Source organism: Lactuca virosa, chromosome 7 (genome assembly GCF_052849685.1).
Source record: "Lactuca virosa cultivar CGN04683 chromosome 7, Lactuca_virosa_CGN04683_v6, whole genome shotgun sequence".
NCBI lineage: Eukaryota > Viridiplantae > Streptophyta > Magnoliopsida > Asterales > Asteraceae > Lactuca > Lactuca virosa.
Window position 1 is genome coordinate 4,674,329 of NC_136432.1, and position 71,599 is coordinate 4,745,927.

At 36.5% G+C, this 71,599-nt stretch overlaps 8 protein-coding genes across 8 annotated transcripts; 3 read left to right on the forward strand and 5 right to left on the reverse strand.

Moving 5' to 3' along the window:
* Positions 1 to 23,053: 23,053 nt before the first annotated feature.
* Positions 23,054 to 25,454, reverse strand: LOC145126342 (uncharacterized). Its single transcript, XM_079061726.1, has 2 exons — positions 25,130 to 25,454; positions 23,054 to 25,014 (listed from the first exon to the last, which is right to left on the reverse strand). Exons 1-2 carry the CDS (start codon positions 25,452 to 25,454, stop codon positions 23,054 to 23,056), a joined length of 2,286 nt encoding a protein of 761 aa, XP_078917852.1.
* A 4,694-nt stretch (positions 25,455 to 30,148) lies between these two features.
* Positions 30,149 to 33,897, forward strand: LOC145123722 (delta(8)-fatty-acid desaturase). Its single transcript, XM_079058933.1, has 2 exons — positions 30,149 to 30,332; positions 32,386 to 33,897. The coding sequence occupies exons 1-2, from the start codon at positions 30,284 to 30,286 to the stop codon at positions 33,738 to 33,740; spliced, it is 1,404 nt and encodes a 467-aa protein (XP_078915059.1). The 5' UTR covers positions 30,149 to 30,283; the 3' UTR covers positions 33,741 to 33,897.
* A 2,434-nt stretch (positions 33,898 to 36,331) lies between these two features.
* Positions 36,332 to 40,382, forward strand: LOC145125965 (protein ABIL1-like). The gene is made up of 9 exons (XM_079061378.1): positions 36,332 to 36,555; positions 37,644 to 37,726; positions 37,819 to 37,969; positions 38,042 to 38,141; positions 38,906 to 38,998; positions 39,111 to 39,192; positions 39,293 to 39,351; positions 39,423 to 39,520; positions 39,980 to 40,382. The coding sequence occupies exons 1-9, from the start codon at positions 36,472 to 36,474 to the stop codon at positions 40,148 to 40,150; spliced, it is 921 nt and encodes a 306-aa protein (XP_078917504.1). The 5' UTR covers positions 36,332 to 36,471; the 3' UTR covers positions 40,151 to 40,382.
* A 647-nt stretch (positions 40,383 to 41,029) lies between these two features.
* Positions 41,030 to 43,129, forward strand: LOC145123957 (UDP-D-xylose:L-fucose alpha-1,3-D-xylosyltransferase MGP4-like). The gene is made up of 4 exons (XM_079059147.1): positions 41,030 to 41,821; positions 42,141 to 42,302; positions 42,413 to 42,628; positions 42,831 to 43,129. The coding sequence occupies exons 1-4, from the start codon at positions 41,318 to 41,320 to the stop codon at positions 43,041 to 43,043; spliced, it is 1,095 nt and encodes a 364-aa protein (XP_078915273.1). The 5' UTR covers positions 41,030 to 41,317; the 3' UTR covers positions 43,044 to 43,129.
* Positions 43,130 to 44,222: 1,093 nt separating this feature from the next.
* LOC145126343 (S-adenosyl-L-methionine-dependent methyltransferases superfamily protein) lies at positions 44,223 to 45,806 on the reverse strand (the record flags this gene model as incomplete). Its single annotated transcript, XM_079061727.1, has 2 exons — positions 44,223 to 45,616; positions 45,759 to 45,806. Coding segments are annotated over 2 exons (1,251 nt in total), but the record flags the coding sequence as incomplete, so codon positions are not given.
* Positions 45,807 to 46,422: 616 nt separating this feature from the next.
* LOC145123959 (RING-H2 finger protein ATL67-like) lies at positions 46,423 to 47,502 on the reverse strand. Its single transcript, XM_079059149.1, has one exon. The coding sequence runs from the start codon at positions 47,246 to 47,248 to the stop codon at positions 46,682 to 46,684; it is 567 nt and encodes a 188-aa protein (XP_078915275.1). The 5' UTR covers positions 47,249 to 47,502; the 3' UTR covers positions 46,423 to 46,681.
* Positions 47,503 to 53,403: 5,901 nt separating this feature from the next.
* LOC145123958 (desiccation protectant protein Lea14 homolog) lies at positions 53,404 to 55,021 on the reverse strand. The gene is made up of 2 exons (XM_079059148.1): positions 54,723 to 55,021; positions 53,404 to 53,855 (listed from the first exon to the last, which is right to left on the reverse strand). The coding sequence occupies exons 1-2, from the start codon at positions 54,926 to 54,928 to the stop codon at positions 53,603 to 53,605; spliced, it is 459 nt and encodes a 152-aa protein (XP_078915274.1). The 5' UTR covers positions 54,929 to 55,021; the 3' UTR covers positions 53,404 to 53,602.
* Positions 55,022 to 56,482: 1,461 nt separating this feature from the next.
* On the reverse strand, positions 56,483 to 57,480 carry LOC145123960 (desiccation-related protein PCC27-45-like). Its single transcript, XM_079059150.1, has 2 exons — positions 57,209 to 57,480; positions 56,483 to 56,849 (listed from the first exon to the last, which is right to left on the reverse strand). The coding sequence occupies exons 1-2, from the start codon at positions 57,412 to 57,414 to the stop codon at positions 56,594 to 56,596; spliced, it is 462 nt and encodes a 153-aa protein (XP_078915276.1). The 5' UTR covers positions 57,415 to 57,480; the 3' UTR covers positions 56,483 to 56,593.
* Positions 57,481 to 71,599: the final 14,119 nt, after the last annotated feature.

Here is a 71,599-nt window from a genome sequence, read left to right on the forward strand (position 1 = left end):
CACAGGTTTAAGCTGTATATAAATGTATATATTTTTATCTACTAATATGTTGGGTAGAACATGGGTAGACAGTTGTTGTGTGATGAAAGAAAATGATGAGAGGCCTCGTTGTTGTTGCTAATTCAGTCATCTAGCGGAGTTTAGATGACGACCACAGACTTTTCTAGACAGTCCAGTGGAATACTAGCGGGCTCATAACCTGTAGGTGTTAATGAACTTGGGTGTTCATTTGCTGTACTCCATCCCCCCCCCCCCCATGGTTGCCTTATTTGACATAAATTACTAGGAAACCCCCAAAGCAGTGTTGTCGCCCCGATGAAAATCCTTAGGCCAGGTCCCTTGGGATAATTGTTTTAGGGACGTAAAGTGAGGATAACGGGAATGGGTAATTGGGTTATTATTTGTTGATGAAATTAATATAATCATTTATTGTGGGTTGAAAACCCTATATGCTCACCAGGCTCCCAATCCTGACCCACTCAGTTTTTCTTTGTATTACAGGTAGTGGCACGAGAGCATAAGTTGGATGACATTGTCAAGATATTTTTGGATTATAGACTAGTAGTTATATGTAACTGTTGTAAGGTCTATGTTGTATTGTTTATGCTTTTGGTCTGTATCGGAACATGACATCCCGAGTTTTGATATATAATGAAGATACATTTCTTTAAGAAATGCTTTGATAAACCTGATTTTATCATGTATTGTTTTGGGGACAAATTCCGCAACTCTTTTAAATCAATGGACTTACTCTGAAATTATTTTAAAAGCATAAATGAAACCGGTCTTTTCTGGCCGTGATTTTGGGGATGTCACAGTTGGTATCAGAGCATTAGTACAAGCGAACTAAGAATTTTTAGGATTTCTAGACTTAAACTTAGAATGCTAAGTGATGATCGTGAGATGAGTGTCTACCATATTTTAGACACAAGCACTAGTTTATTTTAGCGAAGATGCCTAAAATGATTTTATGTGCTAAATGTTGTATGTTTGTCATATATGATATTATTTGTTTGGATCCATGATCTGTTGCCGACCGGATCTGGAAACCTTATGTGTTTACGATTCTAAGCGTGTGACTACGGTATTAGAACTGGCATGTAAACGTTTCGGAATGATTTGGATAATTTAATTATCTATCGTGAATAAGGATCTAAATTCACCTTATTCAGTGTATAGATCAACAATTGCAAGAACAAGAAGCGGAGTTGGAAACGTGAACGAAAACAGGAATCAACCACCTGTAATCGAGCAAATACCTGTCGTAGCAGCAGCACCCGAGCCAATGACAATGGCTGGTGTACAATTGATGATTCAGACGATGTTGGATCGTCAGATGGAAGAAACTAGACGTCTGCTTCAACAAGATCGTGAAGAACTTTCAATACAAGTTGAAGAGCCCGAAATGAATGGAGGGTCGTCAGATGGAGGAAACTTCAGTGGGGTGATTGGTCAAGCCAACCCACCGATTGTTAGGCAAGTCAACCAGGATGGAGGAAATGATGGACTTGGATGCAAGTACAAACATTTTCTGACTTGCAAACCATCGACCTTCACTGGAAAGGAAGATCCGATCGGAGTTATGGATTGGATCTCAGAAATGGAATTGGCCTTTATGACATGCGGTTGCAAGGGAAAACTACAAACCATAAATTCAATACGTCAGTTCAGGGGTGGCGCTGTTCGTTGGTGGAACACTCTGGGAAAGACCCTAAGCCCTAATGAGCCACTGCAACTGACTTGGGCAGAGTTCTTGGTGCAATTCAAGCGCAAGTTCTGCTCGGCCCAAAATCTGCTAGAGTTGGAGAACAAGTTTCTGACCTTGAAAAAAGGTAGCATGTCAGTCGATGATTACACCAATGCCTTCACTGACAAAATGGAGTTTTTATTACGCATCGTCCCAGATGAGCTGACAAAAGTGGACTGGTACGCGAAGGGACTTCCATGGGAGTACGCGGTGCCAGTGCGTCAGGAACCTACTCTAGAGGCAGCTATTTGGGCTGCCAAGTCTATTAAGGACATGATCAAGGGAAGAACCGACAACAAAGTTGAAGTTGGTGAAAAGAGAAAGTTTGAAGGAACTTCAGGTTCCAGCAAGAAAAGTAAATATTCGAAGTCTGATTTGAAAAAATTTGGAGGAGGAAAAGGGGGCGAATCAAAATGGTGTGAGAAGTGCAAGAAAAAGCACTCTGGGAAATGTAGTGATGAAGTGACCTGCTACAAGTGTAGAAAGACGAGGCATTACGCCAACGAGTGTCCGTCCAACAAAAGAGTGTGTTTTGGATGTAACGAAGAGGGGCACATTTTGAAAGACTGTCCGAAGAAGAAGGAGGCAACAAGACCCAACATTCCACCAAAGCCGAAGGCGAGAGCCTTCCAGATGACACTGGAATCTGCCAAAGAAGAAGTTGATGTCGCTTCAGGTACCTTTCTCGTAAACGAATTGCCTACCCAAATTTTATTTGATTCTGGAGCCAACTACTCCTTTATTTCGCATGAATTTGGTAGAAAACTAGCTTTGCCTGTCGATAGACTAGATAATGCTTTATTAGTCGAAGTTGCTAGTGGCAAGTTTATACTTGTTAGCCATCGTATGAAAAACGTCTTAATTGATTTGAATGGAAATAAGTTCCACGAAGAATTATTGTCTATTGAGTTAAATGGTTTCGACATCGTGTTGGGAATGGATTGGCTTAGCGCCAATGATGTCGAGATATTATGAAAGAAGAAGATAGTAAAAGTAAACCCGTCTGGGAAATAGTCATTTATGGTGTATGGGGACAAACGCAGAGTAAATTCTGGAATCATTTCTCTAATGAAAGCCAGAAAGTGTTTGGCCAAAGGATGTACATCATATTTGGCATTCGTGATTGATGAAAAGAAGGAGAAAAAGGAGATGTAGAGCATTCATGTGGTGTGTGATTATCCGAAAGTATTTCCCGAAGATCTTCCCGGATTACCGCCTGATAGACAAGTGGAGTTCAGAATACACTTGTTACCAGGGACGACGCTAATAGCAAAAGCACCTTACCGATTAGCACCAACGGAGATGAAGGAGCTGATGATGAAACTTCAGGAGTTATTGGACAAATGTTTCATAATACCTATTTCATCACCCTGGGGAGCTCCGATGTTATTCGTGAAAAAGAAAGACGGAAGTATGAGAATGTGCATTGATTACAGAGAGCTGAATAAGGCAACGATAAATAATAGATATCTATTGCCGAGGATTGATGACCTGTTCGATAAACTACAAGGCTCAAGTTATTTTTCAAAGATTGACCTAAGGTCAGGATATCATCAGCTGAAGGTGAGAGAGCAGGATATCGAGAAGACTGCATTCAGAACACGATATGGACACTACGAGTTTTTGGTTATGTCGTTTGGACTAACCAATGCTCCAGCAGCATTCATGGATTTAATGAACAGAGTTTGCAATCTGTTCCTTGATAAATCTGTGATAGTGTTCATAGATGACATTCTGATTTATTCGAAAAGCCAAGAGGAGCATGGCAGACACTTGCGAGAAGTGTTGGAAGTCTTAAAGAAGGAGAAGTTGTATGAAAAGTTCTCCAAATGTGATTTTTGGATTCGAGAAGTCCAATTCTTGGGTCACGTGGTCAACCAGGAAGGGATAATGGTTGATCCAGCAAAGATTGAAGCTGTGATGAAGTGGGAACAACCAAAAAGACCCACGGAGATCTGAAGCTTTTTGGGATTAGCTGGATATTACCGAAGGTTTATCCAAGGCTTTTCTTTGATCGCTACTCCACTAACAGCTTTGACTCAAAAAGGAGCTACTTATGATTGGAGTGATAAGCACAAAGAAGCATTCGAGTTGCTAAAGAAGAAGCTATGTGAAGCACCGATTCTTTATTTACCCAATGGAGTTGAAGACTTCGCTGTCTATAGCGTTACGTCTGGTGTTGGGTTGGGTTGTGTTTTGACCCAAAGAGAAAAGGTGATAGCATATGCGTCTCGACAGCTGAAAGAGCATGAAAAGAACTACCCCACCCACGATCTGGAGTTGGCAGCGGTAGTTTTTGCTCTGAAGATATGGAGGCATTACCTCTATGGCTCGAAGTGAAAAATTTTCACTGATCATAAGAGTCTCCAATATCTCTTTAGTCAAAAGGAATTGAATATGAGGCAGCGACGCTGGCTAGAATTACTTAAGGACTACGACTGTGAGATACTTTACCACCCTGGTAAAGCAAATGTTGTCGCTGATGCTCTCAGTCGGAAAGTCAATCTTGAAAGAAAAAGGCCAAGAGCATTGAGAATAGAAGTTGTCTCAACCATTGTGGAAAGTATAAAGAAAGCTCAAGAAGAAGCTTCTGAAAAAAATGACCGGAAGGAGGAACGTTTGGGCAAAAAGTTAGTGTTTGGTACAAACGGTCATGGACTGAAGGTATTCCAAGGTCGTATTTGGGTACCTAAGTCAGGAGGAATAAGAGATCTTCTGATGGAAGAAGCTCACAAAACCATGTACTCGATACATCCCGGTAGCACTAAAATGTATAGGGACCTAAAATCCTATTTATTGGTGGCCGACGATGAAGCTCGATATTGCAAAGTATGTGGCCGAGTGTGTGACATGTGCGAGAGTTAAGGCACAACATCAGAAACCATACGGGGTTTAGAACCTTTACCTGTGCCGATGGGTAAGTGGGAAGACAATGCCATGGATTTTTTCACTAAACTGCCCAGAACAAAGAATGGTCACGACATGATTTGGGTGGTCGTTGATCGCTTCACTAAGAGTGCGCAGTTCATATCAGCCAATGAGAAATGGTCCATGGATAAGCTTACGAATTCTTACGTGAAGGAAATTGTGAGGCTTCACGGTGTTCCATTAACGATTGTGTCAGATCGTGACAGTCGTTTCACCTCGCGATTTTGGAGAAGTCTACAAAAGGGATTGGGTACCAAGTTGTGTTTAAGTACAGCTTACCATCCACAGACTGATGGTTAGAGCGAACGAACAATACAAACGCTTGAAGATATGTTGAGAGCATGTACCCTGGAATTCCAAGGCAACTGGGATGAACATTTGCCTTTGGTAGAATTTTCCTACAATAATAGTTTCCACTCGAGCATTAAGATGGCACCTTATCAAGCTTTGTACGGACAAAAGTGTCGTACGCCGTCTTGTTGGCTTGAGGCTGGGGAAAAGCAGTTTATGGGACCGGAGATAGTCCATCAAACTGCTGAAAAGTTGAAAATAATTAGGGAGAGAATGTTAGCAGCTCAGGATCGTCAAAAGAGCTATGCTGACAAAAAGCGAAGACCGATGACTTTTGAAGTTGGAGATTCGGTTTTACTTAAAGTCTCGCCGTGGAAGGGACTTATAAGATTTGGTAAAAGGGGAAAGTTGAGTCCAAGGTTTATTGGACCGTTTAAAGTTCTTCAGAGGGTTGGGAACCAAGCTTAAAAGCTCAAACTACCCGAAGAACTGAATGGAATTCATAACACTTTTCATGTGTGTTACTTGAGGAAATTCACGGGAGAAGTTCCCGACATGATCCCCCTTTCGGAATTGAGAATTGATGAGAACAAGAGGTTAATTGAAGAACCAGAGGCAATCGTTGACCGAAAGACTAAGAAGTTGCGACGCAAGATGGTCGAATTAGTGCTTGTCCGTTGGAAACATATGAATGGGCCAAATCTCACCTGGGAAACGGAGAGTGACATGATGAGTCGCTATCCGCAATTGTTTGTTGATGTGTGATTCTGGGGACGGAATCATTCTAAGGTGGAGAGAATTGTAACTCCCGCATTTCTGGGCTAGGCATTAATATTGATGTAATAATCTAGGTTAACCTTTGTAACTCATTTTGAAATAATAAGAATGTATTATTTGAGTATTATGTGTTTTATGCTTAATTGTGTGGCTTAATTGAATTAAGAATAAAAATAAGCGTAAAAATAAAATGTTAGATAGAACCGATATCGATACATGAAGACGAAGTGGTCGTGACAGGGTTTCCGAATATATAAAGAATGCCGAAATCCGAGTTATAACGAAGAAGTTATGACCTGTCGAAGTTTCGTGACAGAACCGGCACGACGCTGTATGACGTAAAATACGAATTTAAGATAGAGCGATATCTAGCCATGGTGATCTAAACGAAAGTAAATTTGGCATTACGAATAGTTCAAAATTGAAAGTACCAATGGCAGTCGGCACGTGCTTAGGACCTTCGTTGGATAAGCATGTTGTCTATGTCACATTGTACAGGAGCATGATCTGTTCGTTGCTATACTTAACTGCTAGTAGACCTGATATTATGTTTGTTGTTTTCAACTGTTCCAAGTATCAATCAAATCCCAGAGAACCTCATCTAATAGCTGTGAAGAATATCTTTCGATATCTCAAAGGAACTGTGTCGTTGGGTTTATGGTACCCTTCGAAGACCAGTTTCTTCATTCAGGCGTTTTCCGATGCAGACCGTGGTGGGTGTCAACTCGACAGAAAAAGCACTTGTGGTGGATGTCAACTTTTGGACGGGAAGCTTGTTAGCTGGAAATTGAAGAAACAAAATTGTGTTTCGATTTCCAAAGCAGAAGCAGAATATGTTACTGCTGCAGCTTGCACTTCCCAGGTCATATGAATTCAAAGTCAACTTCGTGATTACGCTATCAACATGAAAAATATACCTTTGTATTCTGATTCACAAAGTGCAATACGCATCTGCCATAATCCGGTGCAACACTCGAAGACAAAGCACATTGCACTTCTACATCATTTCATCAAGGATCATGTTTATGATGGAAATATCGAGGTTCATTTTGTGAAGACGACGGATCAACTTGTTGACATTTTTACAAAGCCTTTAGATGAGAAATCTTTTTTAAGAATCTTGTCGAGTTTGGGAATGCTCGATGCAAGTGCTTTTCCAAGTTTGTTCTCTTCGTGAAACAACCAGGAGTCGAAGTATTGTTGACTGGTTTAGATGTTACTATTCACCATTCAGCGTTCGACCCCATTCGAATTCGAAATGCCTCTGAATGGTTCAACTCAAAGTTTTTTGTTTGAGAAAGGATTGTTGTTCGACGCACAGTGTCTTGAAGTCGATACTTCTTACGTCGAATGTGTGGTACCATTTTACTGTTTTTAATTTTGTTTTATAAAACAAAAATACCAAAAAGATTTTCTTTATTTTGTCTTTACATTTCAAAAATACAAAAACTCCAAAAAGATTTTCTTTATTTTGTCTTTAAATTTCAAAATCAAAAATTCCCAAAAGATTTTCTCATTTTTGTCTTTTAAATTCAAAAACAAAAATTCAAAAATATTTTTCTTTGTTGTTGTTTTGTCTGTTTAACATTTTCATTTTATATCTTGATACACATATTGTGGTGGACATTGCTTCGTGACAAAGGGACGGGTATCATTTTGAATCTTTGCACTAGTTAGGAGTCCCCAGAAGCATGTTGTTGTATGTCGACCCAAGCCTCATAGAATCAATGTGTTTTGAAGCCTTAATGGATCACTCACTACGAGGGTTCCTTCCCAAACAGGCTATATTTGCATTAGTCGACGAGCTACCTTTCTCTTCTACTTTTGAGTTAAGAGATTTATGCTAAGTCCATATCATTCGCAGAGGTACACAATGTTTCTTAACCAATCTATTTTATCAACTTTGTTCTTCACGATTCACACGCTTCACTTGCATATCCTCAACATCTCTGGTAGACACTAACCAGAATGTGGATATTGCACAAGTCTGTGTTCATGATCCTGATTCATGAGTCTGTGATGATGGTGAAACCCAACATTCCCAACTCATTAAGGAATTGACGGTGAACTTTATGTTCAAGATTTTCACGAAACATTTGTTTCAGTACCTTAATTCGATATTCAAAACCGTATTCCTTCGTTGTGAGTGATCTTGACAAAATGTTCTTTTCCCATGACATTTTTACCCAACAAGATCCAATACTTAATTTTTTTGGAATATGATTTATGTCTGAATATATGTTTGCACCTTACTCACTTTACATTTAATCCTACCTTCGCTTGTCCCTGACTATATTGGTCATACAGGTAATTTTGTTCATTTAACTCGCACTTATGTTAAGTTGTGGTTATGAACAAAATTGAGCCTACCTTCAAAGCAAGATAAAGGTGATAGAGGAAAGGGAATTGAGAAAATAATTTCAGAGGAGGAGAAAAAGAAGAATATTGAAAAAGAAATCGAAAGACATAGGCGAGTTAATAGCATCTTGAGACAAAGGCAAAGTGATCCACCATGGCTTGAAAAAGGTGATCCTAAAAAGCAATTTTGTTACGAGACAATCAAACAAATTGTTTCTTCTGATGAAATGCACGATTTTGAAAAGATTATGAAAAAGAGTCTTGAGATTAGAAATACTGATTTCAATCAGCTGGATTTTCCCATCAATCATATGATGTTTATCTCAGCTCAATATCAGTTGGTGGATAAGTTTGATGACAAGGAAGAATACAAGAGATTAAAGTTGAGATTTCATGCCGTTCTTGCAAAGAAGGAAGAGTAAGTATGGTCCTTGGTGAAAATTGTCAAAGTTCTAAATATTTCCAAAGATACATTGTTCGAAGGCTTGTTACAGAACTTTCGATATTACGTGGTCAAAGCAAACAATGTGGCTTTCGACTTCACAGTGGCAGACTTTCCTCTCATGAATCTTCATGATCACATCAATATGGCGAAAATATTGAGTATTGTCGATGTGTCAAAACTGTAAATCAACAACAAATAAGATTTCTTGATTGGTTTTGCACATATCAAACTGTTCATAGACAATTACTATAATTCTCTTGCTTTGGCAATGAATAGAATAGTGACAGTACCTCTATCATTGTTGAAAGGACCAGTTAGTCTCAAGAACTTCGAAAACGGAGAGATTGTTCACAAACCTCTTGGTGTTGTTTTTGTTGGGAATAACAAATAGAACAAGATGACCAAGTTTCTTTTCTAAGTTTGTGATGTGGAGAGGTATACGAACTCTTAGTATACAAGTCTACTTGTTCGTCTTAATAATTGCAAGAGTAATACATCAGGAGATAGGGCTGATATTTGAAAGACGATCGTCTGGTATATGGAGGTTCGCAGGGTGCTTCATCAAGCCACAAAGATGTTAATGGCATAGATTCGACACTTCTCACAAAGGGGGAGATTGTAGAGTTCGAATTATGTGGTGAGGTGTCAAAGTACAATTTTTCTTGTCTAGTTTTGAAGTCTGTATTTTGTATCTGATGTATGTATTACATAAGGCATTGTTTAGAGTTCGAAGCTTACGTGTCTAGTCCTTATGTAATTTTTGTAAGCTTCTGTTACTTCCTATAAATAGGGGTAGGTATAGGAGTGAGGGTAATTTTGTGAGCTTTTTGAAGGGTTTTGAGCATTCTAACACTCCTAAGGTGTACATGCAACCCTAGAAACCTTGGATCTATGTTTTACTATGATACATGCAAAATTGATTTTCCAAGGTTCATAACCTATCTAGCATACATGGGGAACTTTTAATCATAAAATTAAGTAAGAAAACATACCTTGTAGTAGTTTGGATTCCTTGAAAACCTTGTGAGCCTAGCACCTCAAGTGTGATGCCTCAAATGTCTCACACAACACCAAATGCACTTGGAATAACTTAGAGAGAATTAAGAACACTTAGAAATCGGCTAGCCCTCACAATTCTTACATAGTGACCGATTTTGGTGAAGAACATGAAGCTTATATAGTGTGTTACAATTAGGGTTACACCATGTAAACCCTAATTGTCATGACTTTTCATTTCCATGATCCATGGGTTCAACCACACCATGGAGCATCCATGGAGCATCCTATGGGTTTTAGCCCAACTTGATAAACCATGGAACATTAGCCCACTATACAAGTATGGATGATTTACACAGTCAACCCATATATTTAATTAGTCTCCTTTTGATCACTTAATTAATTCCAAATTAATTATTGATCAATACTAATTAAATAATATTATTAATATATTAGTACTTATAATATATTAATAAACCTTAAGTGTTATTTCTCTCATTTTAGTCTATCCAAATGCATGATGTCATGCAACCCAAATGGACCATGCTAATCGAGTCAAGTACATTCCATAAATAGTTATGAACCTAGACACCTAATCCAACAGTCTCCCACTTGGATAAGTCTAATAACTATAACTGCACGAATGACTTCAGGAACTGATCAACAATCGTAGCTCTTTCAAGGTCTCGCGTAACTGAGATGATGATGATATGCCATTTAAGATAAGTGATCATATAATCCTCTGTTCTAGATATCAGCCGGACAAATACATGGAATAATGTCTTACTTATTGTCCAACAGTTTGTTTCCCGATTTCCGATTTGTTTGACAAAGAACTTAATCGAACACATCAATTTAGTTCTGACCGGGCCCGGTACATGGGTCAACACAAAATCATCGAGGGGCCCAGATATCGCTTCTAATCCAAGAAGGAATAGATAAACTTCGACTCATATGCTTGTTCTACTACTTGTTGAATCATACACAAAGACACGTTTTATAACATCGAGTTACCAATGCGTTTTTATACAATCAATGCATAACCAACTCATAGGCAACAAGTTATATCTCTAGTTTTGAAGACTTATATGATATTACCACCTTGCGATCACTCGAGATAAATTCCATGAAGTGATACCAGCGAGCGTGGGTTGAATCCAATACTCAAAAACTTATGAGCACTCATGAGTGTTGTAGCACCACTTATGTCCAACATCTTAAACCTCCACAAGCCAGCCCATGACACTCTTGATTCATATCTACTTCCAACATATGACCGACTGTGGAGAATTTGAATAATATGAAATAACATAACATAATTATTCTGGAAGTCAAAACATGCAAAAATGAAATGATAGTAAACGATTGACAAAGGATAGCAACACTTTACTCATAAATAAATACAACTTTTATTCATCATCAAATGTCAATTACACTTTACACATTTCAAAGCTATCTAACTACTAAAACTAATATCATCCTTCAGCCCTATGCGCCTTGAATGCTAGAGATGCTTAACCTTGTCCAGTCCCTTCGTGAGGGGATCTGCCGGGTTCTCATCCGATGATACCCTCTTTGAAACGAGGAGTCCTTCTTCTATTCGATGTATGATGAAATGGTATTTTCTGTCAATGTGTCTGGATCTCCCGTGATCCCTTGGTTCCTTGGCTAAGGCAACTGCACTTTCACTATCACATAAAATCTCGATAGGCTCCTTTATAGCTGGTATAACTCCAAGGTCTCCAATGAAGTTCTTTAGCCATATAGCCTCCTTCGTTGCCTCGCTTGCCGCTATATGCTCTGATTCACAAGTTGAATCAGCCACTGTCTCCTGCTTGGAACTTTTCCAAGAAATTGCTCCTCCGTTTAAGGTAAAGACTCAGCCTGATTGAGAGCGGAAATTATCCCTATCAGTCTGGAAGCTAGCATCACTATACCCTAACACTCTCAAGTCATCACTCCCACCGAGGGTAAGGATCCAGTCCTTAGTCCTCCGCAGGTACTTGAGAATGTTCTTTATCGCAGTCCAGTGAGCCTTGCCAGGGTTCCCCTGATATCTGCTGACCATGCTCAAGGCAAAGGCCACATTAGGACGAGTACAAGTCATAGCATACATGATCAAGCCTACAGCGGAAGCATACGGTACTCGACTCATTTCTACTATCTCAGCCTCTGTACTCGGGCTCTGAGTCTTACTCAGTCTGGCGTTACTCTGGATCGGTAACTCTCCTTTCTTGGAATTCTGCATGTTGAATCTATTCAACACCTTATCCAAGTACTCTGACTAAGTCCAATTAGTCTTTTACTCCTGTCTCTCAAAATCCTTATCCCTAGGATATAGGCAGCTTCACCAAGGTCCTTCATAGCGAAACACTTCCCAAGCCAGGACTTCACTTCCTGCAGAGTTGGGATGTCATTTCCTATGAGTAGTATGTCATCCACATACAATACCAAAAAGCTAACTATACTCCCACTAGCCTTGACACACAGGACTCATCTTCACTCCTCGAAAAGCCAAACTCTTTGACCTTCTCATCAAAACAAAGATTCCATCTGCGAGGTGCTTGTTTCAATCCATAGATGGATTTCTCAAGCTTACACACTCTATTAGGGTACTCTGTACTGAAAAAACCCTCTGGCTGACTCATGTAAACATCCTCGGCCAACTTTCCATTAAGGAAAGCGGTTTTGACATCCATTTGCCATATTTCATAATCATGAAATGCAGCAATGGCTAACAGAACCCTAATAGACTTAATCTTGGCCACTGGTGAAAAGGTCTCATCATAATCAACTCCCGGAGTTTGAGAATAACCCTTTGCAACCAGTCGTGCCTTATAAGTGTGTACATTACCATCCATGTCGGTCTTCTTCTTGAAGATCCACTTGCACCCAACTGTTTTACGACCTGGTACATTGTCAACCAAGTTCCAAACTTGATTGTCATACATGGATTGTATCTCACTGTCCATAGCCTTTTTCCATTTAGCAACCTCAGGGCCTGCCATGGCTTCCGTGTAGCTGTTAGGTTCATCCAGACTTACCAGTGTGCTATCACTGATAAGTGTATCACCTTCCGCAGTAATATGGAAACCATAGTAATGCTAAGGTGCATTCCTAACTCTCGTGGAACGCCTTAGAGGTACAGACTCTTATGTCGGATCAACAGGAGTTTCCTCCTTAGGTTGATTGCTAGGGTTTGAGGTTCCTTCACCACTTGACTCTTGAATTTCTTCAAGGTCAATTTGCCTCCCACTGTTTCCTTTTCTTAAGAATTCTCTCTCTCGAAAGACTCCTCTCCTTGCTACAAATACCACATTATCACTAGGTCTGTAGAAGAGGTAACCGAAGGATCTCTGTGGGTAGCCGATGAAAATACACCTCTCACTTCGAGGTTCGAGCTTATCATGAGTCTCATGCCTCACGAACGCCTCGCAACCCCATATCTTGATGTGGTCTAGATTGGGAACTTTTCCAGTCCACATCTCATGAGGTGTTTTGGGAAGCTTTTTGGTAGGTACTAGATTAAGGATAAGGGTAGAAGTCTCTAAGACATACCCCCAAAATGAGATTGGTAGTAAAGCTCGACTCATCATGGAACGAACCATACCCAATAAGGTTCGATTGCGCCTCTCAACCACACCATTCAACTGTGGTGTCGTGGGAGGTGTCAATTGTGAGACAATCCCACATTCCTTAATATAATCAAGGAACTTTGTACTAAGATACTCACCACCTCAATCGGATCGAAGCATCTTAATGTTCCTGCCCAACTGATTCTCCACTTCATGTTTAAACTCTTTGAACTTTTCAAAGGTTTCTGACATATGCTTGATTAAGTAGACATATCCATATCTACTAAAATCATCAGTAAAAGTCATATAGAAGTGGTTAGCATCTCTTGTGGCGGTTCTGAAGGGTCCACACACATTAGTGTGTACAAGATCCAACAAACCTTCACCCCTAACACAAGTACCAGTGAAGGGTGACTTTGTCATTTTCCCAAGTAAACAAAATTCATAACTATCATCTAATTTTAGGTCAAATGACTCCAAGAATCCATCCTTTTGGAGTTGGCTTATGCGTTTCTTGCTTACATGTCCAATATGACAATGCCATAATGATGCTTTATCCAAGGTAGTGGAAGAATCGATAGACAACACATTATTTCCTAGGTTATCTACAACCGACACAGTTTCATACACACCATCACAAGGTAATGCTTTAAAATAAAGAACATTATTAAAGAAAACATTAATACCACCACATTCATTATCAAACGAAAAGGTAAAACCTTGTTTGTACAAACCATGAAAGGAAATAACATTTCTTGCCATTTCAGGCGGGTAACAACATTTATTCAAATCTAATGTTAACCCATTACTTGGCGACAAAGAATAAACTCCAATCTTGGTGACAGGTGTAACTTTCCTATTTCCCATGATCAAGTTTATCTTCCCATGCTCCACATTCTCACTTTTTCTTAGTCCCTGCAAATCACAACATATGTGAATACCACAACGTGTATCAAGGACCCAAGAATTAGAATAAGGTGAGTTATTAGACAATATAGTGTATATACCTGCATGGTTAGGTTTTACTTTCCCATCCTTAACATCTTGCAAGTACTTTGGGCAGTTTCGCTTCCAGTGCGACTTTTCATGGAAATAGAAGCATTCAGCCTCTTTAGGGTTAGCAGAAGGAGTGATGAAACCTTTCTTGGTTCCACTAGAAGAGGAGCCATCTAGGGAATTTCCCTTGGTACCCTTCGAAGGGCTCTTCCTCTTCTTTCCTTTGCCTTGCCCGATTGCCAAGACAGGGGCCGCGGTAGGAGTAGGAGTAGTAACAACCGACTTACCTTTAAGACCACTTTTTGCGGTCTTCAGAAGTCCTTGAAGTTTGCTGAGTGTAACTTCCTCCTTTTTCATGTGGTATATCATGCGGAATTGATCATAACACGAAGGTAGAGAGTGCAAAACGATATCAATTGCCAACTCCTCTGGGAAGTTCACATTCAGTTTCAGCAAACGGTCCACATACCTTTGCATTTTCTGCATGTGGCCCGTGATGGGTTCACCATCCTTCATCCTGGTTGTTATCATGGAGGAGATGATCTCATATCGCTCTTGACGAGCACTCTGATGGTAACGATCCATCAAATCCTGGTGCATCTCAAAAGGATAGTAGTCCTCATAGGATTTTTGGAGCTCGGCTGTCATAGTGGCCATCATGATGCATGCTACTTTGGTAGCATCTCTTTCATGGGCCTGATATTCAGCGATCTCCTCAGGAGTAGGAGATGGCTCGAGTTCTTTAAGCTCATTGTCGAGGACATATTCCTTGTCCTCATACCGAGTGACCATTCTGATGTTCCTAATCCAATCCATAAAGTTGGATCCATCAAAGATGACTCTCCCATAAAGGTTCATGAGAGAGAAGGAGCCGGTAGGGTTTGATCCAGAAGCAGCATTGTTGGAAGACATCTGAAAAGAAGAAAGACAAGTTTAGATTAGATATAAAGATAGTCCTTAATAAAACACCAAAATGTAATATTAAGGCTAGGACCCAACACAATATTTTATAACTTAGAAGAGGGATGCCGTAGTCCAAGCTATAAAATATTTGAAGGTAGGTGAATGACGATTCACCAATTTCTACCATGAAAAACGAAAAAACTTATTAGGTTTTAATTGGTTTTTGAAACTCCTAGATTCTTTGAGATTCATTGAACTTTTCAATGGCATGTTTCAATCTCGAGTGTGCCCTTCAGGTTTTGTGACTGGGATGTCGAGGATCACAAAACAAGGTGTGAAGTAACCATGCAAATTACTTGGTACCCTCAATATTTACCCCTCAATCGATGTGCCGGTTAACCACACTCGCTCCATCGATACTATGATAAATATTAAGTTACCCTTTGCCTACCTTGTTAAGTCCAGGTTAGTGTGCTGGTTAACCACACACGCTCCACTAACGACTTAATCAAAGTGCAAAGTGTAATTTCATGGGTTAGCACCTTATTCACATTTTCCTAAAGTAACTAAGATTGGGAATTTATAATAAACATTTAGTTACTTTATTTTTCATCATACTTTTAATGAAGATTTAGAAGTCCTTGTCCTACGCGTTCGGCTAACGACCCTCCACCAGTCAAGGAAGCGGTGGGTGAGAGTGGACACCCATTAAGCTGCCATTTTATAGGCAACAACCTTATACCCCCTTATAGACCGGCTTCGTGAATGAGGCCTACTAACGGTAAAACGACTTGTTCTTATATATATATATATATATATATATATATATATATATATATATATATAATTAAACTTATAATATTATAAACTATAAGGATTGCATTTTAACTTTTAAAATTCTAGGAGTTGGAACTAAAGTTTTTAAAGTGACTTTACATGTTCCAAAACTTGAGGGCAAGTTTTGTAACTATCAAAACTTTTCATCTTTCATAATTTATGAGTTAATGGATTAATAAAATGAGAGACTTTTCATTTTATGTAACCTATGTGTTTAATAAAAGACTTTAAAAGAGTGACTTTTGGTAATCCATAACTTGAGGACAAATTATGGATTCCATTAAAACACATAATGATCAATAATTAAACTAACAAGCAAGTTACAAATAATTCCTATGATCTTCTAAACTCATAAGTTCATGAATGTTCATATCAACAATTTCAAGAATCATAAATAAACCATATAAAACTTGAAATTTTGATGATATCTATTGAAAATGGATTAGCATAACCATTACACCATCTAAAACAAGTTTTATAACACCAAAACAATTTAGGGTAATGTTTCTAGACCATTTCCAACAGCAAAACTCGAAAATCTGCATTCAGGGGATCCTACTCATCGAGTGCAAGAGCCTACTCGAAGAGTAGGATGAATTTGGTCATGGACTCGTCGAGTCCCCCCATGGACTCGGTGAGTTCATGTTGCAGAGTGCAGAAAAACTGAGTTTTTTCACAGTTTTGCATCAAGTATCAAACAAATAAGCCTAGGCTATGATACCACTGAAGGGTTTTGAGCATTCTAACACTACTAAGGTGTACATGCAACCCTAGAAACCTTGGATCTATGTTTTACTATGATACATGCAAAATTGATTTTCCAAGGTTCATAACCTATCTAGCATACATGGGGAACTTTTAATCATAAAAGTAAGTAAGAAAACATACCTTGTAGTAGTTTGGATTCCTTGAAAACCTTGTGAGCCTAGCACCTCAATTGTGATGCCTCAAATGTCTCACACAACACCAAATGCACTTGGAATAACTTAGAGAGAATGAAGAACACTTAGAAATCAGCTAGCCCTCACAGTTCTTACTTAGTGACCGATTTTTGTGAAGAACATGAAGCTTATATAGTGTGTTACAATTAGGGTTACACCATGTAAACCCTAATTGTCATGACTTTTCATTTCCATGATCCATGGGTTCAACCACACCATGGAGCATCCATGAAGCATCCTATAGGTTTTAGCCCAACTTGATAAGCCATGGAGCATTAGCCCACTATACAAGTATGGATGATTTACACAATCAACCCATATATTTAATTAGTCTCCTTTTGATCACTTAATTAATTCCAAATTAATTATTGATCAATACTAATTAAATAATATTATTAATATATTAGTACTTATAATATATTAATAAACCTTAAGTGTTATTTCTCTCATTTTAGTCTATCCAAATGCATGATGCCATGCAACCCAAATGGACCATGCTAATCGGGCGAAGTACATTCCAGAAATAGTTATGAACTTAGACACCTAATCCAACACTTTTGTGAACTTTACTCTTTCAAACTCTTGTACTCATTCAGAAGCAATTAAAGAGCCAAACAGATCGTATTTACATTTTGTGTTCTTAATTCAATCTGTACTCTAATTTTGTTCTTAACACTTGATTCATACGAACTACAAATGGGAACTCCTAAAATTACAAAGCAAGCAGCATTCGAGATTCAAGTAATCGAAATCAAAGCATAACCTAAACATTCCATCCTATCACCGACTGATCAGTACTAGCATGCAAGTCCACAAACTCATACAGTAGGCATATAAAAGCATCTCTCTTAGCATTCTATCATCCAATCCTGAGCAGATCCTTGGCACTAATCTAGCATGCGATTCACAGATTCACAATTCAAAGCATAACATAAAACATGTATAGGTATTTTTGGGAAAACTTACTTGAGCTCGGTCGATTGCATACACCACACCCTTTTCTTTTATTAGCTAATAATATGCCTAGTTGTTATGCTGACCACTATGATAGATAAGATCTTACCTAGTTATCATGATGTCCAATTGCCAGGAAACGCTAAAACTCTTTATTATAGCCGCCTTTGGATAAGCTTAGCACCTAGTGTTACTCTGCCCAAATTCTCAACTATGCTAAACACACTTAATATATATATATATATATATATATATACATACATATATAATATGTATACCGTATAAAACACAACACGAATAACAACACGACCGACTAGGGGAGTCCCCCACGACAAGAGTTAGATGAGACATGATTCATCAACACGTTGATTGATATTCAGCTAGCACCCGACCTATAATCGTTAATTTTTAAATTAGCAAGAGAGATATGTATAGATCTATACCGGATTGACACTCCCACTTGTGGTTGCTAGCTACAATCCGACGACAAGTCGAAGCAGACATAACTTTCTTACCACAATGACGTCTGATGAAGTGTCGTGTTATTTCTTTCGATATCAACAGTCATAGATCGATTATAGGAACTCATCGTAACTTTGTCAAACTAAAACTAGCTATCATAAACGACTAATAAGAATTTATATAAGTAGTTATAGTACTCACAAACTCGAAGAAGCGAGTTTAGATCAACCGACTCTCAACTAGCTTAGACTCCCATTAGGAACCTACCTATGGAAGTAGTGATAGTACTCACAAACTCGAGGAAGCGAGTTTAGGTCAACCAACACTCAACTATCTTAGACTCCTACTAGGAACCTACCTATGGAAGTAGTGATAGTACTTACAAAACTCAAGGAAGTGAGTTTAGGATAAACAAAACAACTAAAATACTCACACATGTTTTATAACAATAAAACCTGTGGACTCACCAAAATTATGTTGACCTCTCAAACCACATATATTCTCAGGAGAATGAACCCGCCTGAAGAAGGAGATAACCCCGGTGATGCAGCCCACAATTGATGTGATTTGCTTGTATACTTTGCCTTCTTAACCTACCTGTACCTCAAACAATTATGTAATATCTTTTATTTAATGGATAAATAGCTACGTTTTTTAGTACATCCTGTGTATTATTCAATGCATATCTTGGCCTGAAATCCCAACATCCTAACATCGCACAGCTTGGCGCTTCCGCCGCCGACCAGGGTTGTGACATTTTGAAGGAATTTTATAGAAAGAAAATGTTAGGAATGGTCCTAAGCCCTTGAGAAGAAAAAATGCATAATTTTGGCTCTTAATGACATTCTGAGAAGTTACCACGACGTAGAAATCATCTCCACGTCCTGGCATTTGTTTTTACCATGACGGAATTCCATCATACCTATTACCACGATGTGGCATTACTAGACCACGTTGTGGCATTCTTATTTTTCGCAATCATTACAACTTCTAACTCGACACCACGATGTGGGATTCTTATTTTTCGCGATCATTACGACCTCTAACTCGACACCACGACGTGACGTTTCTTTACCACATCGTGACTAAGGTTCAACACACTTTTTGAAGATGGTTATTTGATTTATTTTGATCCGGTACATGTACATTCATGAGAAAAGAGTCCAGAAGTAATGTTTCTAACCATTATACAAGATGTCCACCACATAAGTTTCAGAATTCAATCTCGCCACTACTATCCCAGTAGAGTCTATTCCAATTTCTCCTTTTTACTTTTATGTTATTTAATTGTTTAAGTATGCAATATGGACATTGCATCAATTAAGTATGGGGTAGGGGGTTGAATATAGGAATGCAAGCTTACTGATAAAACTTAAAAAATGACTAGGATTTAAGAAAAACATATTAGAAAATTTTGAAATAATAGTCTAAAATTGAATCTAGTTAAAAAAAATTGTTGTATTTGTTGTGTTGAGATCTAGGTTTCTAGTGTTGTGTGGGACGATTCGATGCGAGTTTCAATGTTTATTTGAGCCAATATATGTTTTAGTATATTTGTGGCTTCCTTGTCCTAGTGAAATCATGGAACAAAAACACGACCTTGCTTAGTTTGAGGGTCATAATATGTTTAGCATCGTGTACCATAAATGTATCCAGTAGAGCTTATGTAGTCATTGCACCTTAGACTAATACCTCTAACCAATAAGGGTTGAAGTTAAGTTCCATTGATTAAGCATATGTTTTTATAGGATTTTTAGTTTTGAGTGAAAAAAGCGAGAAAAGAAAAAAAAGGAAAAAAATAGAAAAGTAAAAAAAAGTTGAAAAAGTTTGAGAAAATAAGAGTCTACAAAGCTATGAAGATCAAGAAATATCATGAAGAAAAGTTCAAAAATCGAAGATTCAAGAATATGGCAAATTGCCAAGTTATTTATTGTAATTTTTATATCTAGGTTATTTTTCCATATGTATGCTTGGGGCTTAACCAAAAATTACCTTGAGGTTAAGAAAGATTTCTGGGGATATATCTGGAGGGATGCATAAAATGAATGTTGTTCAAAAGAAGTGGGGAAGTGTTTATGAAGATTGTGAGTATTTAGGATTGGGGAGGTTTTTAGGATTTGGACACAAATGCATGCATTGCGGTCTTGATGTAATGTAGAGGCTTAAAATGGATTGTCTTGTGTGATGTTGGTAGCTAGGGTTTTAATGTGATGGTATGATAATAGTAAAATCAACTTTGCTTGAGGGAAAGCAAAAGCCAAGTGTGGGGTATTTTGATGTATGCATATTTAATCGTGTATTTTGTGCATATTTCTAATACTTTTAGCTATAATTATGTTTATTTTGGGACATAAGGTACTTATTATGTTTAAATATGTTTTGTAGTAGCAAAAGCATGCTCAGGATAAAAGGAAGCAAACGAGGAGCTAGAAGCAGGAAAATTTGGGTTAAGACAAAAAGAAGACAAAGAAGGCTTGAAGACAGAAGACCAAGACGTGGTGATCATCCACCACGACGTGGTAAATGGAAGATTCTCGACCAATGAGCTGACTTGGAGAATATGGGATATCCATGAAGACCACGCTGTGGTGCCTTTTAACCACGTCGTGGTGATCATATATATGGTAACTATAAATATCCGAACATTAGGTCGAATGGGGAGACTTCTGGACGATTTTTTGAGAGGTTTTGCGACTTAAACCCTCTGGAAACCTTGGAGAAGATCAGAAATCAATTGGAGCTCAAGAGTCGTAGAGATATAGAAGAATTATACATAGATATATTCGGTTTGCTAAACATTACTCATTTCTAGTCTTATTTGCATGAATTTTGTGTGTTTTTTCTGCTATTATGAGAGGCTAAAAACCTTATACTTCTATTTGGTGAAGATGAACATGATCCTTACGTGTTGATTTCGATTTATGGATAATTTATGTTGATTTTACTTGTGATTGATAATCAAAACCCTAACATGTATTAGTTCTAGTTTTTATTGCTTATTAATCAAGTTATGTGTGATAGTTGATCATTCTAATTGCATGAACTTGTCACCTAATTATTTATGATCATTAAATAATTAGAGCTAGGATTAATCATACCTTAGATAAGGTTATTAAAGCTAGTAACTTTAACTATGTTAGAGAGCATAATTACACTTAATTTATGCTTGGTTGCTTAACTTAATCATAGGAAAGTAGTTATTAGATTTATCATTCATAATCCAGTTTATGCTCATTATCGATTTGGTGTTTAACTTGTGCTCGGTCATCGCATGGCAATTCATAAATTGGTATATCTAGATATTTTATCATAATAGCTAGTTAACGAATTGGTAATAAATATACTCATTCACTAGAAATCAACCATAAGAGAAGGTGAAATCGGAACTGAACATAAGTATTATTTAATCTTGAAGTAAATTCGTTTTCTTTGTTTGCATAAGTGTTGAGTTTTAATAGTAGTTTGATTTAAGTTCTTCTGGTCTTGCAAAATCAGTAAAAACCCCCAATCGAAGTTTGTTTCCTAGTATAATTAGAAGTAGTTATTTTAATAAATTAAATTTCGTTCCATGTGTTCGACACCCGACTTACCCAAGCTATTCTATAATCAAACTAGGTACACTGCCTATCGGTGCATAAATTAGTTAAGTTAGGTTATAAATTTAAAGTTAGTAGGTACTTTTGTGCACATCAATCCACTAACATGCAAAATCATGGCAAGCAAACTACAAGCTGCCTAGGTGGAACTAATCAGATCCAATCATATAACACATATTGATTGCATACAATCATTACATAAAGCACGGAAGTCGGTTTCATCACATAAATAATTATATTCTTTTCATAATCATAACTGACTACTTGTGAAGCTCGGTGATTGGACGGTATGCATTCTCTTTTTCAAGGCATTATACACTTCCTTTAAAACTTATCTTCTCAAAACTTGTCCCAAAATAATTTAATTTAATTTAATTTGTATAAATTTATTTTGTAAGTCAAACGAGTCGTGGTTTGAGTCTAAACACACAGGGTGCATGTTTAATTATATCAAGCCATTGCTTTGATACCAACTTGTAACTTCCAAAAATCCAACCATAAAATTTTGAAAATCATAACATATTCATATTAAAACCGCAGAAGCTAAGTTTTGTTTTGAAAACCATAATGTAACATATAATGGTTAAATTATATGTCATGCCCCTCCGAGAATGTCCAGTTATCTCAGTCATGCCATCTCCTCGACCTTCTAGCTTGAAGGACATGCAACTAAAAATATAAAGTAGCAACTATAAGCCTAAGTCTTAGTGAGTAATCACAACACTCACCGATCATACAAATCATACACAATACGCACAATACACATAAAAGTCAACTAATAAATCACATATTACTTACATTCTATCACATATAACTAAACACATACGTACGCTAGCATTATGATCACTGATCACAACTAGATTCCCTCACTTAAGAGGCTTTTCTCTAGTTTACATGAATAAACCACATATCCACACTGGGACCTTCAGTGGTCGACCACCTACCCACACTAGGACATTCAGCGGTCTTCACAATTACATCACCTACCCACACTGGGAACTTTAATGGTGTAATAATGGTGTATGGAGATCAACCCATACATAAAGTTAACACTACACCATCAAAAGCAGCAGTGGCGTAGCTAAGATTTTTTTTAGGGTGTGCCAAATAATTTACAAAATATAAACTACTAGAAAAATACTTCAAACAATAATAAAATGTAACAATGTATGCATTTTTAAAGTAAATTGTTCATTTCAGTTGCACACGACGCTCTTTTACATCATTAAAATCATCTAAAATCGAGTCTAAACTAAAATCTTAGCGATATCTTTCTCGATGTAAAGAACTAGACTATCATCAATAAAATCATCGTCCATCTTGTTACGTAGTCTATTCTTCACAATTTTCATGGCGGAAAATGCACGCTCAGTAGTCGCAGTAGACACCGGAAGGGTCAACACAAGCCGAATCAATCTGTCAACAAGATAGTAATGACTTGCTTTTCCTGTCTCTACCAAGCCTTGACATACTTCAAAAATAGATGACAACTTTCCCAAAAATGGATGGTCCTTCACATAAGCTTCAAAGTGCTTCAACTGAAATTTTAGAACATCAATTTCCTGTTCTGTGAAATCAAGATAATAATATTTTTTTGCAAGTTTGCAAATAGAATCAGAATTGAAGCGTTTATATCCCTCCTTTGGATTCAAAGCAAGACTAAGTTCTAAAAGCTCTACAACTCTTTCATTGAACCTTGTATTAATTTCCTGTAACTGAAAATCAATAGTTTCATTAAATATATCAAAATGATAGTGATGCTCAATAGTAATATGACCTCCCTTCCTGTTGCTTCTCCCTTCAAAATAAGGATCTTTGAATTCAGGAATGTCAATATCATGCTTCTTACAAAATTCAACGACATCATCAAGAAAAGTTGCCCATTCATTATCTCTAAGGGTTTCAATCAGTTTCTTTGTATGGGAGACCATTGTGATTGCACTTATGATGTCTTGAGATTTTTGTTGTAAAGCTTGACAAAGAGTATCAGTAATTCCCAAAATTTGTTTCATCATATGTAAAATGAAAACAAATTCAAAAGATGTCATTCTTTTCAACGCGATACTAGCATCACCTTTTGTTTTATAATTAGATCCCGCTTTTTTTATGTTTTCCAAAACCGTACAAGTTGGATTATACATCCGTATAAGACTACTAATAGAAGTAAAATGTGAGCTCCAACGAGTGTCTCCGACACGCTTTAAAGTACCAAATTGATTAGCCCCTTTACCAGTATTAATTTCACCAGATTCTAACAATTCTGCAATTTCAGCAGCTTGAGCAGCTTGTAGCTCATCTTGGCGTTTACAAGAAGCACCTACGACATTCACAATGAAAGATAAATTTTGGAAAAATTCATGTACAAAGCTTACTTCTCTAGCTGCTGCAACCAACGCAGGTTGTAACCGATGAGCCATACAATGTATATAATAAGCACATGGATAATCCTTAAGGAATAATGCTTGTAATCCCTTCCATTCACCACGCATGTTGCTAGCTCCATCATACCCTTGTCCACGAAGATTCTCAACAACAAGCTCGTAAGAAGTAAGAGTTTCACATATAGAAGAATACAAAGTGGAAGACGATGTATCTTTGACATGGACAAGATCAAAAAATCGTTCTTGTATGTAACCTTTCTTGTCAGCATATCTAAGAATAATGGCCATTTGTTCTTTCTTACTTTCATCACTTGCCTCATCCACGATTATGCAGTATTTAGAATCACAAATATCTTCAACTATCTTTTTTCTCACTTTCTCAGCAAAAACATGTAAAATTTCTTTCTGAACCTCAGGTGAAGTGTATTTCGCGTTGCCGGGTGCATTTTCTAAAACGACACCTGCAACCTCTTCATTGTAAGAAGTTGTGTGCTTGATTAACTCAATGAAGTTACCACGATTTTTTGAATCAATTTTCTCATCATGCCCCCTAAATGAAATCCCCTGAAATGAAAGAAAACGAACAACATCTATTGATGTTTTCACCCTTAGCCTATTCTTTTCAATTTGATCAGCAGACTGTTTTTGCATCACTTTATCAATATGTACTGATTGATTCATCAAAGTATCACAAAATCGCACAACATTATAATGCTGAGAGTTTGGTATATCTCCAATGTGTTTCAAAAATGAACAATGTTTCCCTTTAACTTTGTTCGAGTTTTTATTGGTTGTAAATGCATCATGGCCATTATGGGTATTTGATTCTTCAAGAAAAATATAGCAAAAAAAAATATGCTCTATCTTTAGTTTTAGAATGCTCAAGCCAAGGAAATTCGGAATACCATTTAGATTGAAAACGTCGTGGATGACTTTTTGAACCGGATGGAGGATATTTAGGCAACACAGGTTGATGTGGCACCGATCTTAAGTATGCTCGTCTGATTTCATCCTTCATATTGGCTGCATATTTCCATATAGGTAGACGTAGGCCAGGATCATGTTCAATAGAACAAAATGTAGGATTCTCAACCGTTGAAAATGGTGCAGGGCTCTTAGCCGTTGAAGATGGTAGAGGGTTACCATCTTCTGGAGGTGCTTGAGGGTTCCCAACCGGTAATGATGATGATGTCGTGTTTTTCTCTTCGCCTCTTGGTAAGACATTACGCGTGAAAAATGAATCCAATCTTTTTTGCTTTGTTCCCATTGTTCAACAAAATTCACTAATCACAGAAAAATTCAATTACAAACATAATCTTATATTTGTATACAAATCAAACTTATATGTAATACAATAACACATAATACAATTATTCATATAACTATTTCATAGCAACAATTAACAACCTAATTTATACAATACATACGAATATACGATAAAAAATAAAATCAATGCATACCTTAATGTTAAATTGGACAGAACTAATTCAATTAAAAATTATATAAGATATAAATAAAACAAACTGGTTAATTAAGATAAAATAGGAAAAACAACAAACCTGGTGACGCTATGGAGATTAAACTTTGAAGTGTTTTAATTGCAATAAGAAATTGGAACGACTAACGACGATGCAATACGTTTCAAAACGACAAAACCTTATTTGATTGAGATGCCGACAGTATCCCTAATGTAATGCGCAAAGAGAAAAAGGAAAAATAAAATAAAATAAACAAACTTAAAAATTGTAGACGGTGGGCCATTTTAGCCCAAAATTTGTTTTAACTAAGGAAATTATATTATATATATAATATATATATATGTATGCTCAAGTTATCTAGGGTGGGTCATGGCCCACTCTTGCATCTAATCAGCTCCGTCCCTGAAAAGCAGCTCGACACGAGTAAAAAGCCCAAAGTCCACCAGGCCGGCAATCCCTAGCAAGAATAAACCGGCCATGCAAGTCGGATAGCAATATAATATACAACAAAATCGTCCGTACGAATCCTCATGCAACATCCCAGGAAACACGGAAAAGGCAACATTATTATATTGAAGGGTACAAATCTTGCAACTTGTGGACACTCGTACCGTCCAGATAAAGAAGTGGGAACCTGAACCATCCTATAAGTATATAAGGACCTCGAGGAAAATCGTTAAAGCCAAATATTTCTCACTCTAAGCAATTTTACTACGCTTCCTAATTGACATCTGACTTAGGCATCAGAGAGCAATATCAGGGTCCATACCTCGATATCGCTTTCTAAACTAGTGTGTGTCTATCTTTGCAGCGTGGCTTCCAGATTGTGCAATAGAAGATGACTTACTCGATTAGCTACCATGCATCCAGAAGGCCATGTAGCAACATTGGCGCCACCCGCCTTAAAACATGCAAGAAAAAACAACAAGCTTCATGTCCACTGTCAGACTCACCTTTCCGACCTATTAACCTGATTCCAACATTAATCTTGATTGCAATGACAACAACAAGCGCTGCACCACCAACGATAACCCCATCACAACCGGTAATACCGACCTCATCTAGGGCAAATGTAAAGGTTGAGGGGGAGCCGAATGGGAAATCGTCAACCAAAGGGAAGAAGTCCAGATAAGAAACATTTGTAACGATAGAGACGACCATCAGCTCCAACATGGGAAGACCAAATATGTCTGGAAGACCATCAAAACCCACTCCCATAAACAACGAGTTGACAGTGTAAGTCTTACCGCCTATGTTACAACAACACCTAACAACAACAATCACGATGCAACAAAACGTCTAAACGTACATACCACTACCACATTTGTTTCCATATGCACACTACCAGGAGTTCTGGCCACCACGATCTCAACAAACATATGTTCCAAAAATCAACCTAGGACATCAAACAGTGCCACAAGTCCGTTGGATATCACAAACGACGAATAACAATGCACTTAGAGAAACAAACAAGAACATCAAAGATTGTCGCATCCTGAGGTCAGACAACTCTCATCTTATCAGAAGTATACGAGAATATCAACTACTAGTAGAAACAAACATATCAGAAATCTCAAAGTATGACAAGTCGGGCGACCTAGATGATCATATTGAAAACTACCAATGGACGATGGATGCTTATTATTTAGACGAGAAATACCGGTGTATCTTTTTTCCAACCACCTTATCAGGGCCAACATGACTATAGTACAAAAGGTTACCAGTCGAAAGCATACATGATTTCAATCATCCGCGAGAGGAGTTTTCCGGTCACTTCGAACAATAAAAGAGGTACACGACAAACGCTCAAGCAATCTTGGGATGCAGATCAAGCGAGGATGAGTCACTATGTGTACCGGTTCAACAAAGCAACCCTTAATGCTCCAAAAATGGCAGATAACATAGTGACATTGCTTTTACATTTTCAGATAACGTCTGTGAGTTCTCTTCAAAAAAACTGGTTGGCAAACCACCTTCAAGGAATGACATGACGGAGAGAGTTCATCGATATATAAAGCAAGAAGAAGCAACATTCGAGAAAATAAAGATCGATCAAGGAGAAAGAGTCTACGTTAAAAAAGACAGTCGTACACCTTATGTGAATGTTTCCTTTCAAGAAAACTAAAGATATAACAATACGAGAACACAACGAATGACTCGTTTCATACATCATGGTCGCAATTATCCGCTAGCAAGAAATGGATGAAGAAATGATATGAAAATAGTAGTGGAAAACAAAAAGAATAATCGAGAAAGAGTAAGAGACAAGTCATGAAGTAGAGAACACGACAAGTATTGCGAATTCCACGAATCTATCAGGCATGATACCATTGATTTTAATATGTTACGAATATAACTAGATGAGCTAGTTCACTTTTCAAAGTCTCAATATCATCATAGTCATCACCAATAATAATCATGTCATTTACATACAAATATATGAGAATTCGATCGATACTTATGCATATAATAAATAAATTTAAATCATGATTACTATGAGTGAAACCAAGATAAGTAATCATTATAATAAATTTATCAAACCTAGCACAAAGGGTTTGTTTGAGAGCGTATATGGCTTTTTGAAGCCTACAAACTTTACCCTGTTGGTGAGAAATACTTAGGGAGGAGTCATGTAGACCTCCTCATGAAGATCTCCATTCACAAATGCATTATTGGCATCTGTTTCGGAGAGAGAGAGAGAGAGAGAGAGAGAGAGAGAGAGAGAGAGAGAGAGAGAGAGAGAGAGAGAGAGAGAGAGAGAGAGAGAGAAAATCTACCAATAAGGCTAAGCTTAGAAACTTTGACATAATTATCATTTAGAAGTTTCTAATTCAGTTATATAACCTATAATATACTTTTTACTAGTTTAATAAGAAAATAAGTAATATTTAATACTCAATCATCCATTATAAAAAAACCTCTAACTTTTTAGGTTTTCTTTTAAACGACAAATATATTATACGTTAAAATTATTTTTAGTTCCATCTATGTTTAAGATAATATTGGATTTAGAAGTAAAAAAGAAAAGACAACATTGAATATCGTTGTGTTGAAGTAATTTTTTTTGGGGGAAATGTCACTTTGACACAATTAATTATTGCCATTTATTGATCACTAATTTTTTATTTTTATTTATTATTATTATTTTTATTTTTTGCGCATAGGTCATTAAACTCACAACTTACCTATCTATTAAGTCACTTTCGTTAGTTTTTGACAGATCCTTGTTAACCAGTTAATATAAATTACATGAATGGCCCATATGGTTTCAATTTCTTTCGTGGTTGGTCCTCACTAGCACCGTTCATCACCGGCACCACCACCGTTTACTTCCGACAGCTACCATTGTTCACCTTAGGCAACCCCCACATTTTTTTGATTTAGAGTTTAGTTTACCGGTCAAACTCCAACTCTCGTCGACCTAACCTCCCTTCGCCTTAGTCCTCACTTGTCGATGCATCCATTGCTCATCATGCGATCGTCCCCACCCCTCAAGCTCGTTTTTTTTTCTTCTGGTCGACGACACAACAATAGAAAATAGTAATTATTTTCGAATTGCAAAAGTTGTTTGATGATTAGATTTTCAAAGGCTATTAATTTATCGAAGGAAGGATGGATCAAAAGATGGGTTATGGATTTTCGTTTTGATTTCGATGATGATGATGGTTAGTCTCGTTGTTGGTTTAGTTTTTGAAGGTTTGAAGAAGGGTGAAGGATTATTGGATACCTTGATTTTCTATGCAGATGAATTGATTTTCGATTTTCGATGGATGATTATGCTGTTTCTCTTTGAGATAGTGTATGATATGGATTTTCGATTTCACATGTCGGAATTGGTTTTCGAATGAATAATGCGAGTATGGATTTTCTTTTCAATGATGTTTCGAAAATGAATTTAATGTGAAACAAAATGATATTGGTTTTCAAAGATGGTGGAGATTTTCGATTTTGGTCGGAGGTGAAGGGTGGTGGCTGCTGGAAATGAACAATCATGGTGTTGGTGATGAACGTTGAATGACGAGTTTTCTATTTACTAGAATATCTTTCCAGCGAAGGAAGCAAGGAATGAAATCTTTTTTTGACAAATCCCTTGAACTTGCCTTTCTTGTTGATGGACCAACCATGAAAAAAATTGAAACCATAGGAACCATTCATGTAATTTAGAATGCCTAATTAACGAATAATTTATTAAAACCTAAAAAAAATAGACAAGTAAATTATAAAGTTTAATCCCAAACAAAATACTTTAAAATCAAATAAATAATATTAATTAATTGTGTTAGATTTTTTTTGGGATGACAATGGGCGGTCCATCAAACATAGTGTGTAATAGGATCGAATTCAGGACCTCGGAGGGATTATCTGGTACTTCACGCGTTGAGCTCATCGAAGATATTTTCAACGATCAATTCGATCTCAACCGTTGATCTTTTCTCCTACTGCAACCTTGTTCCTTACTAATATAATATTTGCAATTTTGCGCTGTTAGGGTTCAAAATAGCGAAACATATTCGTATCAAATTCTCTCTCCGGGTTGCATCGCTGCACATTGTGCTTTATATTTGTTATTTTAACATAAATCATCGGTGGTGAAGCAGTTGGAGGTGGATTCGTGTCGATGTGTGAAGATTCAACGATGGTTTCTCCTTCCGTTGCTGTCGTTGAAGGTTAGTTTTTGTTTCCGATTCACATTTTGAGATTTTCTTGATAATGATTTTGTGATGCTTGATCGGGGTTTACTCCGTTTGTCGATTGCTTGAGCCATTCTGTTGGTGTGGTTGAAGGCATGGTGTTTGTTTCCGATTCACATTTTCGAAATTTTATATGCTACGTTTTGATTTATATATCATGATGTTTGAGTCGATCTGTCGTTGTGGCTGAAGGTTTGGTATTTGTTCCGATTCACATTTACGAAGTATAAAAGGTTCATTATGATTTCCTGTAGTTTGTCAGGTTTGTATGAGGATGACGTTGAATCGGTTTGTTGATTTGATTGTTTGAATCATTCTGTTGACTATTGCTGGGGTCGAAAGCCGGTCGTTGTTTCCAATTCGCATTTTCTAAATTTCATCTGTTTTCTCTTTGATTTTGTGGCGTTTACTCGGTTTGTCAGTGGATGTAGTTGACTCGCTTACCGATTTGGTGTTTTTAATTGTGTGAATCGTTCTATTGCTGTCTTTCAAGTCCGGTCTTTGCTTCTGCATCTGATCATGAATCCATTTGTTAGATTTACTTTATCTGTTCTATGCATAGTGAAATTAGATGAGAAGCTATGATTTCTTATTTTGTCATATTTTCCAAACGAATTCCAGTATTTGTAAGGATTTGATCATGAATCAAATCTGACTTTTCTGTTTCTAAAAGATCAAATTCATATTCTACTGGCATCCGATCTGGTTTTTTAGGAATAGCAACCCTGATGTACGCTAAGGTATCATTTTTTTCTCTAGTATAAAGCAGAGACTTTTACCATAATAATTTATTGGAGTATTATTGTTTCATTTTTCTCCCAAATCACCCGCTTTCTCAGATTAAAACAAGAACACACCCTTTATTTATTCACTAATCCTGTTTATTCATTCTTTGATTGAATAGTACAATTATGTGGATGGCCTTAGCCTACTTGATTCTAAGCTTACTTAATGTGCTCACATTCTAACCTCTTTCATTATTATGTTGTGCTTAAAGCAATAGTAACTGTATCCTTATATAGTGGGTATAGGTTGTTAATACATGATGGAATGTGTAACTGTAAAAAAGGGGCAGATATTCTATTACCTACCATGTGTGTTTGTGGGATTGGTTGATTTTGGTTTTTACTAGATTAAGTACCAATTATAAGCAGTAAGATTACCATTTCTTGAAAAACTAGATAAGATGTGAACTGAATAGGATCTATAAGATTTGTTAGAATATCTCTGTATTTTCTTGGGTTTTTTTTTTTCTTTTCATGTTTCTACTTTTGGAGAATCAATAACCCAAGAAATAAACTAGTTAAGGAAAAATGTCCATTCATAGTCCATAAAAAAACTCTCTTAACTCTTGCGGGTCCTTGTTACACACTACCTTCTAATTATTCCGATATTTTATAATTCTGATTTATCACCGGTGGGCCTGCTAAACTATCTAATTAAATGTTATTTAGCCCTATCATTAAATTTTCAAATTGCCCATACTATTACCTGTCTTTTTCAAGTATAATACCTATGTCCATTTTTCGGTGCAATAACTAATAGTTTAGTTATGCCTTTAATTAAGTCAAAAGTGGGACCCCTAATTCTGGACTTTAAACATGTTTAAGGCCTCTTTAAGCTTTATTGTTAATAAATCATGTAAAATAATAAATGTGTGCTGTCATTCACATTTCCAGAACAAGTTGTGTTTTACCAAATACCAATATCAACAATATATTTTTAGTTTTTACCCATAATAGTAATCGTACTTTCGATTTTTCTACCAAGGACCAAACATGCAACAAAAACATATAATAGGGACCGTCCGAGTTAAAAAAAAAGTTAGGTACCATTCATGTAATTTACTCCAAAAAAAAGAAAGAAAAAACAAACCGGGTTCTTCATGTTCAATGTTGTTTTTGGTAGAAAGTTGCTATAATGGGTAAAAGTTAAAGTATATTGTATACATATATGGTAAAAAAGGCAAAGTAGGTTGCAATTTATTAAGTATATATACTGTATCTGACACGTAAGCTTTTGTATGCAGTTTTGGATTCAACGACCGATGGAAAGAAATACATAACATCCGAAGAGTTACAAAAGCACAACAAACCTACCGATCTTTGGATCTCAATTCAGGGCAAGGTTTATAACGTGACTGAATGGTCCAAAATACATCCGGGCGGCGATATCCCCCTCTTGAATCTCGCCGGTCAGGACGTGACCGACGCGTTCATCGCTTTCCACCCGGGGTCCGCCTGGCAACACCTCCAAAACCTCTGCACGGGTTACCACCTAAAAGACTACCAAGTTTCCGATATCTCTAAAGACTACCGAAAGCTCGCGTCCGAGTTTTCAAAAGCCGGAATGTTCGACAAAAAAGGACACGGTGTCATCTACTCACTCTGCTTCGTATCCTTACTCCTTTCCGCTTGCGTATACGGTGTTCTATATTCCACTAGTGTCGCAATTCATATGCTTTCGGGGGCGTTATTGGGATTAGCCTGGATGCAAATCGCGTATCTAGGCCACGATGCCGGTCATTACCAAATGATGTCGACCCGCGGGTGGAATAAGTTCGCTGGAATCTTCATCGGGAATTGCATCACCGGAATCAGCATCGCGTGGTGGAAATGGACACACAACGCGCACCACATCGCGTGTAATTCCCTCGATTACGATCCCGACCTCCAACATCTCCCAATGCTCGCGGTCTCATCGAAACTGTTCCAATCCATCACTTCCGTTTTTTACGGCCGTAAATTAACCTTCGATAATCTTGCGCGTTTTTTCATCTCCTACCAACATTACACATATTACCCGATCATGTGCGTGGCACGTGTCAACCTTTACCTACAAACAATATTATTATTATGCTCAAAACGAAGAATCCCGGACCGAGCTTACAACATTATCGGGACTCTGGTTTTTTGGACTTGGTTTCCGGTTCTTGTTTCGTGTCTTCCGAATTGGCCGGAACGTGTGGCGTTTGTTTTGGTTAGCTTTTGTGTGACCGGAATCCAACATGTTCAGTTCACGTTGAACCATTTCGCGGCTGATGTGTACGTGGGCCCACCGAAAGGGAACGATTGGTTTGAGAAGCAAACGAGTGGGACAATTGATATCTCGTGTTCGTCTTACATGGATTGGTTTTTCGGTGGGTTGCAGTTTCAGTTAGAGCATCATTTGTTTCCGAGGTTGCCGAGGTGTCATTTGAGGTCGATTTCTCCGATTGTTAGGGAACTTTGCAAGAAACATAATTTGCCGTATACGAGTTTGTCCTTCTATGATGCGAATGTGACGACTCTTAAGACGCTTAGGACTGCGGCTTTACAGGCGCGTGACCTGGCGAACGGGGCCCCACAGAATTTAGTTTGGGAAGCTTTTAACACTCATGGTTGAGATCGTGTCTCACTCGTATTGTCTGTCTATCGCAGTAGTATTTGTCTCGAGTATTTTTCGTTGTGTATGAGGTTTTGAGCGTATTTCTGCGGTTATTGTATTTTATGATACTGATTATGGATTCATGTTATTTATAGATTTTGCGTTTTGATTATAATCTACCATTATGGAGTCATGTTCATTTATAATTATCACCTTTTGGGTCGTAGTGGTGCTATGCTCTACTATATTGGGTTGGGCTGGGCATTTGTGTCCAAAGACGTTGAATACTTGAATCATAGAAATTCTTGTATCCTTTCATTGATCAGCCAGCGTTTGAATCCAAGATGCATTCTGATCCAAAATAGTAGTGTCCAATTATTTGAGGCGATAAAATAAATGGGTAAAAGGAGTTTGGTTGTCGGGGGCGAGTTGTAACATTTAAAGTAAATATAGTTTTGATACCAAAGAAATTGTTTGCAACCAGTTTTCTTATTTTAAAAAGATTTTTTAAGTGTATCGTTGTAAATACGTTCTAACAAAATTTTCTCATTCATAAATTAACCACTCATTTTATTGTATAAATCGTTATTTATCAACTTCATTCTTGAAAATGCATACCTCATGGTGAATATCAGAGAAAATAAATGCTACATTTAGTAAAAGATATGCTATTGGATACACTCGTAAGCACGGTGCGTTTTTTTTTTTGCCAAAACCGAACCGCAAATGTGGTTTTTCTAATTACAAAACTGTTGGTGTGGTTTATTTTTCGGAGATTGGTTTCAGGCCTAATCAGTCTAGTTTTTAACCGCATGACTTTGGTGTAGTTCGGATTCAAACCACTAAACCTTGGATGCAATTGAACATGGCATAAGTTTAATCCTATCTTCGATGTGGGACATGCAAGTCACCGGCAAAATAAAACAATAATGTCAAAGACAAGATTTGAACCCTAGACATCATGTTCATAACTCCAACGTTTTAACCAACTTTGCCGATGATGTTGTATACACTGAAAAGTTTAGTTGACAGTTCCGCATGATGAAAAAGTTATTCTTACATATAGTTTATGAATTGAAGAGTCAATTTCCATTTTTTCAATGAAATGCGCGAGAGATAGGATTTTTTTTTCTCCAATACAAAATATGCACACTCTCAATTCGTCAATTAGAATACAAAATGGGAGCAAACACATGTGATGAGTATTTAAGGATGTTTGAACGGACCACACGAGATAATGTTTACAAGTTTGCTAAAGTTGTGGTTATGGTTTACATGAAATAATATTTGCGCAAACCTACGATTAGTAACATCCACCGATTATGCACGATACATGAAAACAAGCATGGGTTCCTTGGAATGCTGGTAGCATTGATTATATGCATTGGACGTGTGCAATATGTCCTAATGCATGCCGCGTTCAATACATGCGAGAATCGAGATGATCATAAAGAACCGAAAATAATTCTAGAAGCAATCGCGTTCTACAATCTTTGGATATGACATGCATTCTTTGGTGTTGCGAGTTCTAACAACGACATTAATGTAATTGACTAGTCGTGAGTATTCAACAACATATATCTTGGAAAGGCACATAATGTGCCCTTTTAAGCGAATAGAGTATCCTACAAGCGTGAGTATCATCTTACTGATGAGATATATCTTGAGTTGTCTATATTTGTCAAATCGTTGACATATACAAACGACGATAAACGATTAAAGTTTAAGACGAACCGAAAAGCAACTAAGAAGGATGTGGAACGAGCATTTAATACTTTTGAGAGGCGTTTGCGGATACTCAAACTCCCAACACAGTCATATGATCTTAGAAGATTGCAAATCATAATGTATACATGCATCATATTAGATAATATGATTTTATAAGATGAAGGAAAAACGATATGCCATTACGATGAATACAAAATTGTGCCTGAGTAGATATGAGTAGATATTGGTATGCCACACTAGATGACAAACAGAAGGGAAATACATGATCACGATACGTATCACACAATTCACGTTGATTTAATGAAACATATTTACAGAGCTAACGTACATCCTATCGACAAGGATTTGTACGTGGTTACAAATGAATATTCAGACATGCATTTTGACGAGGATTCGGACGGTGAGTCGAACGATGATTCGGCGTGATGAATATTTTAATTATTGTTATATTTTAATTTATTATTTTTAATTATGTAATTTGTATTTTGAAGTATGAAATTTTTTTATTAGTTTTGTATTTATTAAGATATTTTTTTATTAATTTTATATATTTTTTAATTATAGTTTTATAATATTATTAAAAAAAAGGGAATAATGAGAAAATTATTCGGCCAAAAGGTAAATATGATTTGGGGTCTCTCTCTGCTCCATATTTTTATTTTAGCGGGTTTTACAGTCCAATTGTCATTTTCACTTCCAACCGACTCTTCCAGTGGCTTTGCTTCTGCTCAACAAAAAAAACCCTCTCTCTCTCTCTCTCTCTCTCTCTCTCTCTCTCTCTCTCCCCCCCTATAATATATTCTTTTCTATTACTTCCAAATCTAATCCAGACAACAAGCATTTGATGCTTCCCAACTCGGCTTACTGAAAAGTTATTCCAAAGTTTCACTAACTCATTTCTCAAATTTGCATTGTACGATCAAAGCTAGGGTTCTTTTGCTGATATCAAATGATCACTTCTTCTTGAATTTCCCCCAAATTTGTTGTTTTAAGCTCGTGATTCAGCTAGAGACAGAGAGTAATGGAAGTGGAACAATCAAATCAATCATTGACCTTCCACGAGCCTTCCATGGAACAGAGCATTAGCTTCGTTACAGCCCTTCAGGTTTTAATTTTCAATTCAGTTAAAATTTCCCTTTTTTTTTTTAAACTTCACATCAGATCTGAGTTTTTGGTATATAGTTATATATGTTAATGATGAAAATCTGTGCGATATGTTTGACTTTTTCTGTGATACTTTCACTGTTTGATCTCTCTTTATGTGAATAATTTGCATGTTGTAGGAGGTACACTTTGACTCTGGGAATCAAATTGGTTATGTCTATGCTAAACTTTTCTAGAAAAATTGCCACCTGCATTTAACTTTATGACAGAACTACAAATTGAATAACGTTGACGTTAATTGCATTAAAAACACGTACCAATTCCGCATTCTAGAAATAATAGGTTTGACTTCTTAAAATAAATGAAATGATGATACTACAATAGCAATGAGAGAGAACTGGATAGAATGGTTGTGGCCTGTGGGTGTTTGGATGGGAGTGTTCAATGTGATTATTATGAACCAGAGAATCAAAATAAGATAATCAGGTAATTAGATGAAAAGTTGTTAAATTAGGCAATTCATAATCAGTTTTTTACACACCTTCAAAACTCATTATTTTCCACCCTACAAAATCAGAAAATTAGAATCATAATAACTTTTTGCCAAACATTCAGAACTCCCTTAAAATACACATCTTTTAAACATGTGATCATTTAAGTGTGAGTTGTCATGATCGAATTACTTAATTCTTAAAAGCTTAGGGTCCATCAATAACATGGGTTGTCATGTTAGAGAGAATTCGTATTATTAACTTAAGGATCACATGCACATGTGTCTGGTCAAGCTCAAACATTGCAATTTTCATAGGAAATAGGAAAAAGTGGTACTTGGTAATTTTGGATTGATGAATTCTAATTAAATAGCATCATTGATGTGTTTATTATAGCATTCTACTTTCATTTCTTCCTATTATACACAAATAAATGAAATTACATTGCTATTTCTTTCGGTTAGCCAGCCTTTCTGATTACATAATAATTTGTTTACATTACAACATGTGTTTTTTTGCTAGTTTTAGATATTGATTAAATAATAGCTAATTATTGCGTTGTTAATCGGTTTTAATCCTTGTTTAATGTTTGTTTTAGGAACTAAAAAATCTAAGGCCTCAACTTTATTCAGCAGCTGATTATTGTGAAAAGTCTTATCTTCATAGCGAACAAAAACAAGTGTGAGAATCATTTGGAAGCTGAACATCTCGTAATAGTCAAACAAATCAATTTTTATAAAAATAATGTAATTTTTATATTCGTTTTATTGTAGGGTTCTTGATAACTTAAAAGATTATGCAGTACGGGCACTTGTCAATGCTGTTGACCATCTTGGCACTGTTGCTTACAAATTGACCGATCTTTTAGACCAACAAAGTTTAGAAATTTCAACAACTGGATTACATGTTTCATGTTTACATCAGGTAAGATGCGTTTTAAAAGATCTTTTATACCAGAATTATTGACGATTCATTATTTATTCTATTTATGTTAAGCAACTTCTTACATGCCAAACGTATACGGACAAAGAAGCACTCAGACAGCAACAGTTGCTAGCTGCTGTGCCACGTCATCACAAGCATTACAGTTTGCCTAGTAAGAATATTTGTGCTCTTTTGTTTATGCAGTTTGCTTTCAAGTTAATGGGACCCACAGAACGAAAGTGTTAGATGACTGAAAAAAATAGAGCTTAACTATTTAGAAGTTTTGGAAAAGGTTAACTACCAAGAGGGCAAATAACAATTAATGCCAATGCACTTTCATTTGTCTGTGTATTATATCATCCTACTTTCATTTTTTTCTATTACAGTGTTGTACTTTGAAAAATGTACTTTCATTTCTTTTCTTAGTAGAATATTATATTTTGAAAAATTTACCCAATTATAGAAATGAAAATTGCTTTGTATTTGGATGATATTGTTGTTATAATTGGGTAGATTTTTCAAAGTACAATGTTTTAATAGGAAGAAATGAAAGTAAGATGCTATGATAAACAAATCAACGGAAGTACATTGCTATTTCTTGCACTTAACCGTTATAAAAATCATTCAAATTAGTAATGTTTTAAAATTCAATCACCACATAGAATTAAAGTGAAAGTATGTTGCTATATATTATTACCAGAAAGACAAACACAGTATTAATCATTTGATAATTTGACAATCAACAACATCTATATCAAAATTTAAAAAATAACAATATTTATCTCAAGATATTTGATAATTTTGGTACAATTTGTCTACAGTTATAGTACATTGTTAAATCGGTAAATGAGCTTTAGTACATTTGATTTTTGGTTATTATTGCTCAATTGTATTTCATAATGGAACTTTAACATCTTACACATTGTTTCAACCTAGAATCTGTCAGCAAAAAAGTCCATTTTAGCCCTCAGACTAAAACTGATGGAAATCAGAGTCATTTTCATTCAAGGCCTCGACAATTTTCTTCAGGTAACAGTAACACATATATATATATATATATATATATATATATATATATATATCATTTGAAATCTTATAATGTTTGCATGTTTAATAAATCTGCATGTTGCATTTGAAGTAGGCACCCCGCCTGCAAATACACTTTGTTGGCATTTAGCATCAGAAACCAAGTCTACATTGAAAGCCAGTTCACGCTCAATGAGGTGCGTAAATATCTTCATTTAATGTTTTCTTTTGATTTCATAATATTTAATGTATTAAATATGATTGCAAAAGGTAAGTATTTTGGGTTATTATTTGCAGTTTTGATGAGCCGAAAACTTCTGGCCATGCTCCTGTGTCACATCATCATCATGCATCCCGTATGTATCTTTTTACTATTTTTGTTTTTTAATTGCATTAAAATTGTATTTATAATACTTATTACATGTAGATGGAGGTGATGGGGTACGGACAAAATCGTCTGAAGCGACGCGGAATGCGGGCCCAGCTTCAAGCGCCGCGATTCAGACGCTTGGCATCTCACGACTGGTAACGTTAAATTCGATAATTATTAACATATAAGAAGATTAAGGGGTTAGTGTCTTAATACATTAAGCCAAGGTTTTTTAGCTTAACATAACATATTAAGTCATTTTGTCCAGATTAAGGGGTTGTTTCTTTTTGACTTGATGAGCTTAATGGATTAAGCACTTAATCTGGACAACTATACATGGCTGTTTCTTTTTTACTTACTCCTGACAGAATCGATTAAGCTAAAAAAACTGGCTTAATGTATTAAGACACCGACCCTTTTACCTATTTCCCCTTATATATATATATATATATATATATATATATATATATATATATATATATATATATATATATATATATATATATTTTTTCACACAACTCCTCTGGCATTAAAATTGATGAATATTGTGAAATGTTTTTTGTTAGAAATAGAATGCAAGGGTAAATTTGGGTAAAATGTATTTGGTTTGACAGGATGAGTTGGAGGGTCCAAATCCAAACCCAATGATGTCATTCCGGTCATTTGATAATCCTAAACGTGAGGTTGCCCATGTTCCTCCTCATCCTATACGCAGCAAGAGTGTTTTGTCCTCTTTTTTTGTCAAACAAAAGACACCCAAACTAAGGACAAGTGCCGTTTCTTGAATCATTTGCAATTGCAACAAGGAAACCCCTTATATTTCAATTTCATGACTTCACTTATGTGCTCATGAAACTGCGAATAACAAGTGTATATTTATATTTCCTTTGCTTGTACCTGCATTTTGTTTGTTTGTGTATGCCTGTATGTAATTTGGTGTTTTATTTTTTTAATAAAAGTGTTTGACTATTGATTAAATCTATAAAACATTATGAGTAATCCCTATTCTTTTGGCTATATTGTTTAGAAACTGGATGGAGTTTGTCTATTTTCAAGATTTAAATCCAATTTTTCTTCTATCTCATAATAATTATTTTATTTATTTGAAATCCTAAAAAAAGTTCATATTTACTAGAAAAAATATCTTGACATCTGTTTATTGATGTGTCATTGTAAATTTAGGAGAAACACCGGAATGTAAGATTTGGTGAATGGTAATTACTAATTAGCAATGAAAAAAGGTTAAAACGAATTCGGTAAACATGTGTTTGAATATTTTCAAGAAAACTCTTAAATTTGCTTTATTTTTTTTAAAGGTTTAATCTTTTCTCTAAGTCTAGTATTATCTCATATTTTTTATTCAACTTTTTAGTTTATTTTTTTTACCTTGTATCATTGGTTTCTAAGTTTCTTAAAGTAAAACTCGTAAGAAAAACTTTAAGTTCATATGTTTTTTTTAATAAATCAAAACAAAAAAGTTTGCGAGGGTTATTTTGAAAAGAAGAAGTTAGAACTTTTTTCAAAAAAATATTATAAAGTAAAGATTGCCTGCTAAAATTGTCGAATAAAAAAAATATCTAAAAAGAAAATAAAATTAAGATTTAATCAAGAATAAACTTAATAGTATATAGGAGTTAGCCCTTTAAAAAATTTATAAATCTTATTTCCGGTGCCTGTCAGTCTGCCTGACCAACAACTCTGTATGACAGTCGTTAACTCGTTATTGTTACTACCGACGCGGTAACTGCGTAAGTTAGCATAACCCACCACATATAATTCTTCTGGTTTTAGATCCAATCGGAAAATCTTCCACTGAACCTCCATAGCTTCACACTCTCAAGCTCTTCCACACTCACTTCACCAGCTACACTCACAAACACCAAGAACACACACTAAATCTATCCATACATCATTCAATTGAATCAATCCTCAGGTTTTTATATACAAATTCAATGTCATCAACATCATCACTTCATCAAAGGTCACTTCACAAACCCTACAATTTGTTATTCCAAAAATCATCAACGGATGGTCACTCAAAACCCTACTCCTTGTCAATGCTCTTTAATCGGACCACGCTTTTGCTCCTCCTCACCCTCCTCATAATCCTTGGCGTGTTCTCCCCATGGATCGGTGACCGTTCAACGTTTTTTTCGTATTCAGGCAATTCTAGGGTTTCTTTGGAAGCGAAATGGCGAGGATATACGCTACCGGAAGCGGTGGCGTATGTGGCGAAGAATGGGAGTACGGTGATTGTTTGTGCGGTGAGTCAGCCGTACTTGCCGTTTTTGAATAATTGGTTGATTAGTATTGTGAGGCAAAAGCATCATGAGAAAGTGCTTGTTATTGCGGAGGATTATGCGACGTTGTATACTGTTAATGGGAGGTGGCCTGGTCATGCTGTGTTGATACCTCCTGCACCTGATGCTCAAGTTGCTCATAAGTTTGGCTCTCAGGTATGATTTGATATTTGTTCTGAACTAAAATGAATGCTTGCAAGATGCAAGATGATGATCTGTGTTTAGCGTAATGAATAGTGGTTTGGCTTTAGTTATGGCCTATAATTGGAGTCTGGAGATGTCAAAATCATCTGATTCACCATTGCTTAGTCAATCACAAGCCAAAGATGCCTAGCTAATTGCAGTCCTGTATGATTTGTCATTCTGTTGGCAGTTCACTTTGCATACTGGTTGAATCATATTCTTTTGGCATTACCTCCATGTATCAATCCAGAACTTACATTCTTATGATTAATGGTTTTGGTTCCATTTGCAGGGATTCTTCAACTTCACTTCCAGAAGGCCAAGGCATTTGCTGCAAATCCTAGAGCTTGGATATAGTGTGATGTACAATGATGTTGATATGGTCTGGCTAGCAGATCCATTTCTTTACCTCAAAGGAAAACATGATGTGTACTTTATGGATGACATGGCTGCTGTAAGTTTATCGTCTAGATATTTAAGTTGTTTCATCGAGATGATCATCAGATATTACTTATTTTTATTTCTAAAAACCTTGGTCTCATTTTGTTTTGCAATCTTGACCAGGTCAAACCGCTGGATCATCCTAATGTCCTCCCACCTCCTGGGAAAAAAGGGCGTACTTATATTTGCAGTTGTATGATTTATATGCACCCAACACCAGGGGCAAAATTGGTCTTGAAAAAGTGGATTGAAGAGCTTGAAAGTCAACCATGGTCAAAAGCAAAGAAAGCTAATGACCAGCCTGCTTTCAACTGGGCATTGAACAAAACAGCAGGCCAGGTGTCTTTCTCATACCTTTAACCTTATTATTTATGGCTGCGTACTTTGAAACATCAACCCATTATATTATGGTTTAAAAGGTAGCATTCTTATAACTAGGTAGATTTTTTCAAAGTACAATGCCCTGATAATACAATGCTATAGTATTTTTTTTATTTTTTTTTGGAAAGTAGAATGCTAAAATAAGAAAAATTGAAAGCAGGTGGACCTATACCTGCTCCCTCAGGCAGCATTTCCAACAGGTGGACTATATTTTAAGAATCAGACATGGGCAGAAGAGACGAAAGGAAAACATGTTATAATTCATAACAATTACATTCTTGGTTTTGAAAAGAAAATAAAGCGCTTTCATGACTATGGTCTTTGGTTGGTTGATGATCATGCCTCTGAATCGCCACTTGGCAGATTACAATAGGCTGCAACCCCCAATCTCACATGGAACCCAACTCTTTATGTACTATTATTCTTTTGTAGAAATCTTGTAAGTTTTCAACTGCATAACTTTTTTTTTTTTTTTTTTTTTGAATGTTCATGGTAAAACTACAAAAACGTTCTTATCGTTACAAAGTTTTACAAAATTCTCCCTCCTTTTTTTCCTTCATTTGACATTTGTCTGGACTCTTGAGGGGGAAATTTGAAAAAAAAAATATAAAAATAATAAACAAATGAAGGCACAAATCCTACAATGATCTTTACAAAATTTTATCATTGCAATAATCTCAATATCCTTCTCAATAATAGTTCTCATTAGTTAGTTATGGGTGGTCTATTAACCACACTGCAGTAGGCCCTTGTATCTTCACCCTGAATGTGGGTGGACGAGATCTCTCACCAGACTCATGGTGGCATGGTGTATATTGAGGACGATGTTATGCATCACACAAATAATCATTTTATTTATGTGATTTTATCTACTAGTTACTTAAATAATCATAATTTGAAATACACACAGGATGACTATCTTATTTTTACAACTTCGAATTTGAAGATTACAGCCAAATCACAATCACTTATTAAACACCCCCAAGAACAGCACCAAAACTAAACCAACCAAGTTAAGTATTATTTCCTTATTCACAGAAAAAAGAGACTTGTAACCTATCAATATCATTCAACAACTTTCGTATATGTACAGTCCACCAAACCATCTAAATTCTTAAAACAAAATAACTGCGTTTATTGTATTTGATGTACTTTATATATTCTACCTTGCGGCTTTCATTTATTAGCTATTAAACATCAGTTTCTACCTAGTTTGACCAAACATACCCATAAATTTGGTAATTATTGTGTTTGGTCTAGCAAAAATCAGTAAGTTTAGCACTTTCGTGGAAATAATGTTTGCAACGTTGTGGGTATGCATCCATCACCAACAATAACCTCATATTTTGACTTTAGTTTCTGTCCTTAAGTTTTTCTATCACGTCCCTATTAAAACGGCTTCAGAACATTGATTAGTAGTCAAATATTTGTATTTTAATAAGTTATATGAAAAATCAAACATTGTGTATTGTTTGAGCAAAGGGATTAATAGCTATTAACAGCCAACAAGCTAACCCAAAAGCATAGATACAAGCACAATTGGAGAAAAATATTGCTTATTAAAACTTGCAAATTATGCATCAAGACTTGTACCTCACTGGACATGTTAAAATTCAATCTGAACCGGCAAACTGCACCCAATAACTTAGATACAAATCATATTTGCAGAAGAATATTACTAATACAACTTCTACGTCAATGCATTAAAAGTTGTACATCATCCATTAAAGACTTGTACTTTGACTAGAAAGGCCTAGGAGGCTTCTCCAAAACAGCAGAAAAGAAAACCTCTCTATCATCATCTTTATCAACCTTTGGTACAACCACCCACTTGTGCCTTTTGTACCTCAACATCTTAAAACCCTCCAAATAATCCTCTAAATCCTCCTTTAAGCAAAAAAAACTATCAATCCATAACAACCCTCCGGGCCTAAGTACTCTATCCCAATCATATAGTACAAAATCTAATAGCACGAAATCGATCCACCCGTCCAGAAACCTTGTTGTGTGGATCAGATCCAACGTGTTATCAAAAAACGGGAGCCGTTGATTTATCGTCATGTAGATTGGTACAAGTCCACGAAGCGCAATCATTTCACTAAAAGGCGCCCCAAGGTTTATCGTAGCAGAGACAATCGTCACATTGTGGTCCCGCATTCTAGCAGCAAAAGTACCCGTTCCAACGCTAAAGTCAAGACCGATACGTATCTCGCCGGGCTTCAGGTCTAGAATTTCTGTGATCAGGAAGTCTGGAGTTGAGTTGGTCGGACCCAGATAAAGGGGTCCGACCCATCTCGGCATTTCATGATGTGTCAGATTGAAACAATCTGCACATTTGAAGAAACCTTTGCCTGTTTTGCTGGCAGCAAGACAGACAAAACCTTTGCATCGGTAATGACTCCATCGGACGTTTTTATCATCTGGGAGTCTCCAAATGGACTCGGGGATTGGGTACGGTTCGGTGTAGAACCGTGGGGCTCGTGAGAAGCACCGTCTTCTTGGCAATGGGTCACACCCGTGCACCATTAACCGTTGAGCCAACTTCCAATCATCGTTGCATATGTCACCAACATCATAATTCATATACTCTTCGAGCTCTTGTTTCATTGAGAAACACGCATGTCCTATGCTTGTGAATGTCCCGTTTGCGCCCATGAAGTTTTGTTTTCCTAATCTATTCGGTTTCATCCGAACATATTTCCGGATTTCTTCTGTTAGAAAGAAATCCTGCGAGACGTGAACCGGTTGAACCGAGTTTGAGTTCGACTGGTTCACGTCACGTTCAGGTAATCCATCAACCTCGTTTTCCTCAAACTTTGCAGACTCGATTAAACCCAAAATGTTTGCAAGAAACGAACTGTATCTTAACGCGTGCGGAGAATTCTTGTGTGAAACTTTAATATCGATAATTTCTTGCTCGATTTTCTTGATAACTGTCTCTAATATCTTGATTTCGGGATGATATGTAACATGAGGATTAGAATCATACATGCATTTAGTATCCAAACTAATAAAAGGGTTGAAAGAGTAAAATTTTGAAAATAAAACCACACAAATAAGTGAAAAAACACAAGATAAGAAAACAAACTTGGGAATTCCTCTCGATATGCTTAACTTCATTTTTGCTATGAAAAGTTCAGAGTTGCATCCTATAGAAAACTTGATAAAAATCTAAGCTTTGCTTGGATTTTGAGATACCAAATCTTTTGAATTTTTAATATGATCTCGAATCTTGAACTTTTGGTTTGACTATTTAAAGTAATAGTTTATGAACAAATTGGTTTCAGATTCAAGGTTCTAGTTTGACAGATGGATTAAGAAGAATTAACAATTGTTTATCACAGTGTAAGCAACCTTAAAAGTCTTGTATAAACAAATGCATCCATGATTTCTGAACCTACAATGTAGCTCAAGTGATGCCAAATTCAAGATAATATAATGTAAAAAAAAAATGCATATTATCATGCGTAAATAAAGGAACCGAATTAATTTCTCACAATCAAGATCCGAAAACTCGAAAAGATGCAGGAGATGAAATTTGATCACATGATTTCGATGGTGTTTGAAAAAAATCACAGATTTTTTAAAGAAATGATCGTGTGACCATGGAAAAAGTTGGTCAACCATCACGATTCATGAACAGGGAAAGGATCAAACGTTTCGAAAATCATGGAATCGCAACAAAAATCACATGAAAGATGAAGAATTTCATGAACAATTTCACTTTTTCAATCTGTTCAATTAAGCCAGAATAAAAAAGTTTGAATCTTATAATTCGAATATGTTATTGATCAAATAGAAGCTAGAAAATGAAGTAAGAAGAGAAATTCTGAAATCACAAAATCTGAAACAAATTAAAATCTGAACCTCTTAAAATCATCTAAATTCACTAATCAAAACCCTAATTTCTAGAGAAAATGACAGGAGAATCATCAGTTCATCGTAATATTACTAAACAATCAGCGAACACTCGGAATAGATTGCGAGAGATCTGGTAACGCTTCAGTTAAATTACCTCCGGCGACGCCCGTCGGAATACTGTGAGAGAGGAACAACCTCCGCCAACGGAGTTGACAACGGCGTAGGAAGCGGAGAACTCCGGCAAACAGGACAAGTAGCGTTAAGCTTCAACCAAGCATCAACACAAGTCAAATGAAAACAATGCTTACAATCAGGTAACATCCTCAACATCTCCCCCTCCCTATATTCACACAAACAGATTGCGCATAAAGAATCAATTCCCTTCGAGAACGGAAACTTAGGGTATGAGTTGATCACTGCTTGATCAAGTCCTACGACGGCGTTCTGCTCTTCATCATCGTTGTCGTTGTTGTTTTCATCTACGAAGATTATACTCGGTAGAATTACGCCGTTATCGCTAGGGTTTTGGTTTTGGTGGCGATGCTGGTACTGGTACCTGTAACGGTGGCGGAAGCAGATGTAGGAAGCGAGGAGGAGGGTGGCGAAGAGGACGAGAAACCCAAGTGCGATGGCGATGGCGTAACCGAGGCCGATGTTAGTTAGGTAGTAATGGGTAGGGCTAGTGATGGGGGGTGGAGGAGGAGATATGGTGGACATTGAAGTAATAGTGGTGGTGGGTGGTGGTGGTGGTGATGTCCATCTGGAGGGAGGAGACAGGGTGGACGTGGTGGTGGTGATGGATATTATCGGAAGTGGGTGGGTAGGTCGCTGAATTGCAGCATTAAATGCGAGTTATAGAGAGAAAGGTCATTAATGTCGATACAGAGGAATCAAAGCATGAAAATGGCGGATTGCCATTGAAGAACCTACCATAAACCACAACGCTCCCCCATCCAATTTTCTTTGTTTGTTTGTTTATGGGTTTATTAGAAGGACACTTGGAGCCACAAAGTCATTTTTTCCTTAACGGATTTTTAGGATAAAAAAACAATTTTTTATTAATGTTTTTTTTTAGAATATACTATTTAACTTATTTTTGTATAAACTTTTTTTTAAACAAGATAATATATGTTTGGCAGAAATAGATGATAGTTTAAAGCTGAACACCAAAACTAAAATTTTATCTCTATAAAATTATAACATTTAAAAAAATATATAAAATGACTTTAAAAAGATAATGACTTGATAATATAATTCACCATGTCAACTTTCAAAGAGTTGGAGGGCTCTACCTCCATCCATCAAGTCAAGTAATTTGCTATCGGAATTTCTTCCACCGCCTATCTCATACTTCTTCTTTCTCCGGATCGGTTCCTAGTGTCAGTCAATCAAGATTCGCCATACGGAGGGATCCACTTTAGGCTAAGAGAAGAACGGATCAAATACCAAGACAACTTCTTTCTCAAGAAGTGCAACAAGTACTTTAGGAATTTGGGGATCTCATGCCCCACAAGTTGCCAAGTACCCTTTAGGAGGGACAATCTACCACAAGATTAAATTGGAGCCTGGAGTCATTTTCCTTAACTTAAAGTTAGAGATGGCAACGGGGGTGAGGAAGACATGAGACCCTAATCCCCATCATCATCCCCGAATCTTCATTCCAATCCCCATCCTCGTCCCCATAATATAAATGAATCCTAATCCCCACCCCCAATGGGGACCGGGGATCCCCAACGGGGAATAAGATTTCATTTTTTTTTAATATGAAAAGTTTTACGTAAAGAGAAAATCTAAAATTCAATTATACTAACATAAGTTTAAAGACTAAAAAAAACATAAAAATATTCATAGATTGCACACAAACTATATACAAGTTTTCTACCAAATTTAAATGCATACATAAAAATTCAAGTAGAAAAAAATTAATTATAGTGATATTTGAGGTAAAATAGATAAACCAAGTACAAAATATTATACATGAAGTTAAATTATTAGATAAAAGAAGAAATAAATGTACAATTTCAACCAAGTAGTTATTAATGAGTTTGGTTACTTTTTTAGATATTGTAAATTATACTATAAATATATAAATTGTTTTGTATTACACACACACACACACCGGGGCCAGGTCCAGCGTTAGGGACTAGGAGTATCTCCATCCCCACTTTTTTATTCAGGGATTCCCCATCATCGGTCAACTTGAGGATTCCCCGGTCAAAACGGATGCGGGTTTCAGGTCTCCCATCGGATATGAGTTTTTTTTTATCATCCCTACTTAGAGCAAATACCCCCAACCCCCCATATCTATAAGTTAAGGGGGTTGGTTGAACTCATGAAAGAATTAAAACTTTCAACTATACATGTTTACTCACTATTTTATTTATATATTTTTTGTATCCGATTACAATTAAACGGTATAGTTTACTCACTATTTTATTTATATATTTTTTGTATCCGATTACAATTAAACTCTTTTTGCAGTTGTTCAAAATCAATATTATGACCGATTATTATATATTAATGCTTATCCTGCATCTAAGTTGCCATCCCAGAGACCTTGACACCTCTAGAAAGTTTCCAAAAAAAAAAAACACTAAGGTTACGTTTAGTTACGGAAAAACAATTTTCATTTTCTGTTTTTCGTTTTCCCTTTTCAGCTTTCGTTTTCCGTTTTCAGCTTTCATTGAAAAATTTAGAAAAATCTGTTTAGTTAAAACTTATTTATTTTTCAATTTTCAGTTTTAGAAAATTAGAAAACGTGTTTAGTTGTGTATTTTTCTATCAGTTTTCATTTTTAGAAAACGATAGCGATATTAGGGTGGGGGTGGGGGCGGCAACGGGGGGCAGTGGTGGTGTCGATGATGGCGGCGACGGTGGTGGTGGTGGCGGCGGCGATAACAGCGGGGTGGCAGCAGTGGTGGTGATGGCGGCGGCGGTGGTGGTGATGGTGGTGATGATGATGGTAGGTATGTGTTTGTGGGGTGTGGGTGTGGGTGGGGATTAAGGTGGCTATCTATTTGTGGGTGTGTGTGTGTGTGTGTTTGTGGGGGTGGGGGTGGGTATGGCTGTGTGTTTGTGGGTGTGTGTGTGTTTGTGTGTTTGTAGGGGTGGGGGTGGGGGTGGGGGTGGGGGTGGATGTGGGTGTGTGTTTGTGGTTGTGTATGTGTGTGTTTGTTTGTTTGTGGGGGTGTGGGTGTGGGTGGGGGTTGGGGTAGGTGTGTGTTTGTGGGGGTGAGCTTGGGAGTGGGTAGGTAGGTAGGGGTATGGTGGGTTGGAGGTGTTAAGGTGGGGTAGGTAGAGGTGGGAGTGGGTGTATGTTTATATTTTAGAAAAAATTTGGAATTAGAAAAATATGGAAGACAATGATTATTGGTTTTCCAAAAAGTTCCAACTTCTTTGTAATTTTAGAAAACGGAAAATTTTCATTTTCCGTGAAAAATTTAGAAAAATAGACGAACTAAACACGTTTTCAAAATTCTCATTTTTCTTGGAAATTTTTTCCGGAAAACGGCCAATTTTTCGCAACTAAACACAACCTAAACTTTCTTCGGATTATATGCATGTTTTTTGTTGCTGGAATTAATCAAGAGCATCTCCGAACACATGAACTAGATTTTAGATCTTCATTCTCCTGTTTTTGAGTTCTTGATTTCAGAACATCAAAACAATCTCTAAACACGTTAACAAAATAGTTATTTAGTTTTTGTTGCTCAAAAGCATCTCCAACCCCACGTTCTTGAGTTTTGGAGTCGCTCTGGTTTTCTTGTCACATTCCTTGTCCCAACACATTAACACACATACACACATCAATTTGCTTAGTTTTTGAGTTCTTGATTTCAGAACATCAAAACAATCCCTAAACACGTTAACAAAATAGTTATTCAGTTTTTGTTGCTCAAAAGCATCTCCAACCCCACGTTCTTGAGTTTTGGAGTCGCTCTGGTTTTCTCGTCACATTCCTTGTCCCAACACATTAACACACATACACACATCAATTTGCTTAGTTTTTGAGTTCTTGATTTCAGAACATCAAAACAATCTCTAAACACGTTAACAAAATAGTTATTTAGTTTTTGTTGCTCAAAAGCATCTCGAACCCCACGTTCTTGAGTTTTGGAGTCGCTCTGGTTTTCTTGTCACATTCCTTGTCCCAACACATTAACACACATACACACATCAATTTGCTTAGTTTTTGAGTTCTTGATTTCAGAACATCAAAACAATCCCTAAACACGTTAACAAAATAGTTATTCAGTTTTTGTTGCTCAAAAGCATCTCCAACCCCACGTTCTTGAGTTTTGGAGTCGCTCTGGTTTTCTCGTCACATTCCTTGTCCCAACACATTAACACACATACACACATCAATTTGCTTAGTTTTTGAGTTCTTGATTTCAGAACATTAAAACAATCTCTAAACACGTTAACAAAATAGTTATTTAGTTTTTGTTGCTCAAAAGCATCTCCAACCCCACGTTCTTGAGTTTTGGAGTCGCTCTGGTTTTCTTGTCACATTCCTTGTCCCAACACATTAACACACATACACACATCAATTTGCTTAGTTTTTGAGTTCTTGATTTCAGAACATCAAAACAATCCCTAAACACGTTAACAAAATAGTTATTCAGTTTTTGTTGCTCAAAAGCATCTCCAACCCCACGTTCTTGAGTTTTGGAGTCGCTCTGGTTTTCTCGTCACATTCCTTGTCCCAACACATTAACACACATACACACATCAATTTGCTTAGTTTTTGAGTTCTTGATTTCAGAACATCAAAACAATCCCTAAACACGTTAACAAAATAGTTATTCAGTTTTTGTTGCTCAAAAGCATCTCCAACCCCACGTTCTTGAGTTTTGGAGTCGCTCTGGTTTTCTCGTCACATTCCTTGTCCCAACACATTAACACACATACACACATCAATTTGCTTAGATTCGTGTTTGTTTTTGTCCAGATGTGGATTTTCATTGTGGTTGTTTTCAGATTTTTTTTTCATTGTAACACACACATGTCACATGCTGTGAGTTTTTATTCGAGTTTTTAACCAAAATGGGGTTATTGAAAAAAATATTTACCAATCTAGTATAGTATGAAAATTATTTACCAAACTAGTGTTTTTCTTCATTTTTTTTTATTTTTCAATATTTCTTATTGTTTTTCTATTTATTAAAAAATCAGCTTTTTTACTTTTTTTAATTCAGTTTTTTTTTTACTATTTATTGTTTTTAAATATCAGTTTATTTTTTTATTTTATTTTTGTTTCAGTTTTTTTTTATTAAATTTTATATACTTTTATTTACTATACATTTAACATAAATATATAACATACAAAAGAGCTTTATTATTTTGGTTCATTATATGCCTATTTGATTAATTTTTTTCTACCGTTTATATAGTGATTACGAGTTTACTTTAATTTTCTTACCATTTATTTTTATATATATATATTTTAAAAACTTAACCCTTCACAAAAAGAAGTTTTTTCTCATGTCTTTATTTATACAACCTTTGCATGCTTTTTAATTGAGTTTCTTTACATTGAAAATAAAATATAAAAAGCAAAAGTAATAGTTGTGTTATAAAATTTTGTCCGTATATTCTTTTTTTACAATTTTGTTTTCACGTGTTTTGAAATAATAGTTTTTATTGATTTGGAAATTTGTTTTCTAAATATTTTTTACATATTTCGTTTTATGCATGTATTTTATGATTTCTTTCGTTTTACAAATTAGATTTTTTTTTTAAAATTTGTTTTCTATGTTTTTACATATTTGTTTTTATGTAAAGACAAAAAATATGTAAACTTTTGCTTTTTATATTTTATAATGTAAAGACACTCAATTAAAAAGCATGCAAAGGTTGTATAAATAAAGACATGAGAAAAAACTTGAATTTGTAAAAGGGTTAAGTTTTTAAAATATATGTATAAATAAATGGTAAGAAAATTAAAGTAAACTCGTAATCACTATATAAACGGTAGAAAAAAATTAATCAAATAGACATGTAATGAACCAAAATAATAAAGCTCTTTTGTATGTTAGATATTTATGTTAAATGCATAGTAAATAATAATAATAATAATAATAATAATAATAATAATAATAATAATAATAATAATAAACTGATATTTAAAATAAATAGTAAAAAAACTGAAATAAAAAAAAGTAAAAAAGCTGATATTTTAAATAAATAGAAAAACAATAAGAAATATTAAAAAATAAAAAAAATGAAGAAAAACACTAGTTTGGTAAATATTTTTCAAACTATACTAGATTGGTAAATATTTTTTTCAATAACCCTATTTTGGTTAAAAACTCGTTTTTATTCCAATACACGAACACACACATTCTTGAGTTTTTCTCGAAACTAATGAACACACACATGTTCTTGAGCATTTGTTTTGGAATTAATCAGGCCGACTCTTGATATTTCGAAAACCTTATGTGAAAAACAATTTGAGGCCCCAAGCGTTCTCTGGTAATGTGGCATATCAAGTTCCCGTATGAAATCTAATTTTGGAGCTTTTATATGTACACTTTGTTTGAAGAACTGATTTCTAACTTATACATGTAATTTTCGATCTTTTGTATGTATGTTTTGTTTTTCTAACTTACACATGTATATGTCTGTGTCGATAACATTAAATCGTTAAGTTAAGACAATTAGAAGTCATGTGGTTAATTATCACTAATAACTTTAAGCCAAAGATGGCAATATGATTTTTCCCATCTGACATTGCACATTTTTGATGGTTCCTTCATCGTTGCACTTCTCCAACATTTTTCACATGGTCGAGTAAGTTTGATGTTAATTTTACATTTTTACTCATGCAATATATAAAATATACCCAAGTAGTGAAATAGTAGAGTTTCCGATTGTGGAAGTGGGTAAAAGTCGGTGATTACTTAAAGGAAGGGTGCAATTTTGTGACAAATACATGATGTTCGCTAATAAATATAAGTTTGTATATAGCTATCCTCGGAATTAAAAAAAACTTATACATAAGATAATTGAAAAGTGTGTGATCACACGTACAAGATTGATCTTATTTATGATTTTTTAAGGGTATTGTATTTAAGTAAAGAAGTCGGAGAGGGTAGGGAGCTTGACCTCACCGGTACTAGTGATTGGTATGCTGATGTTACCAATGAGAGGGAGATCAACAACGAGTGTGACTTTAAGGTCATAGTCGATATCCCAATCTCTACCAATGTCCTTCACCAAGCTAACCAAAACACTATGTGGTACTTTTATATCCACGTTTAACATCGTCTCACCATCCCCTTTCAGTGAACCTGGGTCCGGGACTGTTCCGCTTGCAATCTCACTAGTTCAATCCAAAACATCAATATTAATTATAAAACACTTACTTCACCAAATTAACTTAATATATTATTAAATAGAATTACTCGAAATCTTAAATAAAACAATAATAACAAATACTTGTTAAATAGAATTACTCGAAATCTTAAATAAAAAAAAAAAAAAAAAACCTTGTAATCTATTAATTAAAATAATAATAACAAATACTTGTTAAAAACCAAACCAAACAGCCTAATTTGAAAATATATTTAGAGGGAATATGCTTTTTATTCCATGCGCGATCTTAAAATAATGTTTGGTAGAGATATACTTTCTCACTATTGCAATAAGTTCATCCAACTTTACCAAAACCAAAAATGATGTGATTATTTAATTAATAATTTGGATTTGATAATTAACGACTTCCATACCTACATTTACCGTGTGGGATTTTGTGTACAAACAGATCTGCCCAACCTTTTGACAAGATCCTTATCCGAATTACTAAATGTTTAAGAAAAGTTTTCTACCAAAATTCCATGGCTACATCTACTGTGTAGAAGTTTTGTGAAAGTAACAGATAAACGTCAAAGGAGATCGAAACAAGCTGCCGAAACTCTCTCTCGATAACAGATCCTCACCACGTCTGATTATTCACATTTTTGGTAAAATTTAGAATTTCAAAGTTACAGAATTAAAGCGAAATGAGATCTCCACAAAATGATAGCAAAAGAACCTGCCAAAACAAGTCCTTAGCGTATACGATAGATTGTTCTTATTTTCAGTAAAATTTTGATTTGATAATCGAGTACTTGCATAGCTACAACCTACATTAAGTTTACTCTGTTGAAAGGTATACGAAACTAAATGAACAAAATGATAGCAAACGAACCTGCCGGAACTTTTAAGAACGTAACGGATCTCGCCGATTGGAATAGATACACTGTAAGGATTTAACACCTTGACCTTAGCCAGATAAGTCACAGAACCGAGACTAACTTCTTTCAGATCGACATCCGTCACACTCGCCTCCGGCTTCTCCATGCTCGCCACCGCATCCGAAACGAATTGCTTCGCCTTGTCCAGCAAACTGGCCATATCTCCGGCAACGATCGTCAACCACAGTTTCAAAAAGGAAAAAGTTGGATTGTTTTGCAAGAGAATTTGCTTTTGCTCTAACTTGATCGAAATAACATGACATTTATACATAGGTAGGTGAGGGGGTGGGGGGCAAGGATCCATGGGTCGGGCCTTAAAGAGTGGGTCACACGTGATACTTATTCTTGTCTACAAAATTTCAAAGACTGTCCCTGTGGTTTATAAATAAAATTACCACAAATGATCCTTAAGTAATTTGTTGCATAGATGACTTTTAAGTTTAAAAAAATTAAAATATTTATCCCACCCCAATTCCAGACTCTTCTCTATAAAAATAACCTGCAATTAGAAAATTTGCATATACACACATTGCAAATCAATAAAAACACAAATGTGATAACCTTTGCTTTCTTTTCTCTTTTTGTCCACGAAAATACACACACATCCCCCTTATGTTAACTAAAACTCTAATAAACTAAAAAGAAACGTGAACAATGTGTCGAACAAGAACGCTAGACTGAAATCCTCTTTTACGGTATTTTAAATATCTTTAACTTCATGTAAAAAAAAACTTCAACTTTCTAACTATTTCAAATTTGCAACTGTAAGATTCAACTCCAATTTGTAAATAAAAAGCTTCAAATTGATACCATAACCTTTTGTTTCCCCGTTATGGTCACATGCATTGGACTTCTCTTGGATGATGTCATCTATAGACCATTTGGTTGCCGCTTCATCTGAACTTGGTTGTTATTAACATTGCCATGGAGAAAGCAAGGGATAAAGAAGGTTAAGTGAAGAGGGGTTAGGCGAGAGTGAGAGAAAGAAATTTTGGTTTTGAGAAAACACATAAATGATAGGCAAAAATGTCTATTCATATAAGATTTAATAGAAAAACAAACGGTGTAATACAAGGGTTTACAAACTTAAGGACCATCTATAATATTTTTGTAAATAGTACGGACCATTTTTGACATTTTGTCTTTTTATAATTATATCTCGTGTTATAATATAAAATAAAATGATTTACAATTTTGTTTTGTTTATGTTTAAATTTATTTTAAAAAAATTCCTTGCAATTTTTATTTTTATTTTTCTCATTCCGACCATTTTGGTAGGTTAACGTTAATCTTTTACTAATTTATTTTTTTTTTCAAACAAAAACCTACCTTTATTTTTTCCTTTTTAAACTCATATTTGACAAAAAAACAAAAAATGAAGACAATTTTGTCTTCTTATTCATGGCATATAAGTATTTTTTTTTTCTTTTTAAACTCATATTTGACAATAAAAAAAATTGAAGATTATTCATAGAGTATAAGTTCTTATATTGGTTCATTGGAGTGAAGGTTTGAGATTGAAGTGAAGGTGTGAGAGATATAAGCAATATGAAGACACTTTACTTTTGCTTCTTTTCCATAAGATATAAGTTGAAGTAATTGAATACTAATTAATAATTTAATAAATGAAAGTTGAAAAAAATCTTTGAATGATGTGTAAAGTTGCCGATTACTTAGACCTAAAGGGTGAAAGCGTATAAGTTGGTAGTATGAATTATGAAATGATCCTTGGAATTAAAATAAAAACTTATACATAAGATAGTTGAAAAGTATGTGAACACGTACAAGATTGATCTTATTTATCATATTGTAGAGCTACAGCTATTCACGTAGTAAAGAAGTCGGTGAGGGAAGGGAGCTTGATCTCACCGGCACTAGTGACTGGTATGCTGATGTTACCGATGAGAGGGAGATCAACAACGAGTGTGACTTTTAGGTCATAGTCGATATCCCAATCTCTTCCAATGTCCTTCACCAAGCTAACCAACACACTGTGTGCCACTTTTATATCCACGTTTAACATCGTCTCGCTATCCCCTTTCAGTGAACCTGGGTCAGGGACTGTTCCACTCGCAATCTCACTGATCAAAATCCAAAACCAAAACCGAAATCACTAATCATCATTCATAAATATTAATTATATATATTTGTTTTTCGAGTGTCTTCCTTATCCGAACTAATGTTTTAAGTTTTCTACCAAAAATCATAATATCCATGGCTACATGTACTCTGTAAAAAATTTGTGAGAAAGGAGATCGAAACTGATAACGACTAGCAAATGAAGCTGCCGAAACTCTCCAGAGTCTAACAAGTACTTGGCGGATACGATTAATTGTTGTTATTTTCAGTAAAATTTCGATTTGATAATCGAGGACTTACATAGCTACAACCTACATTTACTCTGTGGAAAGGTAAATAGACAAAATGATAGCAAACGAACCTGCCGGAACTTTTAAGAACGTAACGGATCTCGCCGATTGGAATAGATACGCTGTAAGGATTTGAAACGTTGATCTTAGCCAGATAGGTCACACAACTGACACCAACATCTTTCAAATCGACATCCGTCACACTCGCCTTCGGCTTCTCGATGCTCGCCGCCGCATCCGAAACGAATTGCTTCGCCTTGTCCATCAAACTGGCCATACCGATCGTCAATCACAATTTCAAAAAGTAGAAAGTCGGATGGTTTTGCAAGAGGAATTTGATTTTGCTCTAACTTGGAAGGAGATACCATAAGATATTTATACAGAGGGGGAGGGGGGAAGGATCCATGTGTCGCGCGTCAAAGAGTGGGTAACACGTGGCACTTATTGCTGTCGACAAAATTTCAAAGATTGTCACAAATAGTCCTTCAGTAGTTTCTTGCATAGATGATTTTTAAGTTTCAAAAATGTTCCAATACAAGTCTTTATGACTACACCTTCCAACGTCAAAATAAAAGTTAACTTATCTGAAACGATCAATATATATATATATATATATATATATATATATATATATATTTGATTTTGCATCTTTTTTCTTAAATGGTTAATCATTGAAAAAAGATTATAACTTCTCCAAGATCCTCCATCGAAACCACCTTGAATCGCCGTAAACATCATCCACCACTGAACCTTTTCTTCCAGGTCTACATATTATTTACCTAAATCTCTTATCTCCACTATTTCCACATCCATTGTAAATGTGGTTATGTCTTCCATAGAATCCACATTTTCAAAAATTTGGGACACGTGATAGTCTTCTCCACTGTATCAAGTCAATCGTTAGTGAGCTCTATTATGCTAATTCAAAATTTTGGCTCCAAATTGATACATCTTTACTGTCTCTGTTATGCTCACATACGTGATTTTACTAATGATAACTGATTTCTATTATGCATGATCAGACTTCTCTTGGATGATGTCATTATAGATTGCTTGGTTACCACTGTCAGTGTGTGGGGTTGGCAGCTATGGTGTATGATGTAGTTCCTATTTCAGATACTCGATGAGCGGTGCAAGGTCAAGAGATTTTGGTTGGATCAGGCATGCAAGTCTTGGTTAGCTTAGGTGACAATTGGGGTGGATCTGTCTACCTGAAGGTTGGATGTGATTTCAGAGTCAGCAGGCCATGGACTAAGAAGCAGATTCTTCTCTTGCGAATTAAGGATGTTATGAGGAGTAATGTTTTCTTCAGGTCGCTTGATTCTTGTTTACGTCTGCAGAGGTATTGGGAGGTGGTCGGCTGATCAAGGGATGATGTGATAGTTGTGATTCAGACCGTTTGAGTCTCTACTCAAATTGGCTTATGAGTCTGGTTTTGGAACCTTGGTTGTTGATGGTTGTAGGCGCGAGCATTAAAGTGGTCTCAAACCTCTTGGAAGGAGTCGAGTTTGAAAGACCCATAAGGGGTTACTTCGAGAGTGGAAGCGAGAACCGATTTCGAGGAAGGAATATAATTTAAGTGGGGGAAAATTGTAACTCCTAGTTTCCAGAATGGATCGGTTTAGGGATTAAAGGAGTCAAAGGCATGGTTTTTTGGTAAAATCAGGTGTCACGAAGTTACCATAGATAGGTCACGACGTGACAAGTGATTAATTGAAAAATGGTAATTTATCCGAGCTCACAACGTGAGACACAGTGCTTACGACATGAGATGCGTTGCAGCCTAATCCCAAGATCTTTTAGGGTTTCCTTCATATTTAAACCCCATAAACTTCAGTTTAGGGTTCATTTACAGCCTCCTTCGTTCTTAAACATAGAAAGACCCTAACCCTAGCTTCTCATTGTGATTTTTGAGCTTTTGGTGGTATTTTGGTGGCTTTAAGAAAAAGGGATCACCTTTGATGCATAGATCTAGCTTGGAAGCTTCATTTTCATCTTCTAGCAACATCTCTTGACCATTGTGAGTAACCAAGATTCAAGCTTTATGATTCCTTGTTGCTAGATCTAAGGTTTTATGCATGATTATCCATGGTTAGATGAGTTAGAGTGTTGGGACTCCATAAAGTTAGCAACTTTATGGGTCCTTAGAGTCCCTTAGTGTTTATATGTGGTGGATCTGAGGTTTGGGTAATGTTTGAACTCATGCTTGAGTTTTGACCTCCTTTTTCTTCATGAATGCCCTAATTTGAGCTCAAGTCTTGCATTGGACTTGCAAGACCTTAAAACATCGATTTGTATGGTCTTTGGGGTGTTAAGAAGCCTTCTAGAGAATATGGATTAGTGGCTTAATGGATTAAGGATTTTACTCATCAGAATGTCATTCAGACAGATCTCACGACGTGAGACAGATCTCAATCAACACCGCAGATTGCCTTATGCATGCAAGTTATACATAAATAGAATCACATAGACTGTCAAATAAAGTTTCTTCCCTAAGACCACAACCAAACAAGGAACAAGAAATGAGGCAGAATCCATCATTCTAGGGCTATGCAATCCTAAACATATACAACTTTGAAAGCATACACTTAGCAAATAATAGAGTCAACATTAATTCCAAGCATTGTATTCATAGCATTGAATTCTCCTAGGCTACAAGGCATCACACAAATCAGGCAATTCTCATAACTCATGAAGGCATCCTTAGCCATATTCTAGCATGCATTTCACATATTAACATACTAGTTGCAATTCATAAGCATGGTTAAATTTTGGGAAACACTTACTTGAGCTCGGACGATTGCACGTATTGCACTCTCTTTTTTTACTTAAAAAACCGGTTTCAGAAAAACTTGACTTTTGTTTCTTTTTAGAAAGGGTTACCATTTCCTCAGTTTGAGTTCTGACACACTCGAGAGTGTGCATGAATCCCTCAAACCAAGGCTCTGATACCAACTTGTAACAGCCCAAAAATTCAGATAATTTTTTTTTATTTTTTTAAATAGAAATTACAATCATAATTTGTTTCTCAAAATCCATTCCATCATATCATATCAAAATATCAGAGTATCAATATTGATAAATGTGGAAATTGCTGGGATTGAATGTTGCACCATCAAGTCGGACCCTTCCCCTTAGTACCTGAAGTACCAGAAAACACCCAAATAAATTGTAAGCAAAATCTTAGTGAGTTCCCAAAATACAATATAACATACAACCACAGAATACCGCGCCACATACATAAGATTGCCATGGGCTACTTGTTGGATAAGGTGTCTAAGTCCATAACTATAGTTAGTATGTACTTGACCCGACTTGGCATGGTCCATTTGGGTTGCATGACATCTCAACAATTGGATAGACAAAATGAGAATAAGGACACTTATGATTTGTTAATATATTCTAATATATTAATATGAAATCATATTATTTAATTAGTATTGATCAATAATTAATTTGGAATTAATTTTGTGATCAAAAGAGACTAATTAAATATACGAGGATTGATTATGTAAATCCTTCATTCTTATATAGTGGGCTTATGATCCATGATTCACTAGATTGGGCTAGGACCCATTGGGTGCTCCATAGAGGTTAAAACCCATGGATCATGGGGGAAATGAAAAGCCATGCACATTAGGGTTTACATGGTGTAACCCTACATGTGACACACTATATAAAGAACCTCATGGTAAGCAAAATCGGCGACTAAGACAAGAACAAGGAGGGCTAGCCGATTTTGAGTGAAAGTGTTCTTCTCTCAAGTTATTCCAAGAGTTGTGGTGTTGTGTGAAACATTTGAGGCATCACATTTGGGGTGCTAGGCTCACAAGGTCTTAAGGAATCCAAGCTACAAGAAAGGTATGTCATTCTACTAGTTTTTATATTACAAGTACTCCATGCCATGCTAGTTAGGATGAGAACCTTGGAAAAATCAAATTTGCATGAATATTAGAGAAAACATAGATCCAAAGTTTCTAGTGTTACATGTACACCATAGGAGTGTTAGAATGCTCAAAACCCATCACTACCCCCATGGTCTTTACCTGGAACGCCATGGGCTACCCCCATGGTATGATATCCAAGTGCTATAAGCTACCCCATCAAACCTAGAGATATGATTTGTTGATTATGAGTTGGTTGTGCATTGTTTACACGAAAACGCATCAGTAACTTGATGTTATAAAACGTGCTTTTGTGTATGATTCAACAAGTGGTTAGTACAAGCATATTAGTCGAAGTTTATCTGTTCCTTTTAATCCTTGGAGGATTAAAAGCGATATATGGGCCCCTCGATGATGTTGTTTTGACCTATGTGTCGGGCCCGGTCAGAACCAAATTGTTGTGTTCAGTTTAGTTCTATGTCAAACAAATCAAAAATCGGGAAACAAACTACTGGACAATAAGTACGACATTGTTCCATGTATTTGTCCGGCTGATATCTAGAACATAGGATTATATGATCACTTATCTTAAATGGATACATCATCTTAGTTCCGCGAGACTTTGAAAGAGCTACGATTGTTGGTCGGATCCTGAAGTCATACCTGTAACTATAGTTATTAGACTTATCCAAGTGGGAGACTGTTGGATAAGGTGTCTAAGTCCATAACTATATTTAGTATGTACTTGACCCGACTTAGCATGGTCCATTTGGGTTGCATGGCATCTCAACAATTGGATAGACAAAATGAGAATAAGGACACTTATGATTTGTTAATATATTCTAATATATTAATATGAAATCATATTATTTAATTAGTATTGATCAATAATTAATTTGGAATTAATTTTGTGATCAAAAGAGACTAATTAAATATATGGGGATTGATTATGTAAATCTTTCATTCTTATATAGTGGGCTTATGATCCATGATTCACTAGATTGGGCTAGGACCCATTGGGTGCTCCATAGAGGTTAAAACCCATGGATCATGGGGGAAATGAAAAGCCATGCACATTAGGGTTTACATGGTGTAACCCTACATGTGACACACTATATAAAGAACCTCATGGTAAGCAAAATCGGCGACTAAGACAAGAACAAGGAGGGCTAGCCGATTTTGAGTGAAAGTGTTCTTCTCTCAAGTTATTCCAAGAGTTGTGGTGTTGTGTGAAACATTTGAGGCATCACATTTGGGGTGCTAGGCTCACAAGGTCTTAAGGAATCCAAGCTACAAGAAAGGTATGTCATTCTACTAGTTTTTATATTACAAGTACTCCATGCCATGCTAGTTAGGATGAGAACCTTGGAAAAATCAAATTTGCATGAATATTAGAGAAAACATAGATCCAAAGTTTCTAGTGTTACATGTACACCATAGGAGTGTTAGAATGCTCAAAACCCATCAGTGGTATCAGAGCCTAGGCTTGTTTTCTTGATAGTTGATGCAAACTGCTTGAAAAAGTCGAAAATTTTGTTCACTGTTCAGTGGACTCGCCGAGTCCAAGTGAAAATTCATCCTACTCGTCGAGTAGGTTCTTGCACTCGGCGAGTAGGAGGCCATGTGTGCAGATTTTCGAGTTTTGCTGCTGGAAATGGACTAGAATCATTACCCTAAACTGTTTTAAACCTATAAAACCTGTTTTTGTTGTGGTAATGATTATGCTAATCCATTTTCAAAGGTTATTATCAAATTTTTAAGTTTTATATATGTTTATATGATTCTTGAAATTGTTGATTTGAATGTTCATACTTATGAGTTTTAGTAGATCATAAGAATTATTTGCAAATTGTTTGATGATGTAATTCTTGATCTAAATGTTATTGATGGAGTCCATAATTTGTCCTCAGGATTACCAAAAGTCATTTCTTTAAAAAGTCATTAAAGAACCATAGGTTACATAAAATGAAGAGTCTTCATTTTAATAGACCATTAAACTCATAAGTTATTGAATATGAAAGGTTTTGAATAGTTTCAAAACTTGCCCTCAAGTTTTGGAATTTGTAAAGTCACTTTAGAAAACTTTAATTCCAAACCCTAGAGTTTTAAAAGTTAAAATTCAACCCTTATACTTTATAGTATTATAAGTTAATAATATATATATATATATATATATATATATATATATATATATATATATATATATATATATATATATATATGTATAAGAGCAAGTCAGTTTTACCGTTAGTAGGCCTCATTCACGAAGCCGGTCTATAAGGGGGGTATAAGGTTGTTGCCTATAAAATGGCAGCTTAATGGGTGTCCACTCTCACCCACCGCTTCCTTGACTGGTGGAGGGTCGTTAGCCGAACGGGTAGGACAAGGACTATAATTCTCATTAAAAGTATAATGATAAATATAAAGTAACTACACCTTTTATAAATTCCCAATCTTAGTTACTTTAGGAAAATGTGAATATGGTGTTATCCCATGAAATTACACTTTGTACCTTACCAAGTCGTTGGTGGAGCGTGTGTGGGTAGCCGACACACTAACATGGACTAGTAAGAGTGGCAAAGGGTGACTTAATGTTTATCATAGATCGGTGGAGCGCATGTGGGTAACCGACACATTGATTAGGTGATAAAGATTAAGGGTACCAAGTTAATTTGCATGGTTATTCACACCTTGTTTGTGATCCTCGGCATCCGAGTCACAAACTTGAGAGGGCACAATCGAGATTTAAACATGCCATTGAAAAGTTCAATGAATCTCAAAAGATCTAAGAGTTTCAATCCAATTAAAACCTAATACCTATTTCGTTTTTCATGGTGGAAATTGGTGAATCGTCATTTGCCTACCTTCAAATATTTTATAGCTTGGATTACGTCATCCCTCTTCCAAGTTATAAAGTATTGTGTTGGGTCCTAGCCTTAATATTACATTTGGGTGTCTTATTAAGGATTCTATATCTAATCTAAACTTGTCTTTCTTCTTATCAGATGTGTTCCAAAAATGCTGCTTCTGGCTCAAACCCTACCAGCTCCTTCTCTCTCATGAACCTTTGTGGGAGAGTCATCTTTGATGGTTCAAACTTTAATGATTGGACCAGGAAAATCAGGATGGTCATGCGTTACGAGGACAAGGAATATGTCCTCGACAAGGAGCTGAAAGAAATTAATGAGTCTACTGCTACTCCAGAGGAGATCGCTGACTTTAGGGCACATGAGAGAGATGCTACCAAAGTGGCATGTATCTTGTTGGACACAATGACAGCTGAACTCCAGAAGTCCTATGAGGACTTTTACCCTTTTGAGATGCACATGGACTTGATGGACCGCTACCATCAGAGTGCTCGTCAAGAGAGGTATGAAATCATCTCTTCCATGATAACAACCCGAATGAAGGATGGTGAATCCATCACGGGCCACATGCAGAAAATGAAAAGGTTTGTGGACCGTTTGCTGAAGTTGAATGTGAACTTCCCCGAGGAGTTGGCTATTGACATCATACTACACTCCTTACCTACTTGTTATGATCAGTTTCGAATGACCTATCACATGAACAAGGAGGAGGTCACACTCAACAAGCTTCAAGGACTTTTGAAGACCGTTGAAACTGGTCTCAAAGGTAAATCGGTTGTAACTACTCCTACTCCTAACACCGCCCCTGTTCTGTCAATCGGGCAAAGTAAAGGGAAGAAGAGGAAGACCCCTTCGAAGGGTACCAAGGGAAAGTCTCTTGATGGCTCCTCTTCAAGTGGAACCAAAGGTGGTTCTGTCACTCCTTCTTACAACCCAATGGAAGCTTAATGCTTCTATTGTCAGGAAAAGGGGCATTGGAAACGAAACTGCCCCAAGTACCTGCAAGATGTTAAGGATGGGAAGGTCAAACCTACCCATGCAGGTATTTACACTATATTGTCTAATAACTCACCGCATACTAATTCTTGGGTCCTTGATACAGGTTGTGGTATTCATATATGTTCTGATTTGCAAGGCCTAAGAAGAAGTGAGGATGTGGAGCACGGAAAGATAAACTTGATCATGGGGAATAGGAAAGCTTCACCTGTCACCAAGATTGGAGTTTATTCTTTGTTGCTAAGTAGTGGGTTAGTGTTAGATTTGAATAAGTGTTGTTACTCGTCCGAAATGGTGAGAAATATTATTTCTTTTCACGGTTTGTACAAATAAGGATTTACTTTTTCATTTGATAATGAATGTGGTGGTATTAATGCTTTTTATAATAATGTCTTTATTTTAAAGCATTACCTTGTGATGGTGTATATGAAACTGTGTCGGTTGTAGATAACTTAGGAAATAACGTATTGCATATCGATTCTTCCACTAGTTTGGATAAAGCATCCTTGTGGCATTGTCATCTTGGACATGTTAACAAGAAGCGTATAGGCCAACTCCAGAAGGCTGGAGTCTTGGAGTCATTTGACTTAAGGTCAGATGATAGTTGCGAGTCTTGTTTACTTGGAAAAATGACTAAGTCACCCTTCACTGGTACTTGTGCTAGGGGTGAAGGTTTGTTGGACCTCATACACACAGATGTGTGTGGACCCTTCAGAACCGCCACAAGGGATGCTAACCGCTTCTATGTGACTTTTACCGATGATTACAATAGATATGGTTATGTCTACTTAATCAAGCATAAGTCAGAAACCTTCGAAAAGTTCAAGGAGTTTAAACAGGAAGTGGAGAATCAGCTGGGCAGGAACATTAAGATGCTTCGATCCGATCGAGGAGGAGAGTATCTTAGTACAAAGTTCCTTGACTATCTTAAGGAATGTGAAATTGTTTCACAATTGACACCTCCCAGAACACCACAACTTAATGGTGTGGCTGAGAGGCGCAATCGAACCTTGTTGTACATGGTTCGTTCCATGATGAGTCGAGCTTCGTTGCCAATCTCATTTTGGGGGTATGCCTTAGAGACTGCCGCCCATATCCTAAATCTATCCCTACCAAGAAGGTTGCCAAAACACCTCACGAGATGTGGACTGGGAAAGTTCCCAATTTAGACCACATCAAGATTTGGGGTTGCGAGGCTTTCGTGAGACGTGAGACTCAGGACAAGCTCGAACCTCGTATTGAGCGGTGTATTTTCATCGGCTACCCACAGAAATCCTTTGGTTACCTCTTCTACAGACCCAGTGAGAATGTGGTCTTTGTGGCAAGAAGAGGGGTCTTTCGAGAGAGAGAGAGTTTATAAGCCAAGGAAACAGTGGGAGGCAAATTGACCTTGAAGAACTTCAAGAGTCAAGCGGTGAAGGAACCTCAAAAACTAGCAATCAAACCGAGGAGGAAACTCCTGTTGATGAGTTCGTACCTCTGAGGCGTTCCACAAGAGTTAGGAATCCACCTGAGCATTACTATGGTTTTCATATTACTGCGGAAGGTGATGCATTTATTAGTGATAGTACACTGGTAAATTTGGATGAGCCTAACAACTTTAAGGAAGCCATGGTAGGCCCTGAGTCTGCCAAATGGAAAGAGGACATGGACAACGAGATTCAGTCCATGTATGACAATCAAGTTTGGAACTTGGTTGACAATGTACCGGGTCGTAAGACGGTCGGGTGCAAGTGGGTCTTCAAGAAGAAGACCGACATGGATGGGAATGTACACACTTATAAAGCGCGACTGGTTGCGAAGGGCTTTACTCAAACTCCGAGAGTTGACTATGATGAGACCTTCTCACCAGTAGCGAAGATTAAGTCTATTAGGGTTATGCTAGCCATAGGTGCATTTCATGATTATGAAATATGGCAAATGGATGTCAAAACCGCTTTCTTTAATGGAAAGTTGGTTGAGGATGTTTACATGAGTCAGCCAGAGGGTTTTGTCGATGCAAAGCACCCTAATAGAGTGTGTAAGCTTGAGAAATCCATCTATGGATTGAAACAAGCATCTCGCAGATGGAATCTTTGTTTTAATGAGAAAGTCAAAGAGTTTGGCTTTTTGAGGAGCGAAGATGAGTCATGTGTATATGTTAAGGCTAGTGGGAGTATAGTTAGCTTTTTGGTATTGTATGTGGATGACATACTACTCATAGGAAATGACATCCCAACCTTGCAGGAGGTTTAATCCTGGCTTGGGAAGTGTTTCGCTATGAAGGACCTTGGAGAAACTGCCTATATCCTAGGGATAAGGATATTGAGAGACAGGAGTAAGAGACTAATTGGACTTAGTCAAAGTACCTACTTGGATAAGGTGCTGAAAAGGTTCAGCATGCAGGATTCCAAGAAAGGTGACTTACCAATCCAGAGTAACGCCAAATTGAGTAAGACTCAGAGCCCGAGTACAGAGGCTGAGATAGCTGAGATGAGTCGAGTATCATATGCTTCCGCTGTAGGCTCGATCATGTATGCTATGACTTGTACTCACCCTGATGTGGCCTTTTCTTTGAGCATGGTCAGCAGATATCAAGGGAATCCGGGCAAGGCTCACTGGACTGCGATGAAGAATATTCTCAAGTACCTACGGAGGACTAGGTATTGGGTCCTTACCCTTGGTGGGAGTGATGACTTGAGAGTAGTGGGGTATAGTGATGCTAGCTTCCAGACTGATAGGGATAATTTCCGCTCTCAGTCGGTCTGGGTCTTTACCGTAAATGGAGGAGCAAATACTTGGAAAAGTTCCAAGCAGGAAACAGTAGCTGATTCAACTTGCGAATCAGAGTACATAGCAGCAAGCGAGGCGGCAAAGGAGGCAATATGGCTAAAGAACTTCATTGGATACCTTGGAGTTGTACCAGCTATTAAGGAGCCTATGGAGATTTTCTATGATAATGAGAGTGCAATTGCCTTAGCTAAGGAACCAAGGGATCACGACAGATCCAGGCACATCGACAGAAAATACCACTTCATTAGACATCGGATAGAAGAAGGACTCCTCGTGGCAAAGAGGGTATCATCGGATGAGAACCCAGCAGATCCCCTCACGAAGGGACTGTGTAGGGTTAAGCATTTACAACATGCGAGGCGCATCGGGCTGAAGGATGATATTAGTTTTACAAATTAGATAGCTATTTCTGAAACTTGTAAAATGTAATTGACATTTGATGATTAAATAAAAGTTGTTATTTATTTATAAGTAAAGTGTTGCTGTCTTGTGTCAATTGTTTACTATTGTTTCAAATTTGCATGTTTCGACTTCCAGAATAATTATTTTATTCAAACTGTCCACAGTCAGTCATATGTCGAAAGTAGGTATGAATCAAGATTGTCATGAATTAGGCTTGCAGATGTCTAAAGTGTTAGATGCTTAAATAGCAAAAGTTGCTACAACATTCATGAGTGCTCATAAGTTCTGAGTATTGGATTAAACCCACGCTCACTTGTATCACTTCATGGAATTTATCTCGAGTGATCGTGAGATGGTAATATCATATAAGTCTTCAAACCTAGAGATATGATTTGTTGATTATGAGTTGGTTGTGCATTGTTTACACGAAAACGCATCAGTAACTTGATGTTATAAAACGTGCTTTTGTGTATGATTCAACAAGTGGTTAGTACAAGCATATTAGTCGAAGTTTATCTGTTCCTTTTAATCCTTGGAGGATTAAAAGCGATATCTGGGCCCCTCGATGATGTTGTTTTGACCTATGTGTCGGGCCCGGTCAGAACCAAATTGTTGTGTTCAGTTTAGTTCTATGTCAAACAAATCAAAAATCGGGAAACAAACTACTGGACAATAAGTACGACATTGTTCCATGTATTTGTCCGGCTGATATCTAGAACAGAGGATTATATGATCACTTATCTTAAATGGATACATCATCTTAGTTCCGCGAGACTTTGAAAGAGCTACGATTGTTGGTCGGATCCTGAAGTCATACCTGTAACTATAGTTATTAGACTTATCCAAGTGGGAGACTGTTGGATAAGGTGTCTAAGTCCATAACTATATTTAGTATGTACTTGACCCGACTTAGCATGGTCCATTTGGGTTGCATGGCATCTCAACAATTGGATAGACAAAATGAGAATAAGGACACTTATGATTTGTTAATATATTCTAATATATTAATATGAAATCATATTATTTAATTAGTATTGATCAATAATTAATTTGGAATTAATTTTGTGATCAAAAGAGACTAATTAAATATATGGGGATTGATTATGTAAATCTTTCATTCTTATATAGTGGGCTTATGATCCATGATTCACTAGATTGGGTTAGGACCCATTGGGTGCTCCATAGAGGTTAAAACCCATGGATCATGGGGGAAATGAAAAGCCATGCACATTAGGGTTTACATGGTGTAACCCTACATGTGACACACTATATAAAGAACCTCATGGTAAGCAAAATCGGCGACTAAGACAAGAACAAGGAGGGCTAGCCGATTTTGAGTGAAAGTGTTCTTCTCTCAAGTTATTCCAAGAGTTGTGGTGTTGTGTGAAACATTTGAGGCATCACATTTGGGGTGCTAGGCTCACAAGGTCTTAAGGAATCCAAGCTACAAGAAAGGTATGTCATTCTACTAGTTTTTATATTACAAGTACTCCATGCCATGCTAGTTAGGATGAGAACCTTGGAAAAATCAAATTTGCATGAATATTAGAGAAAACATAGATCCAAAGTTTCTAGTGTTACATGTACACCATAGGAGTGTTAGAATGCTCAAAACCCATCACTACCCCCATGGTCTTTACCTGGAACGCCATGGGCTACCCCCATGGTATGATATCCAAGTGCTATAAGCTACCCCATGGTCTTTACCTAGAATGCCATGGGCTACCCCATGGTCAGATATCCAAGTGCCACGGGCTACCCCCATGGTCTTCACACAAGTGCCACGGGCTACCCCTGGGGTCTTCAGACAATTAATTGCATAACAACTGTCAGTTCACTTGTTAGATAATGGGCCAACATTGGTGCCTTCAACCCATTGATATAGTGAAAAGACTCACCTCAGACTGCTGATAAAAATACTGCTCGACTACCGGTCCGGATATCTCACAATGAATATACACAAGTTAACCTAATTAGAATTAAGTCACAAACTCAAGGAATTGGCCAAAACCTTAAGTCCAAACTCCTCCAATAAGGCCTAAAAGTCTTTCTCCTTTAATTGGCCTAACATCTAAGATTCAAAACAATTATAGGCCACAAGGCCCAAGAGGCCCAACCATGACACCTATGGTCTAACAACAAGTTCAAAGGCCTAAATACTCTAATAGATCCAAGCCCAAGGCTAAGTAGGGCCCAAATGGATCAAATGCCCAACGAAAGCCCAAAACTCACTAGAAGCGTACGCCTAACATACATCATCAGTACGCTTAGCGTACTGAGTTCTTTGGCGGTACGCGCATCGTACAAACTAATATGCCGAAGGTACAAGCTGCTTTGCACAAAAATCCATTAAGTGTTGAATTCATGAAGCTACTTCGTCCAATTCCGGATCTTGGTTGTCTTAAAGGTCCTAGGGCATAAAGTTGGAAACTTTATGCCTTTGCATGCCATATGGGAACCCAACACCTCATTTTATCTATTAAGACTCCCTTTAAGATCTTAAACTCATGCATGGTGCCATAACAACCATCAAGTTAGCATTCTATTCTTTTAACATGCCAAAGGAACTCAAATCTAACATTTCTAACCTCTGGAGTTGCTCAAACTCATAAAAAAGGATCCATGGACGAAAAATGGACTTATTACCAAACCCTAACTCAAACTAGCAAAAGGATAAGCAAGGTCTGGACGTTTTACCTCAAAAAGTTCCCCAAGATGAAGTAGATACAAGATCTAGAAGCTCAACCATGTCCAAGACTTGATCATCACCTTCTCCTTCTTGCAAACACACTAAAATGTCCACCAAAATCACTTTTAAGCTCAAGAATCACACTCACTTGCAAACTAGGGTTTAGGGACGATAGGAGGCAATGGAGGTTGTTTAGAGTTAGGTATAAATGACATAAGAGTGTTTAAATAAGGTTCATGCTCTAAAATTATGGTTTTTGTCTTAGGCCACGTACGCCCCGTGTACATGGTGCATGTCCGCATCCAAACCACCCTAGTACACTAAGGGTACACATATGTACGCACAACGTACGTAGGGACCTCCTTTGCAATTAAGTTTAATTCCAAGGGTTAAAGGGGTAAATATCTACATTCCGAATGTTACAATGAATGTGGACCCAACGTGTAGGGCAATTTAGTCCGATGACTGTGGGCTGAGTGTAATCCAATCCGATAATTGTAAACTTGTCATGAACATTTAAATATGTTTTGTTATGAGGGGTATTTTAGGGGAACTCATTAAGCTTCATGCTTACCCAGCTGTTATTATTTTTTAGGTATCACCGTTTATCATGGAAAAGTGAAGACGTGACTGTACACATTCATCAATAGCAATGAAGACTCCGCGTTATTATATTACTCTTATTTTCAACAAATGTAATTTGGAACAAATGATTTTCTTAATACGGATTTTATAATATGGAGTTTTACCTTAATAAAACGAAAATTATTGGTTTTGAAAATGGGACGTTACAAAATAACTCCTCACACTTTTATAATTTTTTTCATTGATACCAGTTTAGTAGGTTTACCA

What these genes read in the sequence shown, in the direction of transcription:
- LOC145123959 (XM_079059149.1), bottom strand. Translation starts at nt 47,248, where the DNA reads ATGTCCACCATATCTCCTCCTCCACCCCCCATCACTAGCCCTACCCAT.
- LOC145123958 (XM_079059148.1), bottom strand. Translation starts at nt 54,928, where the DNA reads ATGGCCAGTTTGCTGGACAAGGCGAAGCAATTCGTTTCGGATGCGGTG. An exon ending in GTTCTTAAAAGTTCCGGCAG is followed by an intron (nt 53,856 to 54,722) that starts GTTCGTTTGCTA and finishes GGATTGAACTAG; the next exon opens with TGAGATTGCAAGCGGAACAG.
- LOC145123960 (XM_079059150.1), bottom strand. Translation starts at nt 57,414, where the DNA reads ATGGCCAGTTTGATGGACAAGGCGAAGCAATTCGTTTCGGATGCGGCG. An exon ending in GTTCTTAAAAGTTCCGGCAG is followed by an intron (nt 56,850 to 57,208) that starts GTTCGTTTGCTA and finishes GATTTTGATCAG; the next exon opens with TGAGATTGCGAGTGGAACAG.
- LOC145123722 (XM_079058933.1), top strand. Translation starts at nt 30,284, where the DNA reads ATGTGTGAAGATTCAACGATGGTTTCTCCTTCCGTTGCTGTCGTTGAA. An exon ending in TTCCGTTGCTGTCGTTGAAG is followed by an intron (nt 30,333 to 32,385) that starts GTTAGTTTTTGT and finishes TTTTGTATGCAG; the next exon opens with TTTTGGATTCAACGACCGAT.
- LOC145125965 (XM_079061378.1), top strand. Translation starts at nt 36,472, where the DNA reads ATGGAAGTGGAACAATCAAATCAATCATTGACCTTCCACGAGCCTTCC. An exon ending in CATAGCGAACAAAAACAAGT is followed by an intron (nt 37,727 to 37,818) that starts GTGAGAATCATT and finishes GTTTTATTGTAG; the next exon opens with GGTTCTTGATAACTTAAAAG. An exon ending in CAAGCATTACAGTTTGCCTA is followed by an intron (nt 38,142 to 38,905) that starts GTAAGAATATTT and finishes GTTTCAACCTAG; the next exon opens with AATCTGTCAGCAAAAAAGTC.
- LOC145123957 (XM_079059147.1), top strand. Translation starts at nt 41,318, where the DNA reads ATGTCATCAACATCATCACTTCATCAAAGGTCACTTCACAAACCCTAC. An exon ending in CTCATAAGTTTGGCTCTCAG is followed by an intron (nt 41,822 to 42,140) that starts GTATGATTTGAT and finishes TTCCATTTGCAG; the next exon opens with GGATTCTTCAACTTCACTTC. An exon ending in TTATGGATGACATGGCTGCT is followed by an intron (nt 42,303 to 42,412) that starts GTAAGTTTATCG and finishes AATCTTGACCAG; the next exon opens with GTCAAACCGCTGGATCATCC.
- LOC145126342 (XM_079061726.1), bottom strand. Translation starts at nt 25,454, where the DNA reads ATGGGAACAAAGCAAAAAAGATTGGATTCATTTTTCACGCGTAATGTC. An exon ending in GCCTAAATATCCTCCATCCG is followed by an intron (nt 25,015 to 25,129) that starts GTTCAAAAAGTC and finishes TTTTTCTTGAAG; the next exon opens with AATCAAATACCCATAATGGC.